Source organism: Peromyscus maniculatus, chromosome 5 (assembly GCF_049852395.1).
Source record: "Peromyscus maniculatus bairdii isolate BWxNUB_F1_BW_parent chromosome 5, HU_Pman_BW_mat_3.1, whole genome shotgun sequence".
Classification (NCBI taxonomy): Eukaryota; Metazoa; Chordata; class Mammalia; order Rodentia; family Cricetidae; genus Peromyscus; species Peromyscus maniculatus.
Genome location: NC_134856.1, coordinates 119,419,628 through 119,491,563, shown reverse-complemented (window position 1 = coordinate 119,491,563; position 71,936 = coordinate 119,419,628). Strand labels below are relative to the sequence as shown.

Genomic DNA, 71,936 nt, shown 5'->3' with positions numbered 1-71,936 from the left:
CCAGGCTTTTTCCTTCTCAGTAATTCAGTAGTTCCCTAACCCCAGCAAGTACAGTTTGTCAGCACGGAAGGACTTCCTTCTGCCTCCTGCCACCCTCGGGCTTTGACCTTGTCTCTCTGCCTGAGCTGTGACACCCCTGACGTCTGCTGGCTGCTGGGCTCTTCCTACCCGTGTCTCTGCATTGCTCTTCTCTTTTGCACCCAGGTCCTTGGTACCTTCCTCTGCAGTTGTTTGTATGTCCTCAGATGTGTGTCTGTGCTCCAGCTCTGCCTCCTTGCGTAGGGCTATCTCAGGCTCCCGAAGCATCCTGAAGTGCTCCTCTCTGTTTCTGTTTGACCCTGTGGAGGACTTCCTAAAGCTGGACTTTATTTTGCTTGTACTATAATCACTATTTGGAAATCGCTGTCACAGACTGCTTATGTCACAGTTGTAGAGATTTCTTTTTTTGTCTGGCATAATTCCTGGCACACCTCATACAGTCAGGCTTCCATAATAAAGTAAATGTGAAGGTTATTGTGTGCTCTCCAAGGAATAAGATACATAAATACTTGTCTAGATATATTTTCAAGGACCAAGGCAGATCTTAGTGTATAAAAAGCCATTTCTAAACTGTAAACCACCATAGTAAGAAGTGATACAGTTAGATTCTGCCTTCTGCAGTCGCAGGCTCCAAATGACCAGACTGAGCCAAGCACAGGGCAGAAATACAGAAAAAATCCCATCTGCACTGGACGTCCGCAGGCCTCCCTTGTCTCTACTCCCCACTACAGTGGAACACGTGCTGTCCCAGCACTTAGGTTACATTCGATGGCACCAGCCTCCTGCCGAAACTAATGAATTGTCTTAGTGTTAGTCCACCACCTAAGCCACCCTTCTCAATCTGGTTTACTTGACTTTATTTACAGTTATTGCCCAAGTTGGATATGGTGACACACACCTATAATCCTAGCACTTGGAAGACTGAGGCAGGAGAGTTGTACAAGTTCAAGGCTAGCCAGAACTACATAGTGAGATACAGGACAAAGGAGGCTTTTTTTCTCAAGTGGGTACATTAGGTTCTGGAACATTGTAATGGCCCAGTTGATTAGCTTAGCATAGCGCTCCCTATTCTACACTTGAAATTATCAAGCGCCTCCTGTGTTGCCCACTGTGCTATATTTCAGAGGGACATAAAAGGAGCATCAACCTTTATTTTTTTAAGGAACTACTACTAATCTTGTTGAAAAGATAGGTTGTTTTACATAAAAATAAAAAATTAGAGAAAATGGAACCAAGTACTGATTTCTGGTCAGCATATGATTTGATCATTTAAAGAGTCAGGTAACACAGGAAAAAGACACATGACAAATATCTACAGAATATGATTGTCCTTGGCTAGAAAAGGAGTTGTCGTATCTAAAGTTTCTAACAGGTAGAATGGGCATATAATTTCTCATCAAAAAGCAGCGTGTTAGCTGTGAAAGGCAGCTTTTCATGACTCTGCTGCTACAGGGAAATGTAGTAGGTGAATGGTCCCTGAACTCAGAAGAAATATGACTCGTTTACACAAAGCCAGGAATGTGAAGTCAGTGTCTTATTTCTTTGTTGCCCTCCTGACTCAGCATAGTGACTTATCCTGATGCAAGCTTGTGAAATTAGCAGTATCCGGTATTCTGTACCCATATGTGTCCCTGTTTTGCGTTGTGCAGCTACAGTGAAATGTAGTGTTTAGTTATGTTCTTCAGTATATTTAGAGTAATTTATTTACATGTGAAGAAAGCTTCATTGGAGCTGAAACATCGCAGTCACGGCAGCCTCTTTTTGTTCCATTCTAGCTTCAGTGTGCCTTAGTAGCTTCTTGAACGTAGAATGATGACGTGGTACAACTTACCTCATTTCAAAACGAAAAAAGCCTCCAAGGGAAAGAGGATTTGCTGCTAAGGTATCTAACCATCTCTCCTGGTGGCAAACATAGTTTTTCAGCTTGGGGGAGCCCCTGCCTTGACCTGAGCAAGACCATGGCCGCCTTACCCACATGCAGGGGCAGTTGACCAACTCTCAACAGAGTTGGTCGCTTCTACACATGTAGTCATGGCACATATTTTGGTGTTATTTAATCCTGGGAGAAATGTGCAGTGACTACCAGCAAGCTGGTGATTGTCTGCAGAGCTCTAAGGTCTGGCCTCCTGTAGCATAAAGCTGTCATTAAGAAGGACGATTCCTCCCAGCTGATTCAAAACAAAGATGATAGTAAAGTGTATGGAACTCACACAAACTAAGTGTGTATTTGAATTTTCCTCTGCTGGGCTCATGCAGATTGTGGGCAGGAACCTGTGTAATGTTGCTCTGCCATAGCAGTGAACAAAACCATAATTTTATAGTACAAAATACTCGTAGCTCCAGCTGCACGGTTACTTAATTATGAGTCGGGCTTCTTGAAAGGCCTTTGGTTTTAGGAGACTTTCAACTGTTTCCCTCAGTTCTGAATATTAAAATTGGGGTTATCCTAATCTGTAGCCACTTAATCCTACTTACATTTCCAATTCTGGAATATCTATCTCCTACACCTGTGGTGACTGTTGTGATTAAAGGTATTAGGACTATCATTTTCAAAGCAGCATTGAATAGAATAATTCCTAAAGCTTCACCATGGGTGTGTGCCCTTTCCCAGTCAGAGCAGGCAAGGTATTCACAGGAAGGAAGACCTTCTTAAGGCATAGGCCTCATCAACTAAAGCCCTCATGGGATAGGGTGACACCGCAGGTGACATTTTGTTAACTGGATCTGTGGCGTGTACACAGGTGTGAGGAGAGTAACTGCTCGGTATTGAGTTTGGCTTGGCCACCTGCTCGTGTCCGTCAGCTTCTCCAGCTTTGCTTCCTATAGCAGCATACTGGTCCTTGCCAACCTTGCATGCCTTCACTTAGTGTTTTATGTTGTTAAATCCTTACTCTGTAATCGGCCCAGTGTCTGAAACAAAACCTTCAACAATCCAGGAACCTTGGGGTAATCAAATCACCCTCTTAGATTGTTTCTGTTGGAAGCCCAGAGTTACAGCTCTGGCTGAGAAGTTCTGAATTCGGGTTTAACTTAACGCATCTTGGCATGTTATAGTATGCTTTGTCAACAATGCCTATAATGTGCCTGTTGATTCCAACTCTTATCACCAACTGCCTTCTTCAGTGATTCTGCTGAGAGACAGTCTAGAGACAGACTGTGCCTCTAGATTGTTAGAATTCTTTGGGATGCTGTGGCTGGCCCATGAGATTGTTCTGGGTGGAAATGCATTTGTTCTGAGCACCAGTGGAATTTGGTTCTTGGAGAAGGAAAAGAGAAGAGAAGGAAAGCAATAGGAAAGAGTCCCGAGAATACTGACTGTCCAGAGCCAGCCTGGTGCCAATGGAAGGATAAAGCCAGCACTGAGGCCAGGCTGCAAAGGGTTGGCGTGAATGTTTCCCACATTTCCTAGTGGAAAATAAGTCAGTCAGAATGTTATCTGTTTGGCTTGAAGGTTCAAAGTCATTACTGAGTTCCAATATAAACAAAAGTGAGTAAGTAGGAGGAAGAGCCGGCACCACCAGAGACACTGCTGTCTAGACCAGTGAGAGGCAGGAAGCAGCATTTGCCTTGGGTTTCCCTGTTTAAAATAATAATAATAATAATAACTAGGTGAAAGTGCTAGGAAGCCAGTGTTATAAATGAAACAGCCCAGGGATCACATCAGAAGCATTTTTTACAATAGAATAAGTTCAGGAAAGAGAAAAATCTCTTGCTTGGTTTATTGACGGTAACTTTATGTGAAAAATGTGTTTTAAAAAGTAGCAGAGGTGATATCCCAGGTTCAGTCGCCCTTTTCTCAGACTCAGACTAATTCCAAGGCCTAAGCAGTGGAAGGATGTTAAAAGGATGCTCTGGTCCATTTAGGAAGCCTGTGTGTTTCTAGTAGAAGAGTAACTTAGCTTAAGCCAACTGAGACTACTGTGTAATAGATCATCTGTCCAAAAATTGTTGTATTTAATTTGAAAATATTAGGAGATTGAGAAGCTATTAGAATAAAAGTGATTTTATACTTAGGTTGGACTATAGTCCTTATATTAGAGACTCCAGTTGTGGAGTTTGTAGGATGGGGCATATTTATTTTGATTTATATCATCAGTTGGTATTGTTTAAATAATGGGCATGGTAGCAACAAATACTAACTAGTTCTGTATGTTAGCAAATGTTTCACAATATAAAATACGACATGTGCATATTCCTTTTCAACCTGGTTCAAAACACCAGTGCACAAGCTAAAGACAAATAATTATTGCTACCATAGTGTTTAGAAATGCCTTACTCTGTATTTTAGTTCACCCTGAAAAATGACACACCATGAAATGGCTAAGTAGTTTTGGTGTAATGAAATAGCTCTTAAATTTAAGGAGTTACTGTTAATTCTTTCATTCTTTCATTTTGCGGTCAGTACTAGGAATGGAACCTAGCACAAGCTGGACAGAAATGCATTATGCCACGGAGCTGCACCCCCCCCCTAAACTTTTTAAAAACCTTGGCTTTCGGGGCCTTCGAGGCAACTGAATGGTAGAGCACTTGCCTGACATGTCAGGGCCCCATATTCAGCCCTTAACATCAACCAAACAACAAAAAAAGAGCAAACAAAACCCCAATTTTCTCTTGAAGTTCATGGTGAAATTTATAATATATTGGTATATTATATAAATATATAATATAATATATTGGTAAAGAGTTAGAAAAAAAATAGTTCATTTACAAAGTATTTTCTGAGTACAAACTAAGGCCCACAAGTAATTACCTCATGTTTCAATATTAGATTATCACATGCTTCTGTTATTTCAAATATAAAAATCAGGAATATTTGAAACCATAAATTCTCTTATAAAAAAGTGAGCCTTTACACTGAAGTTGTTTTGTGTTTTATAATAGTTATTGCAGACTCACTTGTCCTTGATGTTGCTGGGTCCTGTGACTTGACAGGTATTGGTCTATAGGCACACCTCCATACATCAGCCTTAGGACATCATCTCACTAAAAGTGCCTGCAGACATGCAGACCTCTGCTTGGAGGTGGACCTGTGGGGCCCAAGTTGTTTCTGTGTATTAGAGACCTAGATATCCTTTACAAATGTTGAATTAACCACAGGAGAAGGGCTGTACCACCCACACATGGGATCACAGCTGCCATTACTGCCCTACTTGACTTCCTCTTACGGAACAACCTAATTCCAAAATTTGTCTTAGAGAAAAATCCTGAGTTACCACCTACTTTGGGATGTGATCCCATGGGAATGATGAGCACCTCTGTCTGCATCCAAGAGAGTAACTGAATCACTGCTGTGTCCACTAAAACATAGGTCTTTACTGCCGCAGACTGAGGTGTGTTTTCGTAGGTGTTTAATCAGCCCCTTTCTAAGTCACGTGCCACTAGACACAGCCTTACCTTGTATTAACTGTGAGCACTTGAAATTAAGCCGCTCACTGTCTCAGTGGGGTTCTCCCTCTGAAGTTGAGAAGGAAGGTGGCAATAGTCTCTGCGTGTGTGGGCGTGCATGCATGTGTGTGTAAAATATGTACATATTTATAATGTATGTATTCATACTTCTTTCTTTTTTATTAAATGATCTCTTGTTAAGTATGTTAGACATCAGAAACTCTTCATTTTTGAGGCTTGCTTAGAAATCAGAGAAAGAGCCGGGTGGTGGCACACGCCTTTAATCCCAGCACTCGGGAGGCAGAGCCAGGTGGATCTCTGTGAGTTCGAGGCCCAGCCTGGTCTACAGAGTGAGATTCAGGAAAGACGCAAAGCTACACAGAGAAACCTTGTCTCGAAAAACCAAAAAAAAAAAAAAAAGACCAAAAATAAATAAATGAATAAAATTAAAAAAAAAAAAGAAATCAGAGAAAGAACTATATCTTAGCCTTTTGAAAGTTTTTATCTCTCATTTTTTTTTTTTTTCTAATAAAGGGAGAAACGCTTTGGGCCTCTAAATTCTATACTAATGTCAATTTTTATATTTATGGAAAGCTTGATCCTTTCCTAGAAAGCACGTCTGGTTTTGAACTGAGCATTAAAGTAGTAACAAATGTATTGCTATCACAGCTGTCTGCAGCTTTCACTTACATGTGAATATGTTGGCTTCGAAAACTGGGGGATTGGGTGTTCTTCAGTTTCTGTCAGTTACCTCCTAGTGCTGACAGCTCTGCCTGTGCACAGTGAATATTATATGTTGTGTTTTTAATCTCTACTTAGGTTGACCTGACAGTTCAAGAAAAGGAGAAATATCTTAATGTGTCTCGCTGGTTTTGTCACATTCAGCATTACCCAGACATCAGGCAACATCTGTCTAGTGTTGTCTTCATCAAGAACAAACTCTATGCTAACTCCCACTAGAAGCCTCTGCATGCAGCAGCAGCAATAGAAAAGCAATGGAAGATGTATTTTGGACCATGGTACTAATGTAAATTACTATGACGTCATTGTTTCTTTGTTAATGTTGGTAGAATTTTTAAAGTGTAAGCTCAAGTCTGAATGTTTTATTTGTCCCTTAGTTGAAGCTTTGCAGTTTTTTAATGTAAAAATTCAACTGTTATCCAAACAAATCACGATTGGATTACAAATTATCTCATATTTATAGGTGAAATTCATTTTAATAAAAATTGCAAATCAGTGGGTCAATCTTTAAAAAAATGTCAGCTTGTCAGTGTTTCACATCTGCTTCTTCATGTTTTTAAAATTCATTTTTCTCTTAGATATTTATAGTAGTTTATTAAAAGCTATGATAAATTATGCTGAGGATCCAGAAGGGAAGATAGATATTTGTTCTCCAGTTATTTATGTGAGCTAGTAAATGTGATTTTAAAAATCAACTTTTGTTTGTTTCTTTCTTTCCTGTAGTCAGTATTTACTGAGGTGAAACTAACTACTGAGCCCCCACCGAGAGGGAGTTAGTTAAATGCATTCCTCTTAAGCTAATGACTCCTTTCTTTTGTTGGGCATATTGAAAGACAGTGACTTAGAAAACTGGGCTTCACCATCTCATCGCTTGACAGAAAGCCAGCCAGCACTCTCGGAGTCTGCCATTGCAGCCCTGTGACGAGCAGGGCCACTGGGACCCTGTTAACCACAGCTCTGGACATCCTGGAACTCTCACTAGTGTAATAGTAATAGGTTGTTGAGAGTTCAAGAGCTTGTCTGCCCAAATAAGAGAGCTAGAGTCAGGCATATCATGGCCTTGTGTGTTCATAAACCAGCTACAGGATGGCTGAGTTATTAAGAATCAGGGGTTCAAGGCCAGCCTAGACTGCACAGGGAAACTTTGTCTTAAAGGAAACAATGAAGGGCTAGGGTGTAACTCCGTGGTAGAGTGCTTGCCTAGCATGCACAAGGTGTGTGTTCAGTCCCTAGAGCCAGGAGAGACAGAGAAGGGAAGGAATCCTAGGTAGTGTGATTCAGAGTTGCGGTAAAAGGGTAAGAAATTTGGAAATATTCAGCACTTTGGTTGAGTCTTGTTATTCCTAAGCATATGATTTTAAGAATAGCAAAAGCCCCACTTCTAAATATTACTACAATGGAAGCCAGTCTTTCATCACTTGTCCTTTTGGGGAAATCTTAGCCTCTGAACCATCAGTGTTCAATAAAATAAATGTATTTAAAATTTCAAAGAACAAATGAAGTGGTTGCATGTTGCTTAGATTCTAATGGCTCCCTGGGGGGAGGGGGAGGGGGCGTCCATGGCGCAGACACTGGGAGTCCGTTGAAGGCAAATAACGAACTTATTTACTCAATAACAGGGAAGGCCTTATATACCCTCCTCCCAGCACCCAGTCTGTGTGGCTGTCTCTCATTAGCTGGGCACGATCAGGAACTGTGACAGCGACCAGGACCTCTGATAGTGACCAGGAACTCTGACAGTGCCTGTTGCTAGGCCCTCAGGCTGACTCCAGGTTGGCTCGTAAGGATTAGGTTATGTGCATGCTTTGGCAACTGGTCTGAGCCAATTTCCTCCACCCTGTGGGCCTGTCCTGTTACAGTTGCACACTTTAGCAATTACGTTACAAGAATTATAGCTCAATACAGTAGTATAATAAGTCAGAGTTAGACCACTCTCACCTGATTAGTGATGAGACACTGGTTAAATCAATGCACCTGATGAAATTCCTCTTCTGAAGTAAAGGTCACCGATCTTGTTTCACTTTTGATGGTAATCATAAAAACTCCATGTCAGTCTCTTCCCACCTACCATCCCTGAGATGCCAGCCTGCTCAGCATGTGAATCCATCTGAGATAAGACACCAGTTGGTAGCACATCTTCTAATTGTGGAAAAAACAAATTTACATTACCACCTGTAAAATCTGGTCCTTGATTCCTTCAAGATGTAAAAGATTTCATATTTTTTACCATATGCTTCTGAGACGTCCGTAAGATGCATCTAAAATGTGACCACTCAAAGGTGTGCTGTTCTTTCTGAAAAGTGGGTGCCTCTTTCCCGCTATTCCTGTCTATAATGCCCAAAACCTGCTTTGCTGACCATTCGGTGATTGCCCTGGTATGTGTTCAGCACTTGGCATAGATAGGCTTCAAGACTCGGGGGTAAACTTACAACACATTTTTTTTTGGGGGGGGTGGTTTCGAGACAGGGTTTCTCTGTGTAGCTTTGTGCTTTTCCTGGAACTCGCTTTGGAGACCAGGCTGGCCTCGAACTCACAGAGATCCGCCTGGCTCTGCCTCCCGAGTGCTGGGATTAGAGGCGTGCGCCACCACCGCCCGGCTCACATTCTTGCTCTTAGAGAATCTATACCCTGACCACCTGTGAACAGGCTCCTGAGGCAGGGTACACAGATTCCTTTGGGAGCTGCCTGACCCCACCATTCTCTGGAAATAAATACTAAGTGTTGAATAACTGTCTCCTGTGTTCTGGGCCCTGTACTGGAAACTCCATGGTAACTCATGCTAACTTACAAAGCAAGGAAGCCAGACTCTGCTACATGGTAGTACCTCGGACCATGGTAGAATAAATGAGAATTACATGACCTTTCAGAGTTGGTGACAGCCTGTCCATACTGTTCACTGATGCTCCTGCCCTGATGAGTTACATGTCTATTCCTCACACAAATTTCAGAAACAGATAAAGAACTCCAAGTAGGAAAGCATTGCTCTTCAGTCAAGAGTCCATGGGTTTATTCATTCCTTAGAATAAATACTAGTTTAAAATAAGAAAGCAACATCCAGAAAAATATCATAGACAAAAGTTACGTGAAATTCATGTATTTTGAGCCAACTTCCCCTCTGAACACCTCCTCCAGGTAATGAATTATTTCAGTAAGGTTTTTACAGTTATAGTTGACCCCACCATCTATCTGCAGACAGGTAAGTGGTATAAGAAACCCCAGCTGGTGACTGAAGCTACAGACGGTACCAAACTCTACATATACTGTGTTTTTTCCTATATATGCATGTATTTGATGAAAATTATAAATTAAGTACAGTAAAAGACATGATAAAGTAACATTGAACAGTTGTAACAATACATTTCTGCCACAATCTGGCAACTAGACTAGTTACTAAGTAAATAATGGATGGGTAGACTATACAATGTGGATATATTAGACAAAGATAATTGGCATTAGGGCAGAATTTTATCTTGCTGCTCCAAAATAGTCACAATGTGACATGAATTGTTTATTTCTTGGAATTTCCACTTAATATTTTTGGTCTACCCTTGTTAGTGGGTAACTAAAACCATAGTGAAACCTTTCATGAAATGGAACTGCTGTATATGGGAATTTTCATGTTTTATACCCTGTTAAAAAACTGATTTCACCTCTTTAAACCTGTAGTTAGGGTCAGAAACAGGCACCATAGGTTTCCTACCAGGACGAAGGCAAGAAGGTGACCGCAGAATGAGCAGGAAGGCCCGCCCACCGCCAGCACACCCTGTCCACTACCCCTTAAAAGCATATCTAATGTATGAGAACCTTGCTTGAAGTCTGTCCAGAATAGCTTCAAGATATGGTGATAAAAATTTAAACAGATCTACGATTAGGAAAGTATAGAACTGTCCTGTAATCAGCTACACGTACATCACTCCAAAAGATGGAATACACAACTGTTTGACAGGTAGTCAAATTAGAATCACTGTGAACTGTAGCCTTTTCAGTTACATTTTTTTCCTTAACATTTGACTTCATTCCTTAAAAAAAGAAAAAGAAAAATGTTACATGAAATTTAATATTAATCTAGCTTTGGCAGAGATGTGGTGACTTAATGGATTAGAGCATTTAGCTTTTTTACCCCAGAGAGCAATATTTCTTCTTTCTCTCCATAATTAGATAATCTGCTGCTACCCATTACCAAGGGCACTAAATTTCAAATTCTCTGTACACCTGAACAGGCTGCTACATATCTGGCCATCTTAATTTTAGTCTTGATTTATGGAAGCTGAATTACATTCCTAACCCTTCCTGGAGCTCTGGGTGAATTTTATTGCAAAAGCAATGGAGAGAAAAGTTACCATCATATATCTCTCTTGCCGGGCAGACTTTTAGACACACAAGGGGCTCCACGTCCTGCTGTTCCATGTCTTGTATGGTGGATTTATAACGCTGTGAAGCCCAGCTCTAGGGTTACACACAAGCGTATCACAGATGAGATGGGGAATTTGATTTTGGCAATAATGATTACTTGTTGTGGAGCCCAGATTCCTGCAGGCTCTGCCTCTATTCCCAAAACTGCCCGTGAATAAAACTAATTCCTACTGCTTCCCAATTTAGTAAAACTCATCTTTCACTGAGCAGAGGGAGGCCAAAAGAAGGTAGGTGGGAAGTCAGGGGAATCTAAGAGGAAGTCAGGGGAATCTAAGAGGTTGACCATTTTTGCTGTTGCGTCTCAAGTGTCTCTACTTCCATGATCATACTTCCTTTAGGAGTATTGTGATTTTTAAGATTTTTTGGTTCCTTGGGAGGGAAGAGAAGCCTGAATCTTTTCCAGCTCGGTGAGTTAATTTGATCGTTCCTTCGCCCTGTCGCTTCCACTCGCACAAGGCTGGGTCCCTAGGGCTTGCCGGTTGGATTATAGATCCTGCAGATTTGGTCTGCCGTGCCCGCTGAGTGTCATCTGTCCCTGCGGTCTTGCCATGGATAAAATTGATTCTCCCTCACATCATCTGCTTGAGAAATCTGTGCCTGGCAGGCCTGTCTGCCCACGTTAAGTCTGAACTACAGCAGCCGTACAACTAATTTGACAAGGCATAGCTTTAAATAAGAAGGCCCCAGGCTTGCTTTGACCAAGAGGAGAAACTTCCAACCCCCAAATTACAAATTCTAAAGCTCCTTTGGTGCAGTCCCTGAACTAGACCATTCCTGTGATATAAGCTCTCTGCACGGCTCCATTTCTCCTGCCCTTCTGCAGCATTTACATGCCTTAAAGGTCTTAGAGACTTTTAACTTGCAGACTGGCCTCTCCTGTTTTCAGCATTTCAACCCCAACTCAGTATAGCAGTGCCCCTTATCCATAGAGGATACGTTCTGACACCTCAAGTGGATGCCTGGAACCCTAGGTAATAGCTATATCAGCTTTCCATCCAGATAACAAACTCCCATGTATCATTAACCCAGAAGATAGATTTACTGTGTGCTCCTGTTGCTTTAGCACCAGCAGTGAGGCAGCATATCAAGACTGCGAGCATGTGAGTCAAGCCGCTCACCTCATGACCAGAGGGGTGTGGGATGTGATGGTGAAGAGGAAGAGAAGAAAGGAGAGGGTGGCATCCCAAAACTTCCTTCAAGGACATGCCACCAATGACCTAATGACCCTCCCTAAGGCCCCATCTTTTAAAGGCTCCACCACCACCCCCAGTAGCACCAAACTGTTACTGACATACAAGCATTGGAGGAACATTCCAAAACCCAAACTAAAGCAGTATCATGGAGAGCAGGGATTCTTTATATACACACCTTTATTAAAATCCAAATTACAAATTAGACAGTATGAGTTACTTTTCTGTTGCTGTGATGAAATGCCATGACCTAGACTTTATTTTAGCTTATGATTTCAGAGGGATAGAGTCCTCATAGTGGGAAAGGCATGGCAGGAAAGCAGGAATGGGAAGCTGGCTGATCACATTTTATCTGCATGCAGGAAGCAGAAAGAGAGCAGGAAGTGAGGTGTGTCTATAAATACACACATGCATACCTTGTGCCAGTGCCTGCCCAAATCAGTGACATACTTCTCCAACAAGGCTACACTCCCTGAAGACTGCATAACCTTCCCAAATGACATCACCAACTGGGGATGAGTATTCAAATACACGAGCCTGTAGGGGCACCCAAATCATCACAGGCACAGGAAAGAAATTAATAATAACTAAAGTGATTATAAGTGTGTTGTAATTAATTTAAATCATGAGTTATTTGTCTATGGGACTTTCAATTTAATATCTTCACTGCAGCTGAACTCAGGTAGCTGACAGTGAGATAGCCACAGATGAAGAAAACACTCCTTGACCATCATTACCAGATGCCTAGGGAAGGAGGAACACTTGGCACTCTGCGGTGATTCTCTATCTTTGGCATGTACAGTAACCACCTGAGGCTTCTTTAAATGGATTTCTAGACTCATTCAGGTTTTCAATTTACAAGATCTAGAGATGAGCCTGAGAATTTGTGTATATAAATGATACTGGTGTGATAACTGTCCTATTTAGGCAGTTTTTCATTAGGACCACTGGCTCCCCAAATAGCCACACAGAGACTTATTATTAATTATAAATGCTTGGCCAATAGCTTAGACTTGTTACTAACTAGCTCTTTCATCTTAACCCATATTTCTTATCTACGCTCTACCATGTGGTGGTACCGTTTTTCAGCACAGCACATTCATCTCTTGCTTCTGCATTTGGCTGGCAACTCCACCCACCTCCTTCCCCATGTTCTCTCAGTCTGGCTCTGTAGCCTAACCTTTCTGCCTAGCTATTGGCCATTTGGCTCTTTATTAAACCAATGAGAGCAAAACATCTTCACAGTGTACAGGATTATTCCACAGCAGTCCTGTGAGAACCTCTGTTATACCTGTTCCAGCCCAGAGAATTGTCAGCCTTCAAGGTTGACAAGAGAGCTTAAGCCTTTCTCTTCTTGTGTGGCTGAGCCAAGTTTTATTTTTTCCAGCATGATTGGGATGACTTGGTGTCTTTGTTCCCATGGAACAGCTATCACAGGAGCTTCCTAACGACTCATGGAGCATCCTCTGAATGCTGTGTCACCAGAAGTATATCTCAGAGGAACTAGCAATGTAGATGAATGGTCTTGTTAAATAAGAAACACAGAGTCAATGCAGAGATGAAAGCCCAAGAGGTCAAAGCTAAAAACCTTACCCTTCACTGCTGCTGTTGTCCTCTTCAGCAAGAGACCTACTTCCTGTCTGTTTGTCTTTTTTATAAACTTTCTATTCTGCCTTCTCATTGCTTGTAAACCCAACCACGTGACCTCCTCATCACTGCCTGTCTGTACAGACCTCCAGGTCTTCTATGGTTGGTATTGAGATTAAAGGCGTGTGTCTCCATGCTGGCTGTATCCTTGAACACACAGAGATCTGCCTAGCTCTGCCTCCCAAGAGCTGGGATTAAAGGCGTGCACCACCACTGCCCAGTTTCTGCTATCGCTTGCTATTAGCTCTGACCCACAGTCAACTTTATTTATTAACATACAAATAAAATCACATTTCAGCACAATTAAAATATCACCATATAGCAGGATTCAGGACAAGAAGGTTCAGTATGAGGTCTATGGGATTGCTGCCACCAATGAGCACTGCTTCACACCATGCTGACGTTCTCACTGAGCATGCCATATGTGTTTCCTAAACCAAGAAGTAAATACAAACAAATTTATAGGCTTTTACCTCCAAGACCAAAGATCCTCTCACCTCTTCTCTTGTGTGTGCACACATGAAATCTAACTAAATAAAATGTAGTTTTGACATTTTCAAAAGTATGTATAGAAAGCTCCATTAATCCAGAGATAAGAAAGACAGTAAAATCCCTTCAGAAGAACGATATAGAATTCCTTTGTGTGGTTTGGATTTGAAATGTGTTCCCCATGCTCCTGTATTGAACAAGTGGTCCCCAGGTGGTGCTGCTATTTTGGGGAGGTGGTGGAAACATTAGCAAGTGGGGTCTGGCTGAGAGACATGGGTCGCAGAGGTGCGCCTTTCAAGAGAGAGTATATGTGGCCCCGCTCCCTTCCTTGCTCCCTTCCTGTCTCCTGTCTGTCATGACATGAGCTGCCCCACTGTTGCCCCAAATTTAAAAAAAATTCTGCAAAGTAGAAGGTGCAGAGGCATATTCTGACTTGGACCATCCCAGAGAACAGTACAACTCCACAACATAATAAAGTCTGACCTGATGCTCACAGGTCTGATCCTGAGGCTCAGACCATCAGAACTGCGAAAGCAGTATGTTCTCAGAGTGTTGTCTCCACTGGTAGACCGAGTGCTCTGTGAGGGAAGAAAGAGGCGGAGTCAGCCTTGGTCACCACTCTTCGGCTCTTAACACTGTATTGAGTACATAGCATGTGTTCAATACATATTTATTATGTGTTTTTTGATAGAAACATGAAGAGTTTATATGGCCTGTTGTGGAGGCCCACAAAGGTTTCCTTCTGAGATCTGAGCTTGCTTCACTCAGCAGGGCTGCATTAGAGGATTGCTTGACCATGTGTGTGGTTACCAGGTGATTGGAAAGGGTCTGCACTTCCCTGTGCTGGAGGAGGTCTTTTGCTCCACCCCTTGGTATTCCTATAAATAGTCTTTTAGAAGAGACAAAAGGGGCTGGTGGATAAGGATCCAGGCCCTCCCGAGGCTATCCTGTGTTTCTATCTGTATCTCTCTCCTCTATCCTTCTATCTAAATCTCATCCCTCACTCCTCAAGAGTACCCTGGGGTAAAATGTGAGAGCCGGTCTCCCAGCTGCCCCACACAGCCTGTTAATGTGTTTTTTCCTCTTCCTTCTTCCAGTCTCCCTTCCCCATTATCCACCCACTCTTAACCCATAAACATATACAGAGACAACCACTGAAGTAGTTTTTCCTGACACACACAAGTCATCTAGTCATTTAGCCTCTTCGTAAAGTGAGAAAACGGATACCTATTTCAAAGGCGTGCCAGAGGATGAAGTGAATTCATGTTTTCAGGGTATTTACCTCGATACCTGGCAGGTAGCATGTGCTGTGTGAATGTTTGCTCAGGGGCGATGCAATTCTGATACCGACTATTCAGAGTTAGCGCAGGCTTCAGAGGTGGAGAGCAGAGTCACCCACAAATCCCTTTATATTTTAGACTGGAGCCGCAGCTCCAGGGTTCCAAAGGCACCCATGGATTTGATAATTCACCAAAAGAACCGTATAGCTCAGGAACATGCTCTGTGTACACTAGTTTATTCTAAAGTTGCACCAGAGTAGCACCCAATTGAAGAGCCACAAGGAGACTTGGAAGAGCCCCAAACATGTAACTCAGGCATCCTCAGAAAAGCATCTTCCTCTTGGCACATGGATGTATGATTGCCAGACGAGAAGTGTACCCGAGCTCCAGTGTTCTGTGATTTTTATTGGGGTGCCTGTACAAAAGGCACAGGTGATCAAATCACGGCCCATGTAATTGAACTCAATCCCCCCTCCCCCCATTCTGTGGCCTCCTCGGAAGTAGAGCAAAGCATGTGACTCAAATGACCTATGAGCCCACCTTCAGTCACCTAGCTAGCATAAATTTAGATGGGTTCTGGGTCCACCATGAATAAAAAAAAGACACTCAAATCATTTGGAAAGTTCCAGAGATTTAGGGGATTACCTTCCAGAAAGGAGGGAGAAACACCAGCCTTTTTTTTTTTTAATTTAAATTTGATGTTTATGGGTGCTTGCTCGTATGGAGGTTTTGTGTATCACATGAATGCTTGGTGCCCAAGGAGGGCAGAAGAGGGTGTCAGATCCCCTGGGACTGGAGTGACAGACAGCTGTGAATCACCATGTGGATGCTGGGAATTGAAACCAAATCCTCTGGAGAAGTAGCCGGTGCTCTTAACTGCTGAGACATCTCTTCAGGCACCTAGCCAAACTCTTTACTGTACAACTTAGTGAATTGAATAGATAGAGGGAACAAATAAAGCATCCCATCCAGAGAGAGAAGATTAACAAGCAAAAGGTAGGGAAATGGCACAGTGGGAAAGTCTCCCTGCCCACCCCCACCCCCCAAACTGGCTTTACTACTTTGAGATCTAGCAAGATCACTCTTTGACCTTGGCTCTTCTGTTGACTACTCAAGAATGTCAACTTGTTTTTCTGTCTCTCTCTTTCTTACACACACACACACACACACACACACACACACACACACACACCACGTACACATTGTTTAAATAGCAGATTTCCCCTCCCCTCACAATACAGGGGCTGGTCTGGCAGTTTCTAACACTGCACACAGATCATGTGACTGCAGTTGGCTGGCTGACGGGATGAAAAAGTCTCTCTCACACCTCTGGGATAAGAAGGGGACTGTTGGTGTGCCTTGGTTATCACCTTGCATCCTCTCTCTACACATGTCTAAACTAATGTGCTTCTATACATGGTGGCTTCACTCCATCAGGACAGCCTGAATGTCCTGGCAAGAAAATGAAAGCAGAAAGCTGCTGGTCTTCTAGGATTCATTTATAAGTACAGTGTGTTCTGCTGGTCAAAGCAAGTCACAAGGCCAGCCCAGACATGAGGCAAAGGGAAACAAATCCATCTCCAGACAGGCGGTGCTGGTAATCCCACTGGTGAGAATAAGACCACTACCAAAAATTTTGAGTCAAATTTGAAGCAAGATTTATTGAATACTCGCCAGGATGATTGACACTGGCCAGGTCCATACCCGAAATTCCCAGAGATGGCAGCAAATTACATTAGTCAGAGGCTTATAAAGGCAAAGCCCACAAGACTATGTACTTCCCACTTTTGTCCACTCAGGGGTAAGCATACTTCCTGTCTATGTACCTCCTGCTGCATGTGATCAAGCATATTCTGTGCAATTGGGACAGTCAAGCTTGCTTACAGAAGCAAAAACATAGGGTTTGTTATCTTACATGAGCAACAGACCCCAGGGTTCCAGGAAGTTATCCGTCCTTGGGCAGGTGGGGCTTCCAGGTTAAAGGCACTTTCATTCTATAGAACTCTTAAGCTCAGTCATTTAAACTTAAAACCTAACTTTGTCCCTCACAGTGCAGTGTGGCATGTTTCTTCAGAGAAGGCAGGAGCTGCTGTGGCCATTCTGACCTTTCATCTCCTCATCTGAAATTGTGGATTCTCATAAGTCAGCCTTCCTTATATTCCACAGCCATAGAGAAAGCATTTTTTAAATGTTATATTGCTTATGCCATTTGTATCACATAATTAAGCCTATAATGACTGCATCTGTACTTAGTATTGGCCTTTTATCCTTGTTGTTATTCCAGAAATAATAGAGTATTGATGAGAAGAACAGGAAGTAGAAACTGGTCCAATAGGGCCGGGATCCCAAAGCAATGCTTCTAAGAATGTCCTTGCTGGAGGGCAGGAATGCTGGAAGAAAGCTCTGGTTCCTGGTTCTTTGCTACCTCTGACCTTTCCTGGAAGCTGTACCTGAGGACCCAAATGAAACTGAGTAGAGACACCTGGATAACTCAGTTGGGCCAACAATACTGACCAGCCCATTCCCATCCCATGCTTCACCCCCATTTCTACTATAAATTCTTCCAAACCCCACCAGACTATCAGCTCAGTGTTACCCTATTTCTTGGGACCCTTCCTGTTATGTAGGAGCTCCCTTCTCCTTCCCTCTCTGCCTTTCCTCCCACTCCCCTTCTTCTTTCTCTGAATGTATAATAAAATTATCTCTGAAACCTTCTGTAGTCTATGAATTTCATTCTTCGTATTTAAGAAAAAAGAACCTGAGGGCAACTGACTCAGTGCAAGTTTTGTGTGACCATGAGCATCTCATGAGATAAAAGCCCACACAAGGACCAAGAAAGTTTCTCCTGTCCTCAAAAACACTTCAAAACTTTCCCTTAACAATGTACCCGCTATTTACAGACCATTTGTGTTGTATAATATTATAAGCAATTTTGAGATGACTTAAAGACTATAAGAAGATATGCCTTAAAGAACCAAAGCACCCCCATTTCAAGCAAGCCCCTCACCCCAGCTTGAAACAGGCCTGAGTTTCAAAATTCTCAGAGCTGCTGACATAGGTCCCAGGACAAAGTCAGGATGTTTGAAGAGCCATCTGGTGTTATTGGTAGCAACTGATTAACCATAGAATGCCCCAATAACGGAGATAGTCTGTAAAATTTGATAAACAACTGGTTAAAACTATAAAGTAAGATAACACAGAAATTCTGAAAAGCCCCTAAAACTTGAGCCAATCAGAATTGTACCCATACTCGCACCCCTAAATGATGTAACCTTATGGTTTTTGCCTTTAAAAACTGAGCTTGCAGAGGGGTGGGCACCTCCTCCAGCCTCTGCTGTGTTGGATGGCTTGCCGAGGTCCCTGCTGCGTGGCTTGAACTGCTTCAATAAACCTTGCTTTTGCATTTCGGTGAGTTTGTGTCTCTGGTAGTCTCTTGGGGGGGGGGGTGTCTTGTGCCCAGGGCACAACATGCCCCAGTTCTGTGCAAATATATCATTTCATACAAGATACCTGAATATCATCCATTTCAGTTCTCCATGGGGACTCTGTAACTGATACTTCCTTGGGTTCTTGATTAGATTAATGACAGACTTAAGAGATATAAGGTGTGTGATGGAGTTTTATATATTTTAAAATGTGGAACAAACAGAAGATATTTTAGTGGTGGTGATAAAGAAAGGTTAAGTAGAAGAATTGAAGCAGAATATATGATGTCCTAAAAGCAGACAGAGGTGCCTGGAGTGATGGTACACACCTGCATTCCCAGTACTCAGGAGACAGAGGCAGCAGAGTCAGGCTTTCAAGAACACCCTTAAATGTACAGCAAGAGCAAGTGCAAGTCTAATCTGAGCTACATGAGACTCTAAAGAGGATTTTGTAATAAAAAATATTTTTGAGGTTTATTTATTATGTGCCAGATATTATAGCGGTTGCTCTGTATCATTTTTATTGTTGTTGCTTGTTTTTTTGAGACAGGGTTTCATGAATTAGAATTCCTGATCCATGTGTTGGGATCACAGGCATACATGGCCTTACTAAGCTTATAAATATTATCTTTAATTATTATAACACCCCAAAAAGATAGATACCTTCATGACAATTAAGCAGAAAAGAAACTTGAAAGTAAGTGGCAGTGCAAGAATTTGAACCCAATTCTGTCTGTTTCCAAAGTGTTAACTATGGTTGCTAGAATTTCTTTTATTACTTATAACACAAAGTTTGCATATTTCAGAGGTGAAATCCAGAATCAATATTTTTTTAAAACAGCCACATTAATGTAAGAAAAGCATTCAACTTTTCTTACACAAAAAGCCTACGATGAGTCTTCACAGGTTTTCAGCAATCCACAGTCTTAAAGGAAAATTTTATTTACAGTGCAGAAAAATACGATTGAATAAATTTCTTGAAGGTGGGGAGAATAATCAGTGCCTTTGAGAGCTATGCCGTCTACATATTATTAAAAAGCTAGGAGATGAACTTTTGTATTCACCCTTGCTTTGGGGTTTATCATTTCTTCTGCTAGTAATCCCTCCTTCACCTAGTCATTCTCCCCACGTTCCTATGACGACAAACACTTGCCTCTTCTGGGAATGCATTCCCCCATCCTGTTGTTTACGTTGCTTCACATTCCTCCTTCCGCACTAATTTAGATCCTTTAGGATGAGCATCAGTAGAGAGGAACAGAGGGAGAGGTACTACTACTACTGTTATTCTTCTGCACTCCACCCCTGCCCCATCTGCAGGCGTAGGAAGAAATAACAAAGATAGCTGTAATTTTCATATTTTTCAGATTAATTTTTGGTATTCTGAAGTATTCTGTATTCAGATTAATTTTCTGTATTCAGATCACCTGCCCTAATCCAGTATGGCAGCATCAGCTACACTCCGAGCGCCTTTCTGGAACCCAAGGACTCCGACGCCCTGTGATGACGTAACTCCCCCCGCCCCCTCCGGCGGGCTACGCCTTCTGTCTCCCAAACAAGCCTCCAGGTTTGCGCCTGCGCAGCGGAGTCCGCGGGGGTGGGCGGAGCTGGCCGGGATGAGTGGCGGAGGGACAGAGACCCCTGTAGCGTGCGAGGCCGCCCAGGGCGGCGGCGGCGGCAAGAAGCGGGACTCGCTGGGGACTCCGGGTGCGGCGCACCTCATTATCAAGGGTACGGAGAGGAGGGCGTGGTCTTCCGAGCTGGGTAGGGGAGCGTGCAGGGGCCCGCTCCTCCCGGTGCTCCCCGGCTCCCGCGCCGCCCTCAGCCGCCTGGCCTGACTGTCTCCGCCCCAAGCCCACTTTAATGCGACCGGCGAAGGGCGCCCAAGTTGGGGATCGGAACTAGTTTGGGCCCCACACAGTCAGGTGGTAGGGTGACTTCGGACCTTCACCCTCTCTCTATCCTCTGCGCCTGGCTCTTGCCAGGGAGAGAGGACAGCACTTGGGAAAACGTCCTGAAACACCGCGCACAGCACCATCCAGTGCATCGATCTGACCTTTGAGCCTTAGAAGGCTTCAATCTAAGTTATTACAGTAACTCAGCTAGGTTTAATTCCTAAAGCTGGAAGTCCCTGTTAACCGCGGAAAGACCTCTAATTGCATTCTCCACTGCTTCTCTTAACTCTGTTAACCCGGTCCTTCTCACCAACTTCAGCTACACCCCTGCGCTGCCCGGGGAATGATTGCCTTATCATTGGTGTGGGTTTCCATTTTAATCTTACTGGATCTGTATGCAGCCCCAGCAGAGCTGGCTGTGACTGTTTCTCATGCTGTCTCTTAATTTGGGGTCAAGTAGTATTGCGTGTGTATTAAGACTTAAGAATTATTTCTGTGTGCAGTCCTAGTGAAGAATTGATTCGTTTTATGACTGTTGTTGACCTACCTACCGTCACTCCATCCACAAATGTTTTTCATCTTGCAAAACTTTGTACGCATTAAACTGTAACTGCTCATACCACATCTCTGACCAAATACAGTCTGTCTGTGAATTTGCTCCCGTGCCTCTGGACTGGGCAGTTCCGCTCTTTCACTATTGGGAACAATGCTGCTGTGATCACGAATGCACAAACATCTTTTTAAGATCTCTTGTTCAGTACTTGGTGATATATCTCCAAAAGGATTTCTGGGTCATATGGTGATTCTTTAAACTTTTTGAGGAAATGACGTTTCTATATTTGTTACATCATTTTCTATTCTCCAGTCCTTACCAGTGCACTTGTTATTTTCTGACTTTGGTAGCAGTCATTCTGATGGGTGAGAGAAGATGCCCCTTGTGGTTGTGATTTGCATTTCCTGTAATGTTTGGTGATAAGTGTACTTACTACCTGTCTTCAGAAAAATGTCTAAGTCCTTTACTGAGTTATAGTTCTTGATATATTCTTGGAAGGCAGCTGTTCTGACCCCTGTACCATCAATGCTGTTCTGTATATATCCTTAGTGCCCTTGAGCAGGAGTTTATAGATATTTTCTCCCGTTTGTCTGGTTGTCTTTCATTCTGTTGATTGTGCCTTTGAGGCAGAAGTTTTAAATTTTGAAGTAGTACTGTATTGGAGATCGACCCAAGTCCTCCCACATGCTAGACAAGAACCATACCACTAGAGGCTACATCACCAACCTCTTTTCCTGTATTCTTATTTTGAGACTGATTCTCACTTCCACATTCAGGACCCAAACACACAGCCTTCCCTTTATTAGGCACTGAGAGAGCTGTACTCCTGTCTGTTTCTTCTCATCCTGTAGCCTCACGGATCGTCCATCAAAACACTTCTCTGTGTCTTTGGGAAGAGATGTTTATCTAACTTTCACATTAGGTTATGAACATGTAGAGATCAAAAGATTATATATCTCTAACATTTTTGTATACCCAACAGTAAAAGAATACATACAGCCTGGCTAGAGTTGGATTTCTACAGAAATATGTATTTTATACATACATGATTAAACTAGAAGAATTTATATTTAATATTTGGAACTCTTACAGACTGAATTATATTGGATTTGTCTTGTTATAATGGCGCTAGGTAGCATTGTAATTACCTAGTAACTGATAATGTGTATTTCGTGATATGTCCCCCCCCCCCATGGTTTTCCACATACATTAGACGTGACCGTTAATTTACTTCTGTGTAGAACCGAATTATCTCTGCAGAGTCCAAGTGAGTCCCTGTTATATCATCAGGCTGCAGAAGCAGATGTCTCCAAACCAGCAAACCTTAACTGCTTCTCAGTTATGTGGAAAGAGACAGTAACTCATGTGTGCTGTGTAAATAGCATGAACAGCTTGCTCTGTGAGATGCTCACTGGGGAAGAGATGATTTGGGGACTCTGTGGTATATGATATGGCTCTGGTGCTTCAGGAACACAGCACGCAGGCTGTCTCTGAAGCCTGGGAGGAAGCTGGTCAGCATGAACAACAGTGTCTGGGAAGAAGGAGGGCTCAGCAGTTGCTAGGAAAATTGGCAGTAGGTGAAGTGAGTGTCTGGGGTATAGGACTCCAGACCGTGGCAATTGTAGGAGCTGCATCAGGATGCCTGAAGCAGCGTGGTGTGTTTAGAAAGCGGCAAGTGGTTTGGAATGGAGAACCTTAGATGGGCTTTTTGGAGCCAAACTATGTATCCTGTTGGCCAGCCGTGCCTCGAAGGCTTGTTTGTATTCTTGAGCTGCAAATAGATACTCTCTTGAGAGTATATTCTCTGCACAAGGTCTATCAGCTCCTACATTCTCTTGATCTCACTCAGGCAGTCATAACTCTTAGTATACAAGAGGCTCCAAGATCCCAATAAAGAACTCTACATGCTCTGTTGCATATTGTGTTTCTCAAACTTACTAACCATAGAACTTTCTTCATTAAATTAAACTCCAAATATCTTCTTACAGAAATGATGCAGGTAATAACCTACTGAGAGATTTAAACAAAAATTGTGATTCTGTTTATATTTTTTTCTACTTAGCATATTAAAAAGATATCCTAGTAAAACTTGTAAAACACAGAATTGGAATCTGATCCACTTAAAAAATAAATATAGGGAAACTATTATCAGCACATGAATATAGAACATACGTATTTTTATTTGGGCATTTAATTTCTCTAGCTATTTTGAGTTGTTGTTAGAAGGATGACTAGATTGACTTACCCAAATAGTTAAAATTCAGAATTTTCCTTTCATAGCTATGGCGTTTTCAGATCTAGTATAAGTTTTAAGTATAAAATACTTAAAACCAACACTCACCACCATCTTTCACAGATAAATCACTAACAGGCCTGCTGGAAAAACTGAGGATATGGCTCAGTGCTAGAGCATTTGCCAAAAATGTGCAAGGCGTCAAGTTCAGTCCCCAGGACTTACAAAGCCCACCATGCACCTTGCTCTACTTAACTTTCCTCACCCTCTTCACTCTGATGTCAGCCTCCATCTTTAATTTGTGTGTCCCAGAGGAAGTATCATTTTGCATATCTTTAAAGTTTATGTAAATGGATTTAGTCCTTCTGAAGCTTGCTTTTATTAAACATTGTATTTGTGAGATTTATCCATGTTAATAGGTGTTGATCTGGTATACACATTTTTACTCCCTGTTCACAATGTGTGACTGTTTAGAGTGTTTTCCTTTTAATTATTCTTTTGGTAGTACACATGCCTCAGTAAACATTTATAGATGTCATGTTCATTTGTATAAGTTTTTTTTTCTTAGGTTATATATCACAGCATGGAACTGCTAAGGATATATGTCTTCAGCTCTATTAGATATTGTTAGATGGCTCTCAAAAGTGGTTCTACCGATTAACACACACTGGAAGTGGATGAGATTCCCTCCTGACCCATGGTCTGAACTGGATTTTAACCAATCTTCACCTGTTCTAGAGAGGGGGAAGAGTAAAATAGGCCAGAGATTACACCAATCAGCGTGAATTAATTCTCCATTCTATTTTATCTTTCTAGATCTTGGAGAAATTCATTCAAGGCTTCTGGATCACAGACCAGTTACCCAAGGGGAAATTCGTTATTTTGTAAAAGAATTTGAAGTAAGTATCTAAAACTTATTTTGGTGAAAAGCATTGCACTAATTGTTAATGACCTGCTACACGGAAAGGTAATTTCTGAGGTTTAAAACCTGACTTTATTTTATATATTTTTATTTTAAGTCTACTTAACATGTATGTAGTAAAAATGAAAAGATAAAAAAAGTACTTGTTAAATGCAAGACCAGACACCAGGAGCTAGGGGGCCATGCTCTGGTATCAACTCTTTAATGTTTGCCAATTGCAGACTTTTTTCATGAAACCAGATAGAGTGAAAAAAAGAGCTCTTAGGGGTTGATGGGTCTGAATTCCCAGATGCATTTGTTGTGTTTTTCCCTTGGTTGGAGCATAAACAGTCAGGGTGGAACATGGGAACTCCGCTTGCCTCTTCCACACTGTTCATGCCCACATCAGTGACCAAGCCTTCCAAATCTGACTTCACCTAGGGATTCCCACTGCTTCTGATTGCTCTGCCTGCTTAGTCATCCAGTCAGATTCAGTTTCACTCTGCCTGCCCGAGTGAGCCAATAATACTTCACTTTTGAAATCCGTTGCCAACTGCAGGATGGAGTTCAGCATTCTTCTGTGACCTGCCCCTACTCCAGCCTCCCACCGGCCATTCTTCACTTTGCATGGGAGAGCGTGCAGTCCTGTTTCTAGTTCTAGTTCTGCACAAGCATCGAGTAGTCATTTCTCAAGCTACTGTTAGATTGTGATCCTGTGTAAGATGAGTTTCTATCTTCAGATGGGGCTTTGACCAAGAAGAGTGTCAAAAAACACAGAATCTCCTAATAAACCCTTCAAAGTGCAGCACGTCTGTGGTGCTCAGCCCTCCAGATAGAGCTGTAGAACCAGACAGACAATTTCCAGTTCGGTAGACTCCAACTCAAAACTGCCTAATACTCCCCAAGGTTTTGAAGTTTGAAGACGTGTGTAGAGGTGTGCACCTTAGGCGCGTCTGTTTGTTGCCTAGTGTGTAAGTTACTTTTCTCATCACTTTGCCCAAATACCTAACAGAAGCAGCAGAGAGAGGAGATGCTTGCTTGGCTCACAGTTTGAGGAGATGCTTCTCAACTGGAGAGGAAGGCAGGAGAGCAGGCGGAACAGGTGGGACTCGTCACATCTGGGAGGAGCAAGCGCAGACAGGACGGGAAGCAGGGCCCGGCTGTAAACCTCCAGGGTTAGCCTCCGTGAAGAACTTCCTCCAGTGACAGTCTACCTTCTGTAGATTCAAAACCGAAAACAGTCCACCAGGCCAGGACTAAGAGTTCACACACATGAGCCCAAAGGAGACATTTCATAGTCGAGCAACAACCCTAGGAAGAGTCAGCAGCTTTCAGCATCCCTGTCTATACGGGATGAGAACAATGTAGGACGCAGAAAACCACCCAGAGGGCGTTCTCTACATGTGATGTAAAAATCAGTACCAATCCCTACAAACGTGCTGTGATTCCTTGATGTTGCATGAATATGTTTAAAAATATCAAATATTCCATATGAAATGAGGATATAGTTATCCTTAAGCCCTGGCTGAACACACTATGTAGACCAGGCTGACCTTGAACTCCCAAGAATCTGCCTGCCTCTGCCTCCTGAGTGCTAGAATTAAAGGCATACACCACCGTGCCTGGCCTTAGTTTGTGATACTGTTTGTTTAATTTCAGATACTTTTCTGAATTCTAAGCATACAAAAAAATAAGTGTTGCAAGTCATCTTGGAGAACAAGTGCTCAAACATTCATTGATACAGCAGTTCTTCACTTTGCTGACAATGGCAAGTTCTACAGTTTGTTTAAAAAGTTTCAAATCCGCTGCACTTCACTAAAAGAAAGATCCAGACACTTCTTATGCCAGTTCACCGTCCCCTTCTCCCCTGTTCCATAACTAATGTCAGCAGAACGCTTGGTCACTGTGTTCAACAGGACATCCTGAAGCTAAAGGGATGCCCCCTGCAGCAGCAGCACACCCAGCCCCAGGACATCCCATGGGCTGCCCTGCCTGCAGGGCTTCAACGGGTTCTTGACCACCCTAAGGAGGGAATGTAGGGACAGGAGATACAAAGGAAAACACACCAAGTCTAGATTCTGATCAAGGTGCCACTTTCTCTTCCAGAAAGGTTTATATAGTTCCACAGGGTGGGGGGAGCAAGAAGCTGTCATCTGCATAAGGTGGGGCAAGCTAACAGGATGTTTGTATAGGATGTTTACAGGGTGAGAGGGTCAAGGGCTCTGACTCAATGTCCTGTTGCTAGGCAACCTGACTGTAAGCTGATCTAGTTCCCTGTCTTATGGGGGTCTGTATTTTTCCACTAACTAGAGATTCTGTCCTTGTCCCTGACAATGGGCTATGGCCCCTCCAGAGGGCATCTGCACCGCAACCTCCATGCCAAGCAAGGAGCGTCAAGAGTTTGCCTAGTGTTTTGTTCTCTTTACAAACTAAGATGTGTACAGCTTGGGATGTCTATCCTATCACCACGTACTGAAAACTACCTTACACAAATACCAGGAACATGTTCAAATGCCTTGTCACACCAGCAGCGAAGTGCAGAGTGAGTGCCTTTTCATTTTAAGAACATTTGGAGGGGCCGGGGAGATGGCTCAGCCGCTAAGAGCACTTCCTGTTCTTGGAGAGGACTTAGTTCCAGTTCCTAGCACCCATGTCAGGCAGCTCACAGCCACCTGTAATTCCAGCTCCTGAGGCTCCAACACCCTCTTCTGGCCTCAGGTACTGTATTTATATGCACAGACACAAACACATAATTTAAAACGAAATATAAAAGGAAAACAAAATGTTTGGAGCTTGGAGCTATGTATAACTTGGATAGTTTTAGGGTGCTCTGGACACTCATAGAATCCACTGACACTGAGAGACTATATGATCATGATCAATTTTGTAATAAAACCTAACAAGGGTATTAGACACACTTCAAATAGGAGGTGCTTCTCTACCCTCTGGCGACAGAGAAATGGTTACTGTGTGTTTGAAAATGCACCTTTCTTCTCCTCTTGATCTTCCTCTTCTACCTTTTTCTGGGCAACTTTAGCAGGACTCTAGCACCATCACATTTCCCTTTAGGCTCATCATAGTCAGCGTCATCCTTCTCATCTGTCTTCGCTTTGTGGCCTTGGTGATGTGCGACTACTCTTCACTGTCCCTTATGTTATTCCACATCTCACTCAGATTTTCTGCCACATGTTCACTGGAGATGCCAGTGCTTGTGGGTTTGACCTTGGGAAGGAATTCGGCGCAGACTAAGGAAAATGCAGCCCATGCTTGTTGTGTGGCATGGGTCCCCTTTCTTCCTTCCTCCTTCAGCTGACCTGCAGTCCTTCATTCCCAGTCCTGGTGAATTTATCTACCTTTGCCATTTCATAACTGTATGTCCTCTTTGTTGGACACTGTCATCCACCTCTTACAGCACTGTTTGGAAAATTCTGCAAAATTGACAGGACCTCTAGGTTTTTCTTCTTGTATTTTTCTCTTCATGTCTGCACAAAGAAAGGTATAAGCCAATATTCTCATTAGCTTTAACTGTCAGCTTGATACAGCCTAGTCACCTGAGAAGGGAGTCTCAATTGGAGGATTGCCCAGATCAAATTGGCCTGTGGCATGTTTATGGGGTATTGTCTTGATTATTTATTAATTGTCTTGATTGTTAACTGGATGGTTCTGGGCTGTACAGAAAACTAGCAGGTGAACAAGCCAGCAAGCAGCATTCTTCTGTGGCAGTGGTTCTCAATCTTCCTAATGCTGTGACCCTTTAATGTAAGCCAAATAAAGCCTTTCCTCTCCTAAGTTGTCTTTGAGGGTGAGCTCTCTCATGGAAACAGTAAAACTTGAGCAGTGGACATTTTGCACTTTGGTTTCTTGGGCTCATCTTCAGCCATCCTGACTAGGGTTTTCTCTGATTTAGTTGTTCTGAAATGTGGAGTTAGAATGGGTTCTGCTTTTTCCTTCACTCCAGCAACTACCTTGTCATCAAGTTCACCTCCAAACCACTTATTAAGCCCTCCCACGTACCGCCCCTTTGCAGCCCTCCATCTGCCCTCCCTGTGGTCAGTAGACTCTACCTGATCTCCCGTGCCCAACCTTATTTCTGCAGACCATTTGTCACGAACTTGCTGGCTCACACCACCCTTGCCACCCTCACTGGATCCCTGCCACACAGCTTCTCTGCCCACTTGCCTAAGTCCATCTCCTTGGCCATACTTGAGAATCCTGGATGGCCACAAACTATTGTACACCCCTGTACCCACGGTACCACAGCCACACCTTCCTCCTTTTTCTTTAACACATCTCAGTTATCTGCCTATCTGTAATTCCATCTTTCCAAAATGTCCCTTCCCTCTGTTTTGTGACTGCCTCACTCTTCTGTTTAGATTACAGGTTGAATTATCACCACAGACCTTTACTGCAAAGCAGCCACTGAAACATGAATCATGTTGCTCTCTGTGGTGCTCTGTGCAGCACCACACTTTCTAATACCATGTAGTAAATTACCACACATTCAGCAGCATCAAACAAGGCCCATTTATTAGAGTTCTGTATGTCAGAAGTCTGCAGTGGGGTGGCCACGACCTAAGCTCAGCTTCTCAGGAAGCCAAACTCAGGGCATTAGCCATGCTGCATTCTCCTCTGTGGCTCAGGGCCCTCTTCTAAACCCACACGGTTGTAGCACTGTTCAGCTCGTCTCTGGCGGCCACTTTCAGCTTCCAGAAGATAGCTGTAGACCTTGTTACATAGCTTCTTCTATCTTCAAAGCTTGAGTCTCCCTCACCTGGAATTCCTCTCATGCTCTAACACTCTCTGGCAAGAAGAGCCCCCTCTCTGCTCAGGACTCACTTTACAAGTCAGGACCTCCAGAAATAACCACTCTGCCTGTCTCCTGCTTGGAGACCTTAACGTATCCATAGTGTTTGGGACTAAAACCTTAATCCTTCACTGTTGTTCTTCCACCGGCACAGTGGCTGCACCTGAATCTGCGGCTGCTTCAGCCAGTAACTGCTGCGGTTACTAGCCTGCTTCTCAGGAAGTGGCTGGAGGACTTCTACGTCCTGCCGGATCTGCCTCCTGCCACTGCCACCAAATGTCGTTTTTAAACTAAATCTCTGTCGTTCTGTTTGCTAATAAAGACTCAGGAGTCAGAGACTGGGGTGAACACCTGCTAACTCGTACAGGCGGACCGTCCCTCTTTGCTGGAATCTCAGAAAGAAAGTGTCTCTTCCGTTGCTCCAAACCAAAAAGGACCACCTAAAAGGGCTGCCACACCCAGAGTCTCTCCTATGTCCTGTGCATCTCTCTATCCATTTTCTGGACTCCCTCTGACACTCGATGATTACTTTCTGTCAACTAGTTGCTGGCTCTGCCTCCTGACCCAAGGTTGATTTGATTTAATTAATGCAAACCCAAACTCGGGGTTCGCAGTGTGGTCATATACCCGGCAACACTTCATGGTAGCACAGTTAAGGTTGAATTAACTGGTAGATGTGTGTGCACCAGGGCTGCAGACCTGGAGGTCATTTAGAATTCTGCTGGCCAACCTGGTTGTGTTCTTTTCATTCACCTTGCTGGCCTTCATCACTAGAGAGTTGACTTCAGACCTACATATTCTCTTTTGTATCCAAAACATCTGCAGTAGTGTTGGCAGAGGTAACAATCTTAAAACATCCTGTGACTGACCTTGTTCATAAGTCACCCTTTTGTTAGTTTCATTATTAAGACAATATTTACAAATATGCTTCAAAGGACATAATTTATTAAAATAATTGTAGAATTTTGAAATTAAGGTGGCTTCTTTAACCTGACTTCCTACTTCATAAAGATTGAGCCCAGAGATGGAAATCAGTGAACTAGTGAACTAATGGCTGGGTCACCCCTAAAATTAAGCACCTGCTGGTATGCTTATGCTGGGGTTCTTGAGGTAATGTAGATGTTTCCTTTTTTTTTTTCCTTTTTTTCCACTATTTTATTAACTTCCATTGATTCGATGTAGATGTTTTCTATGAAAGAATTATACAAATGAAACTAAATCCTGAAAAGACATTTTATTTCTATGTTTTTGATTATTCTGTATTCAAAATAGCTTCCTATTGAAGCCAACATCTTTTTGGCTGGAATGTAAGATAGTTGTCAAGGGATGATGGACATATGCCTGAGAGGACATTATTGAGCCTTTTAAGGCGGTATAGATGGGTAGGAAGAACATGGCACTCTGCCATTTGTACCTGGGTTCCAGTCCTGGCCCCCTCTGAGTAGCTATGATTGCATGCTTTGCAAAGCTCAATTTCTTCATCACTAAAAATGGCGACAGTAATATACTTCAGAATGTGAGTTTTTTATGAAGGTTAAATGAAACTTCATTTTAAAATCTTTATACTGTGGGTGTTGATAAAAAATGTTTCTGTTGTTGAAAGATGATAGCAAGTAAAGCAAATAAAAATATACTAATTTTATAATTCAGTTTTTTTTTTTTACACTTTAAATTTTTACAATAATTCAGATGAGTTTGGGTTCAGTGTTTTCTTTTCTTCAGCCTGGACTGAGAACCTTGGAAGTCTTCACAGATTAGTTATCTCTGCACAGGGGCCCTGCTAATCCTCTCTGGATCATTCTGACTTCAGTGTAATGCTGCCAAAGTGAGCACTGGCTTCAGTTTTAGTTTCTTTAGTTTAGATTGATTTATTCTATTTTCATGTGTATGAGCATTTACCTTCATGGATATAGATGTATGTTTATATGTATTCACCCCATGTGCCTGCCTGGTGCTGCAGAGGTCGGAAGAGGGTGTCAGGTCCCCTGGAGCTGGAGTTTGGGATGATCATGAACAACCATATGGATGCTGAGAATAGAACCCAAGTTCTTTGCAGTAGCAATGAGGGCTTTTTAACGGCTGAGCCATCACCCAGCCCCTGGGTTCAGTTTTTGATACCTCGGGGTAAAATAGGGATTGCCTAGACCAATGTATAAGCGTATTCTCCCGCCTTCTCGTCCACCCCCTCTCCCTCTGCCTCCTCCTCTACTCTCCCTGTCGCCTCCCCTCCCTTTTGTTTGTTTTTGAGGACTCACTGTACAACCAGGCTGGCCTAGAACTCACAGAGATCCTCCTGCCTGTGCCTCATGCATCTGAGATTAAAGGTGTGCTCTACAACCAGTTTGTATACCCATTCTCTTAAGAAACTGTTTACCCGGGGCCGGGTGAGATGGCTCTGCAGGTAGACTCCTGCTGCCAAGCCTGAGAATTGAGTTCAGTCCCCAGAACCTACATGATAAAAGAGAGAACTGCTTCCTGTAAGTTGTCCTCTGATTTCTACGTGTGTGTGCACACATGAACACACACACTCGCGAAAAAAAATAAATGTAAAATATTTTGAAAAAGGAAAATTCTAGTAAAAAATGAGTTTTCTACATTGGCCATGACAGATGTAACCATATATAGAGGGAGTTGAACAAAATATGTTGAGCATTTGTGTAAGTCACATGTCAGGAAATAGAATTGTATAAATAAAACAGACACAGATACATGGCTACCCACCCTCCAGGAAATAAGTCATCTCTTGAGGAACTTCTCACTTAAGAATGTTCTTTAAAGGGCCCAGAAATGGAGTCTTGGCCTTGTTTGGTTTGCTCTTTTTGACAAGCACTCCGTTCCTTTCCCACGGAGGCCTCCCATGCTGTGCCTCCCGAGGGCTGAGAGTAGCACAGAAACTTCGCCAAGCGTCAGAATCCGCTCCGCTGTTGGCTGGGGCTGGAGGGATGGCTTAGCGGTAAAAGCTCTAACTGCTCCTGCAGAGGACCCAGGCTCAGGCTCCTGCACTCACATGGTGACTCACAGCTGTCTGTAACTCTACTTCCAGGGGACCCAGTACTCTTTCCTGGTCTCTGTGGGTCCCAGGCACACGTGTGGTGCACATACTAACAACATACAGGAAAACACTTATACATACAAAATAAAAATAAGTATTGATGTAATCAACCGTCTTATTAAATAAGAAACACAGAAACAATGTAAAAGAGAAAGCCGAGAGGTCAGAGCTCAGAGCTAAAATCTCACCCTTCCTCCTGCTGTCCCAGCTTCCCGAAAAGAGGGCTACTTCCTGTCTGTTCGTTTTTTTTATAGTATGTTGTTCTGCCTTCTCATTGGTTGTAAACCCAAACACATGACTGCCTCGTCACTGTCTGAATGTACAGCCCCCTAGGTCTTAAAGGCATATGTCTCCAATGCTGGCTATATCCCTGAACACACAGATATCTATGGGATTAAAGGCGTGTGCCACCACCGCCACACTCTTGCTATGGCTCTAATAGCTCTGACCCCCGGACAACTTTATTTATTAACATACAATCAAAATAATATTTCAGTACAATTAGATTACCACCACAAATAAGTCTAAAAACAAAAAGAGGAAGACAGGCTGTAAGCAGTCAAGAGACTTAAGAGTCCAGCCATTTCCAGCGTTCACACACAGACGGTAGGAAGCATGCTCCGAAGCAGTGCTCTGCTCCAGGGTGCCGTCTCTGGAGGGGAGAGACACAGCAGAGCCACTAGGCATCTTCTTTCTGCCACTCAGGTGGAGTTCACTTTAGGAAGAGCTGACTAGACGCTCTAGTTCATTGGATTGTAGACTTTTCTCTGCAGAAGTGGGAATAAGTGCCACATGGTGGCAGCATTTCTCAAAATTCCTCAAGTGCTGGTCGACTGTGACAAGCTGTTTTCTTTCGTGTATGAAAACAGTTGACAACCTTCCTCCTAACTTTAGAGTTTTCCCCTGAATTCCAGTGAACATTATGGGCAGAGCTTGGGAAGAGTGAGCAGCCCGTGTTAGGGCACCCTCACTCCAGCACTTCAGTGAAGGGCAGTATGGCAGTTTCCTAAGGAGAGGCCTTGCCCTCTAGGTCAGTGTTGCTAGCTGTAGATGAGACATCATGGCCTTTCTCATAGAGAGGAGAGAGAGAGATGTTAGAGAGAGAGTTTTACGAGGGGCCCGCAGGGTGGGTAATCCTGTGTGTTTTATTAGAAAGTGCTTGGCACACCCCTTTCTCCAGTGCTTTGCTAAATACCTACCACACAGGCAGCACATTGGTAGGAATGGGTTTAGTTACTAGGAACAGATACATGGAGAACAGGCCTCCACAAGGGCTTGTTTTTCTTGCATAGTCCTGAGACAGATTTGGAACGTCCAGGGCTGGCACGGTGGCTCTGTGATGTCAGCTTCTTCCAGCCTCTGTCTCCTTGGCACATTGCCCTTACACTTAGAAGTGGCCCTGGAGCCTCAGTCATTGTGTCGGCACTTTGTGTGGTAAAAGAGAGAGCAGGCAGGAAGCAGCAGTCAGCCTCTCTTAGAGGCTACCTCAGATACGGCTCATTGTTGGCAGCAGGGGAGAGTGATGCGTAAGTGTCTTAGCAGGCGTGTGAAAGTGAGTGAGAAATAATCCTTACAGCCAGGAAGCTTTCAGTTGCAAACTCAGAATGTTTACGAGAAGAAATTCCTGTAGATCAAGAGCTGCCCTGCTGCAGTTATAGGTAAGCAGCGTCCCTGAGAGAGGACAGTACTCCAGGGACAGTTCCCCACAGGGCTCAACAAGAGAGTGCCACGGAAGAGTGCCGCTTGAGCAAGGAAAGAAAAATAGATGTTAAGGGGAGGCAGAGAGTTGGAAAATGAAGAGGCCCTCACGGTGTGACAGAAATGCTGTGATACAGGAATTGAAAGCACTCATGTTGATGGTTTTGATATGGGATAGTGGACGTGGTGGCACTCGGTAATCCCAGAACTTGGAAGGAAGGCAGGGCGATTGCTGTGAGTTCAAGGCCATCATGAAATATATAGTGAACCCCTGTCTGAGGAAGACAAAATGAATAAATAAATTCCATTGTGAGATGAATCGGTCAAGAAAAAAAACCCTTAAAGACAGCACCAAGTAGAATCTCATAACAGCCCAGTCTTCAACTCTGCGGGGCCCACTAGTGGTGTGGAGATTTAAATTACAGTTGTTGGCCTTTTTCTCTAATGCCATCAAGTTATATCTCTGGTATAAACATTACAGTAACTATAATATTATTAACAGTTACTAACACTGTAAGTGCTTACTGCAAGGCATTGTCTTAAGCATGTTACATAAGCACTTATTAATTCAACTTAAGGAGTTAATGTATGTAGTTTTATGGAAGGTTGCATGTCATTTTATAGGTGCTAAAAATTCCAAGAATTTTTAACCTGGGAATAAGATGCAACTTTTAGTGTACATGTGTTACTATAGCTTTTTCCTTTTGTGATTGATGTTGATACTAGTCCGAAATCAGATACTTCAGTTTAAAAACAAGCACTTATCAGGTGTGAACCTCAGTGAAGAGACTATTTACAACATGCCACTTCCATAGGCCTCTTCGTTATTTAAGCTAATTCTTATCGTTATTGGGCTAAGAAATGTGACTACTAATTCACTTGGTAGAGCTAGGGATACAGTTCAGTTGGTACTAATCCCAAGGACAGCATAAAACTGCTATAGTCTCAGCCCTCAGGAGCTGGTGGCCAGAGGATCAGATGTTCAAGGCCATTCTCAGCTACAAAGAAGATCAAGGCTATCCTGGACTACACAAGACCATTTCTCACAACAACAACAACAACAATAATAATATCAGATGTGGTGGTTGCATGTTTATAATTTTAGCCCTTCAGAGATAGAGGCAGAAGGATCAGAAGTTTAAAATCATCATCAGCTTCCTAGTGAGTTTGAGGCCAGCCTGAGTTCTGTGAGACCCTGTTTCAAAAACCAAAAAAAAAAGGAAAGAGAGGGAGGAAGGGAAGAAGGAAGGAACGAAGGAAGGGAAAGCCAACTGAGAAAGAAACAGAAAAGTAAATAACAATAATCCATTTGCTACAGAGAGTGATTGACAACTAGTTGTTTGACTATATCTCAAGGGGGATCTTCTTAGCCCTCAAATCTCCCCTGAACTGAGAATAGCCTGTCCTGTCTGGAGCCACAGAGCTCTGCTCTTTTACCTTATATAACTTTGTTTCTACATTGAGAGACTATTCATCTGCCTGATAATAAATAAGTTAATTTATATAAGAACTGAAATAGTTCCCCTAAACTTGATTTTTCCCAATTCCAATGCCATCTGGAAACAGCAGCATTAATGGCATAGTTTTTATCAGCTTAGTTTTTTCTTCCTTAAATCTTATCTGTGAGAACATGCCCCAAAACTCAAAACTCAGTAAATACAAGCAACAGCAATAATAAAGCCAAGGAGAAATGGCTCCAGAATAGCAAATGGCCAAGTCATCCATACCCTAAAGGCTTCTGTGGTGGTTTGAAAGAAAATGGCCCCCAAAGGAAGTGGCACTATTAGGAGGTGCAGCCTTGTTGGTGGAAGTGTGTCACTGTGTGGGTGGGCTTTGAGGTCTCCTTTGCTTAAGTTATGCTCAGTGTAGAAACAGTTCACTTCCTGTTTCCTGTGGGTCAAGATGTAAAAATCTCAGCTCCTCCAGCATCTGCTTGCATGCTGTCATGTCCTGCCATGCTGAAAATGGACTAAACCTCTGGAAATGTAATCTACACCAATTAAATGTTTTCCTTTATAAGAGTTGCTGTGGTCAATGGTATCTCTTCACAGCAATAGAAAGCCTAAGACAGCTTTCATGACACCAGAAATACCAGAGGAAATAGAGGGGATGGCAGAGGGATTTGGGAGGCCCTGAATGCTACAGAGCCTCCAAGCCCCTGAAAATTTCCATCATGCCTATTTGGGAATCTTGATGGGCCATTTAGAGAAGAACAGCAGAGTCTAGCAGATGGAACCCTAGGCTCTACCTCAGAGCGAGGAGGGAAGACTCAGAGTGAGTACCATGGAGGCCAAGACCACACTGTGGAGAAGCTATAGGAGCTGAAGACAGGAACAATGGGAGGTCTTCGTCCTGAAGCCAGAAGCTGTTCCCGTCCATCTTAACTACAATAGAGGAAAACAGATTCCTCTAAAACTGGACAGAGCTGGATTCCTCGGAAGGTGCAAAGCTCAGTGACCGTCCTTACAGAAGTAAGAGACGACACGGGATGAGTGGAGATCATAGCTGTTTTAACAGGAGCTTAAGGGGCAGAGAAAGTTACAGGAAAAAAGTGAGTTAGAATCAGAAAAACTGCAAATGACTGGATAAAATAAAACAATAAAGAAGTAAGGGGAAGAATTGGGGAAAATGAAATTTTATTTTTTGTTTGTTTGGTCTTTCTCTCTCTCTCTTTTTTTTTTTTTTGTTGTTGTTTTGTTTTTCAAGACAGAGTTTCTCTGTTGAGCCCTACCTGTCCCGGATCTCGGCCTGTAGACCTGGCTGGCCTTGAACTCAGAGATCCACCTTCCTCTGCCTTCTGAGTGTTGGGACTAAAGGCATGCACCACTGTGCTGGCTAGGGAAATGAAATTTTAAAATTATTTTTGAAGTGAGAATTAAACAAAGAGCCCAAGAATGAGTGTACAAAATATGTAGTCCTAAAGTAAGATTGAAGAGACTTAACATTAATGAGAGAGGGACTCGAAAGGGAAGAACACATGTTGATGATGAGTACATGTGACCCAAGACTGTGACAACAAGCCCAGGAAAGATCAAAGCACCAAAAACCAAAAAAGAATTCAGGAAAACTTGCCTCAAATTGCTATTGGACTCATTTTGAAGTATGTACTGCTTTCTGGAAAGATTAATCCAAAGTAGCTGATGCTTGAGACCATTTCTAAACAGAAAGAAGAAAAAAAAACTTGGACTTTATAGAGGGAAAAAAAATCCTCTGGGTATCCAGGCTAAATGAATAGGCCCTTTGTAAAGGGAAGAAAATCCAACTGTTAGCAGGTTTGCCTGTGTTATGCTAGAAAACAAAGCCGTAATGACAGTGGGCTTTGTATCTAGCCCATCTGCACCCTAGCTGAGGAGATGACAGATGCACTGTTAGGGCTGTGCAGGGCTCCAGGGATGTCGTTGAGATGCGCACGTCGGAATGCACATCATAGAGTTAGAGAGACTCTTTCCTGTCAGGAGTTGGTAAGCGTTGAAGTGTGCTAAGTGGGCCAGAAGATGTCTTAGTCAGTAGAGGTGATTCCTGCCAAGTCTGATGACCTAAGTTTGATCCCTGGAATCCACATGATGGAAGGAGAGAACCAACTCTCTCAAGTTGTCCTCTGGCATGCGCGTGCACATGCATCAACACACACGCAACTTCGTTATCTCCCCCCCACACACCATGGCATGTGTTTGTTACCCCCACCGATAAACAAATGAAAATGTAATTTTTTTTTAATTACTTTGTTTTGGTTTTTTGAGACAGCGTTTCTTTGTGTAGCCCTAGCTGTCCTGGAACTCTCTTTCTAGACCAGGCCTCCTACTCAGAGATCTGCCTGCCTCTGCCTCCCAATTGCTGGGATTAAAGGCATGTGCCACCACGCTTGGCTATAATTATTGTTATTATTTTATTTGTTTGTTTTGAGATGCTTTTTCTGTATAACCCTGGCTGTCCGTAATTTCCTTTTACACGTTTAGCCATAGAATTAATCCTAAGCAGTATAGCTGGGTAGGGTAGTGCAGGCCTGTGATCTCAGCACTGGGGGGTGGAAGCAGTAGGGGTCAGGGGTCAAGGCCAGCTTCAGCTACACAGGGAGTTTGAAACCTGGGCTACAGAAGACTCTGTCTCAAACAAACAAAACAGATGCAGGGGGAGTGATGTGGAGAGAACAGTGTGTAACGCCTGTGTTGGGACAGAGAATGTACAGTACGAGAATTTCAAAGGAGCAGGGCAGGAAGGCCTGTGAAAAGTATGCTGTTGTCCCTCAGTGATTGCCCCTTCAGCAGTAACTGAAAATAAAAGGGCACAATTTCAGCCGGGCGGTGGTGGCGCACGCCTTTAATCCCAGCACTCGGGAGGCAGAGCCAGGCGGAGATATTCTCCACAGGGGTGCTGTACAAAGCACTGGCAGTGTCGGTCATGAGAACCAGCTTGCCAACTTTAAGATGTATGTCCTGGGATGGAGAGATGACTCAGTGATGAAGAGCACATGGTGCTCTTCCTTACCTCCAGCACCAGGGGAGCCAATGCACTCCTCCGACCTCTAGAGCTAGCCACACACGTGTGTACACTTACAAATACACGTCATTCTAAAGACACACAGTTTCCAACTCAGGGGTGTTTGCTTTTGAATAGGTGTGGAAGTGGTGCACATTTAGTACTAATCATCTTAGGAATGTTTTGAATTGAATCTTTTCTGTCTAGTGATCTGAGGTCCAGTTCTCTCTTGCCATGTGGGCAGCAGAAGAAGCCATAGCTCAAGATTGGCTGCAAGATTGTTTGAGGAAACAACCTAAACTGACAAGATGTTTGCTGAGTTAGGGGGATTACATACATTTTTATTTAGGTTTTCAATCTTCTATGGGTTTGGTTTTGTTTTTTTAAGATTTATTTATTATGTATACAGTGCTCTGTCTGCATGTATGCCTGCAGGCCAGAAGAGGGCACCAGATCTCATTACAGATGGTTGTGAGCCACCATGTGATTGCTGGAAATTGAATTCCGGACCTCTGGAAGAACAGCCAGTGCACTTAACCTCTGAGCCATCTCTCCAGCTCCCTTTTATGGGTTTATTAGGAATTAACCCCATCATAATTTGAAAGTATCTGAGTCATTTAGAAAGTACCGGAAAAGGGAACAAGTAGACCACATAGAGAAAGATACATGTACTACAGGTGTACTTTTGAATCTTGATAGATTTTTAATTACATGTATATGTGTGTCTGGACTAATGAGTACAGTTCCTGAAGAGGCCAGAAGAGGGCACCCAATGCCCTGAAGCTGGAGTTACAGGGCTATGAGCTAGCCAGGGTAGGTGCTGACAGTTGAACTTGGATCCTCTTGGAAGAACAACAAGTACTCTTAACCACTGAGCCACTTCTCTAGCCCTGTGCTGATGAACCTTACTCATGAATGATGAAAGAAACATCTCTGTATCCTATTCTGTTTTAAAATGAATTTAAAACGTGTGTGTATATACTCAGCTATGTGGTGGGGGGGAGGCATAAACACACCTGTCTAGACACACCTGTGCATCCAGGTATATGTATCCTTATATTTAAACCAAGGTTTAGATACATTAAAAAAATACCTAACATATAGGTATAAACGAGGTTGGAGAGGGAAGCTAGACTTCCCTGGATGCATGTTGTTTTACAGATATAATTTTGAAGCCATGTAAATATTTTATATAATTTAAAACAATACTGAATATCAAAGAGCAGTCCCCAAAGCCAAATTCTGTATAAAGAAGCTCGTGTGTAGTTCTGAGTGGTGACAGTGTTACTCAGACATTCTTATAGGGAGCACTGAGCAGAGGGATTGTCTGGTGTAGAGATGCCTGTGTGTAGTCCTCAAGCTCAGGCAGCACAGACAGGAAGATTGTGAGGTCCAGGCCAACCTGGGCTACATAGTAAGACCTTGTCTTAGAGAAACACTGATTTGACTGTACATTTATAGTGTGATACACCTTCAGAACAAAAAAGCCCTTTTTTTTTTTTTTTTTGGTTTTTCAAGACAGGGTTTCTCTGTGTAGCTTTGCGCCTTTCCTGGAGCTCACTTGGTAGCCCAGGCTGGCCTCGAACTCACAGAGATCCGCCTGCCTCCGCCTCCCGAGTGCTGGGATTAAAGGCGTGCGCCACCAACGCCCGGCCAAAAAAGCCCTTTTAAAAACATTTTAGGAGGGTGGGAGGGGGAAGAATAAGGGAACCCATGGCTAATATGTAGAACTGAATGGTATTGTAAAATAAAATATATATATATAAACATTTTAGTTTTTAGTAATCATATTGGTGTTTTTATTTGATAAAGTCAGAAAAGGGAACTAAGTAATTGTGTTGGTATTTTAGAAACTGGAAAGAAACAGAATATATGAAGGTAATTTGAATTTGGTCAGTATGACCTCAAAATGTAACTTTTCTTCATATAAAAACTGAGTAATTTCCTAAGCCAGTCAGTGATGGTAGTTCATATCTGTAAACCCAGCACTTGGGAGGCAGGAACAAGAGAATCCAGAGTTCAGGTCCATCCTGTAATACATAGTGAGTTCCAGGGTAGCTTGGGCTACAGAGGTAAACCCTGTCTCAAAAAACAAACAAGACTATTTCCTGCCTTGTCCCCTGTGGGTTAGATGTGGTGGCCCACCCTGTAGCTGTGAGCAGCCTCCCCACTCTAAATTTCGTCTCTTAATGCCAGTGGTCTTAGCCAGTTCCAAGCCAAGAGGGAAGTAACAGCTGAATGAGAGCATAAGGTCATACCAAAGTGAACAAGAAAGCTGAAATTCGCCGGGCGGTGGTGGCGCACGCCTTTAATCCCAGCACTCAGGAGGCAGAGCCAGGCAGATCTCCGTGAGTTCGAGGCCAGCCTGGGCTACCAAGTGAGTCCCAGGAAAGGTGCAAAGCTACACAGAGAAACCCTGTCTCAAAAGCTAAAAAAATAAAAAAGAAAGAAAGAAAGAAAGCTGAAGTTCACAGAAGCCACTACAGCTGGTTGGAACAAAGTGAGGCCCCTGGAGAAGCCCAAGTTGGACTACCAACAGAGTGTAATGACTGAGAAACTTCGGTATGTTTAAACCTTTGGGATGTGTGTAAACAAAGTCTCCTTCTATGGCCCTTAGATGCCAGGGAAATGACTTGTCACTGTTGCTGTTCCCAGTACCACTGAGAGAGTATCTCACTTAGCCCAGGCTGGCCCAGAACTGCAGCTGGGAATGCCTTTGAACAGAATCCTCCTACCTCCACCTCCCAAGGGCTGTGATCACAGGCATGTGCTACTGTGCCTGGTCCAACTTGTTATTTTTTAAATTGGCAAATAAGGGAAGGAAGTTATGTTTTCTTTTGCTTTTTTTAGATGACTGTTGCCCAGAGAAATCACATTGCTGACAAAAGGCAGTCTTTACTTTCAGTATCCTTGTTAATAAATGAAGATGACATGCCAACTCTGTTTTGTCACGAGAGTGGACATTCATCTGCCTTTGAAAACTTTATGCAAACATCAGACAAACCCTGAATCTGATTGCACAGTTAGTTCTAACTGCTGACTTACAGGAAAGGGGACAGACAGCAGAGGATGCTAAATTACACCATGGAGAGTCATTCATTAAAACAGACTGTGGGAAACTGCAGAACAGATGACTGCTGTGTCTAGTGAATTGCCAAGGAAAAAATTTGATAGAGGAGAAATCTGTAGATTGAAAACATATTAACCAGCTGCAGTGTATGACTCTTATTTATATTTTGATTCAAATAAGCATGGGTAAAGTGAACATTTATAGGACATTTGAGGGACTGTGAATACACCGTTATTTAGTGATATTAAAGAGTTGTTGCCTTTGTGTGTGCGAGACTTTTATTGTATCTTTTATTTTTAACTTTTAAGATTATTTTATTTTTATGTGTGTGCACCCACATTTCTGCATGTGCACCACATGCATGGTAGATGCCCACAAAGATCAGAAGAGGATGTTACCTCCCCTGGAACTGGAATTACAGATGGTTGTGAACCACCTTGTGATTGCTAGAAACTGGACCTCGGTCCTCTAGAAGAGCAGTCGATGCTCTTGGCCACTGAGGCATCTCTCCAGCTCTCTATCTTTTATTCTAAGGAGGGCATCTGTTGACAGGTTTACAATAAAATGGTATACTATCTAGAGTATGCCTCACAGTACTCTGGGGGAGGTGTGGTGCATGGAGTTTTATAGAGGAAATGAGTCAGTATGAGCTGAGCATTGCTGGCTGGGGCTTGGTGATGAGGAGAGGCATTTTGTCCTCTCTCAACTTCTGTATGAGTTTTAAGTTTTTCATTATAGAAAAATGTGTAAAATATAAGAAACTAGCCACAGCTGCTTCATAAGCTTGCTCAGAACCCAACAAAAGTCTCAGCAATGTAACTAATTTGTTATTTTCTTACAAGCTTAGCAACCTTTCTTTTTAGTTAACTTTTATATTAATTTCAGATTTACAGAAAATTTTCCGCGATACTACAGTGTTCTCTTGTATCCCTAGCCCATTTTCTCATTTCTAATGTCTTATTTTACCACATTTGTAAAAACTGGGAAACAATATTGACAAATTGCTATTAATACAATACCAGAGTTACTGTCCCTGCTGCTTCTGTAGTCAGACAGTTTCTCAGTCGTCCATTGTCTTCCTTGAGCAGAATGGCTCTAAAGTCCTGGCCAGGATTCTGTAGCATGCCTCCCCACCTCGTTTGTCTGATGTTTTCTCCATGATTAGACTGGGCTTCTGGACCTCAGCAAAGACAAGTAGCCTCACATAACATTACATCCTGCTCCTGCCGTCAGAGGGGTGTCGTGAGCCCTGCGTTGCTTGACTGAGGGAGCATTTGCAGCTTTTTCCACTGTGGAAGGAAGTGCTTCGCTTCCCTGTACTGTTCTTTGGAAGCAACTCACTCAGTCTAGCCCACGCTCAAGTTGGATGGGGAAGGTGGTTAGACTTTGCTTTCAGTGGGATGCTGAGAACACCCAGGTTCAGTGATTGATTGAAACTCCCAGGACTTGGCGTGGGGCTGTGTGTGAGGCTGTGCTTCACATCAGAAAGGTTCTGCTGTAGGATGTCTTTCTGTATGCTGTGAATATGTGCTGCTCTCATTGGTTGATAAATAAAGCTGTTTGGCCAATGGCAAGGCAGAATAAGGTTAGGCAGGACATTCAAACTGAAGACAGAAGGGTGGAGTCAGAGCAGATGTTGCAAGCCACTGCCAGGAGAAGCAAGATGTGAGAGAACAGGTATCCCCATGAAGCCATGTGGCAATGCATAGATCAATAGAAATGGGCTGAGTTAAGTTGTAAGAGCTAGCTAGCAAGAAGCCTGAGCTATGCAGTTTGTAATTAATATTAAGTCTCTGCATGATTATTTTATAAGGAACTGTAGGACCTCAGGTGGGAGAAATTGGTCCAGAGAAACTTCTGGCTGTAGGGTCCCAAGCACAGTAAGCAAAGGAGATGTGTAGGAATGGTATGAGAAAAACCAGACAGAAGCTTCCAAAAGTCCTCACCCAGAAGTGCCCTGGAGAGTACAGCTCCTCAGCAACAACTATGACAAAGCTTGTAAACCTTAAATGACCCGAAGCCGCTTGAGTGGAGGAGCCCAGTGTTGTCCTAGCTGGGACAGACACCTGCCCAGCATGGGCCAAGATTGCGTGTACTAAGGAACCAGATGCCGGCATTAACCACATTCTTAGTGCAAGCGCCTTAGGCTCACTGGACTACACTTTCAACTTAGAAGAGACTTGCTTCCTGGGCAGGTGTCCAGCCTTGAAGGCCAACACAGGTCTTTCTAAGAGTAGCAGGCCTTCACTGCTCATTTTTTTTGCATGGTGAAGTGTCTGTATGTCATAACCCTTGTTATTTTGAAGAGGATAAAGGCAATCATAAAATCTATAGCACATAATAACAGAAGCGATATGATAGTAAGAATGATGAAATGAATATTAAAGTCAGAGCAGGGCTCTTTCTAATAAAATAGGTGGCCATGTAAGCTCTTTGGTTGCTTTTTTAACATTTCTTCCCTCCATTTCTGAACACTACTATAAATATATTACTCCTAGTGCAACTTTTGGAGCATTTCATAATAAAAATGCCTCCAGGTCTTAACCTATTCTGCCAGAGAATTAAAAGAAGGTGTGTGCGCTCCATAGGAATAATGTACTAGTATCACAAGCTTTTCCTAGGGGGAACTACCAGCAGTAACTGCTAAGACTTACAGTACTAGTCATTTTCTTTTTCTTAATAGGAAAAACGTGGTCTTCGAGAATTGCGAGTTCTGGAGAACTTGAAGAATATGATCCAGGAAACAAATGAACGCATGCTTCCCAAGTGCAGAGAGACGATGCAGGGTGGCCTGGAGGAGGCCCTGCAGAGACGTAAGTCTAGCTGTTCTCCTGCAGCCTTGATCTCAGATGTTCCAGACCCAGGCATATTCTCCTGAGTGTTGTTGCAGAGGGGAGGAGAGTGTTCTTGACTGTGGCTTACCATGGGACAGCCCAGCCACAGATAGTGGTTGTCCAGTGTGGTCACAGATGTGATTGGCATTAGTATCCAAAGGAAGATGTATGTGCAAGTATTTCACAAGACAAGCTCTTGAGGATGGGAGAAAATTCATGCTTTTTACCTTTAAAAACTTTTAAAATTTCCTCTACAAGAAAATATATGGTGACTAGAAAATGAGTTTCTTTTTCAAATGGACTATTAGAGGTTTTGGTTGTTTGGAAAAAAAAAAAACAACTCCTTTATAAATGCTTACATTTTATCACCTTTTGCATTAAGCAAAATATTTTAATGAGAAGAGGTAACTGACAAAAGAACATTTGTTAGTGTTTTTTAATATTAGACTTTAACATAAAAGAAACTTGTTGCTAGTGTCTGATGTTAAAATTAGGCTATCAGAACATCAAGGCATCTCCTCAGATGTCTACACTAAGAACTTGCAGCTAGCCCATGGGAATGATGACTGATGATTGAAGCTCAAGGTGGAACCAGCCTGTGGGGGAGAGGATGAATATTGGTGAAATTATTAAGGCAACTCCACGTAGTTAAAAGGGAGGTTTATTTTGTGGGGTAACTCACAAGTGAAGGGATAGGTTACAGGGTCTGGGAAAGGTGTGGCGCAGTCCGGCGGTGTTCTCTGGAGAACTCTGCTCGGTCTACCTTCAGCGTCCAGGGTCCAGGAACCAAGAGAGCCGGGCATCGGATCTTCTTCAGGGCCCCCTCTCAGCCCCGCCTTGTAGGTGTGACCATTACCGAAGCCTCAATGGGGGCTAGAACTTCCAGATCAAAGCTGGAATGGTTACCCACTACAAATGAAACCAGCTGTGAGGGAGGGGTGAACCTAGCCATGAGGGAGGGGATGTTGCCAGCTGTGAGGGAGGCAGGGCAAGGGTCATGTGTACTGTGAGGGAGCAGATGAGGGTCATGTGTACTGTGAGGTTGAAAATCACCCAAGGTCACATTTGACTTGTTCATGTACAACAGCAGGAAAAAATGAAAAAAGAAAAAAAATTGATATTAGGATTTTGTATTATACTCATTTGTTCACACTGCTACATCACCAACAAGCATTCTTGGTAGTTTGCTGCAAGGAAAACCATAATTACTGTTTTGCATATATGAGAGAGAGAGAGAGAGAGAGAGAGAGAGAAACTGAGACTGTGTTTGTGTGTGTGTGTCTCTGTGTGTGTGGTTCCTGTGCACATGTGTATATGTGGAGGCTAGAGGTCAACTCATGTCATTTCTTAGGAGATGTCCACCGTGTTTGTTAAGAGAGCCTTTCACTCTCACTAGGAACTGGGGCTCCCTGAGTAAGCTAGGCTGGCTGGCTGGCCATTGAGCACTTCACCAGCTGAGCCCTTCCCCCACCCCTGATTATTATCAGTTGGGATGCTTAGATATGAATTGAGAAGAACTCTAACACGGGAAGGTTACGAAAGCAGTTGAATAAGACAGGGAGACACGATGAGCAGCTTGTGTGACTGGTTTCCACTTCAGACTGAAGTTCTTCTGCTCTCAGGCTTTCCTAGTGATGTCGGAAAGTATCGCCAGTAATTTAGAATCTGAGCCAAAAATCTGTTTCCTTGAATGGGAGAATTATATTCTAGTGATTGGGGATTTGGCCGCTGAAGCACTCGGGGTGGTACTGTTGGTGTGAGAAACTTGGCCATAGCCTTTGAAGCTGTTCTTCTCCATCAGCCGCGGGAGAAGCCTGGTTTGCTAAGTCTCATGGCCCTAATGAAACAATGACGAGCCTGCAAACTGAATAGTTTTCAAAATTAACCTGGATGTGGTGATATATTGTGTCCCCAATAAATTGTGTACCCTAATAAAACTTACCTGAGGGTCAGAGAACAGAACAGCCACTAGATTAGAGGCCAGAAAATGGTGGCACACACGCCTTTAATCCTATCACTTGGGAGGCAGAGATCCATTCATATCTCTGTCAGTTCAAGGCCACCAGGCGTGGTGACACACACCTTTAATCCTAGCACTTGAGATTGCATGTTTTGCTTGAAAAAGACACACGCCTTAAATTCCAGGAAGTGAGGCAGGAAGCAGAAAGGTATACAAGGCGTGAGGACTTTTAAGCTTTTAGGCTTTTAGCGGCAGTTCAGCTGAGATCTGTTCCTGTGAGGACTCAGAAGCTTTCAGTCTGAAGGTTCATGGAAACAGGATCCGATGAGGAGTTGTCAAGGTGAGGAAGCTGTGGCTTGTTCTGCTTCTCTGATCTTTCAGCTTCACCCCAGTACCAGGATCTGGTTTTTAATTACTAAGACCGTTTAGCAATTCGTGCTACACCTGGGTCCAGCTGTCATCCTAGCAGGGTTCATTTTGCAAAGCTTGACTGCTAAACCCGTGTTAGCATGTTTGTTTTCATTTGTGTAAGATCATTAAAACAAGCTTCAACGTGGAGTATTTTCTCATCTAAGTATAGCAGCGAGTGATAAGTCGTATACTTCTGTGTCTGTCCATGGAACTACCACCTTTATCTCCTAGAATTCATGTTTGAGAACCCTGCAGATGCGGACCTTGCTCACTTGGGCAGAGTGTCCTAGGGCTGAGTAAGCAGAGGCTTTCAGGCCCAACTCTATCTGCAGCTCATCAGAAACCACAGAAAAGAAACAAGAGTCTCTCAGGGCACAAGAAGGCATCCCCTAAGGGAGAGCATCATAGCCGACCCATTCTGAAGACACAAGTGTCTGTGTCCTGCTTCTCAATTATTTAATAGGCTTCTAAATTTCAGCAAGTTTGAGGCAAGGAGATCTTCCCTTGGTTTTCAAGTAAGAAGAACAGGGAGCCCCCAGGTTACCCGATCATATAGCCAGACATGACCACACTAAGGGAATGTTCCCTCACCCATTTCCTATTCTGAAGTATGGTGACTTTATATTATTTAAAAGCAAAAGGGTATCATTAACAAGACAAAAAGAAAACTAGGTGTGGTGGCTCCCATTGCTAACCGTAGCATTTGGGAGGTTGAGGCAGGAGGGTTGCCAGAAGTTTGAAGCAAGCTTGTGGCACACAGTGAGTTACAGACCATCCTGATCTAAAAGATCCTGTTTCAAGAAGAAAAGAAGAAGAAGAAGAAGAAGAAGAAGAAGAAGAAGAAGAAGAAGAAGAAGAAGAAGAAGAAGAAGAAGAAGAAGAAGAAGAAGAAGAAGAAGAAGAAGAAAGAAAGAAAGAAAGAAAGAAAGAAAGAAAGAAAGAAAGAAAGAAAGAAAGAAAGAAAGAAAGAAAGAAAGAAAGAAAGAAAGAAAGAAAGAAAGAAAGAGAAAAGAAAAGAAAAAGGAAGAAAGAGAAAGAAAGGGGAGGGAGAGGAAGATAAAGAATTTGTTTTCTTTGGTGTTGAGACTTGAGCTCAGAGTCTCACGTGTGCTGTGGATGTACTTACCACTAGTACATACCAGCCAACAAAGCTTTAAAAGGAAGAGAGAATGTAATATGTTATACTAAATAAGTGCATAAAATAACCATTGTTTTTTTAACTGTGGTGAACTTGATTGTAGTTGGTTGTTTTTACTCTTTGCTCTTTTTTGGGAGGCCCACCAACCATCTCCCAAATACATACATACAGTGGCTTATTATTACTTATAAATGCCCGACCTAGGCTTGGCTTGTTTCTAGCTGCTTTTCTTATCTTAAATTGTTCCATCTATCATTTGCCTCTGGGCTTTTTCCTTTTCTTACTTCTGTAATCTTACTTTCACTCTTACTCTGTGGCTGGCTGTGTGGTTGGGTGGCTGAACCCTTCTTTTCTTGCTCCTTGATCTCTCTTCCTTCTCCCAGATTTCTCTTTCTATTTATTCTCTCTGCCTGCCATCCCCAACTATCCTTTCTCCTACCTTGCTTTGGCTGTTCAGTTCTTTATTAGACCAATCAGGTGTTTTAGACAGGCACAGTAACACAGCTTCACAGAGTTAAACAAATGCAACATAAAAGAATGGAACATGCCGGGCGGTGGTGGCGCACGCCTTTAATCCCAGCACTCGGGAGGCAGAGCCAGGCGGATCTCTGTGAGTTCGAGGCCAGCCTGGGCTACCAAGTGAGTCCCAGGAAAGGCGCAAAGCTACACAGAGAAACCCTGTCTCGAAAAACCAAAAAAAAAAAAAAAAAGAATGGAACACATCTTTGCATCATTAAACAAATGTTCCACAGTATAAACAAATGTAACACACCATAAAATAATATTCCGCACTTGATTCCAGATGTCTCCATGTATAGCAGAATGGAGAAGTTGCTTGATGAGTGACAGCTGGGTGATTAGAGAGTGAAGAAGTTGGGGATACATATGAGGGGGGATGTTTGATAGGAATGTGACACGTAATTTTTCAGTTAAAGTTTTAAAAATTCATTTACATTGTAGCAGAATAAAAAAGTGAGGTAAACCCAAAGGCAATAACTGAAGACAAGTGCTTTTGCAGGTCAGGAGGAAGTTCCTAGAAGCCTGCCCTAAAGAGAGTAATGATATGAAGCCTTTAGAAGTTGCAGCCGGGTTCTTCTCCCTGTTTTTGTATTGTCTTGGCTGTTTGCAGCATTAGTGAATGCCTCTCCAGGAAAGATGACTGATTAGAACTGAAGGATGGCTGGGACCAGACCTTGAGCACCACATCCTTCTCTCTGCCCACCCTCTCCCTGTGGAGTTCAGTTCTGTGCCCCACGGATAGAATTCTGTCCATTGTTCTTGCTTACACTACTCAATCCCTTGTTTGTTTTGATTTCATCTGGTTTTGGTTTAGAGACAGGGCCCTACTATATAGCCCAAATTGACCTCAAAATCATGGCAGTTCTCCTGTTCCAGCCTCCTGAGTGCTGGGTTTACCCTTGTATGCACCATGCCTGGATTCTTTCTTTTTCTGCTTTGTTTATTGCATCTGATGGCACTGCTGAGCTCAGTATGTTTCTTTAGCTTTCAGTCTCACTTTCTTTTTCATTGTGTTTTATCATCACATTTACAGTGTTCTTTACCATGCCAAGGCAACCACAGGGGTGCTGTGGCTTTTCTCTGCTGTTTCTAAGAACAGACACCTTGTCTTGTTTGTCTCATATAGTCTGCTCTTTTCTTTTCTCACCCCTAGTTGTTTTTCTACAAATTGAAGAATCTTGAAGTTCTAAGAGTTTAGTCAACTTGTTTTCTCCAACTAAATTTATCGGTAGCAGGAGGACCAGCCTCCAGCAGCTCAGGGTATGAAAAAAAAAAATCCACAAATATGGTGAGGGTTATACTTTTTTCTGTCTGTGGGGTAAAAGGAAAAAAGGCACACACACACAATCTGATGATAACTTTCTCTTTTCCTTCATCTTAAAAAATCCTTTCTCTGAAAATGCCTCCACATAGTAACATTCCACACTGTTACATTCTACACACATACACACTTCTACATCATTCACTCACTCATTCTCTCACTCATTCTCTCACACTTCTTTATCTTTCACATTTTTCTTCCTGCCCATTCAGCTACATCCCTCACTCGGCACACATACAGACCTCACTCTCACACTCACTACCCCCTTACAGCCAAACTCTGAACAATGATATGTTACATTTTCAGGGTCCAAACTATTCTCATTACACATGATAAGTCGCACAGTTTTTCTCAGGCTAGGGAGGTCTCATTGACCCGCCAGTGAGTAACGCTTGGTCGTGCTTGTATCACTTTCTCAGACAGAAAGTGACATTGAAATTCAGGACTTAACAATAACAGTTAGTTGGCTGAACCTTGAGTGGTTGGTGTATGTGTGGAAAGAGAATTACTGCAGGGGATTATGTTTGCCAAAGTTGCTTCATGTCTGACCTTGATTCAGCAATAAACACCTGGGAACTTAAGTTTGTATATTCTCTGCAGGGCAGCTTGTCTGTTTTGATTTTGTTCTAAAGTCTAAAATTAGCTGTCTTTGTGACTGAGAATACTGTTACTTTCCTGTGTTAGTTATGAAAAATATTCTAGTATTATTTCTATACTTAAGCAGAAATCATCTTCCTTACCATCCACAGTTCTGTGTATGCCCAAAGATGTAAAACACACTACCAGTGGGCTATAGAAGGAACCTCACAGCTGTTCTTTTAAGGGAAGAAATATAGTGGCACATGAGAAAACTTACAGACAGAAACAAGCAGTCATTAGTCAGTAACCCCACAGTATTGCCAAGTGGGACTCCCCATCAGAGAGTTATTCATCTGGTGGGTCGACCTGTTAAATACTAGTTATCACTTGCTGTACTCCCATGGCCCTTGGCATAAATTTTTATAGGTGAGTTGGTTAGGGTGTAATCTGGAGTCTCAGTTATTTACTAGAACTTGCCATGTAGCCCAGGCTGGCCTCAGATTCTTTATTTTCTTATCCACCCTCCTGAGTGCTGGGATTGTAGGTTTGCGTTTCCACACCCATCACTAAATACTAATCTTCATGGACTTAACTCATTGGACTCTTCACCTGCCTTTTGTTTTGTTTTGCTTTTGAGACGGGATTTGGTTATGTAGCCCAGGCTAGTTTGAACTTATGGTAATCCTTCCTCCTCAGCCCCCTGACTTCTGGGATTACAGGTTATGTACCACAGTGCCAACAATCCTAACACAATAAAAAGGTGTTTATTATCTTCTCTACTTCATTGTTGAAGAGACTAAAATGCATGGTGGTTTAATGTCCATGGCTCTCCCATGATCACAGGAAGAACGGTCACGCAGAACAAACTGTTCTGACTCCCAAATTCAAGTTTAGCTTCAGGATGCCACTTTGTAAAACATTTTTTCAGGATCTCATATTCAGACTGGCCTTGAACTTACTGGGTAGCTAAGGATATCCCTGAACTTTTGATCCTCCTGCCTTCACCTCCTGAGTGCTAGGACTCCAGGCATGTACATCCTCAGTTCTGGGGGTGGAACTAGGGCTGTATGTGCTAGACTAGCACCCTGCCAACTGAGCTCCATCCCAGTCTCTCAGATGCCACTTTCTGTGCATCTAGCAACAGCCCTCCTTTCCTTCTGGTTCAGCACTCTCGGATTTCTTCCTCTGACACAGCCCCTCCCACCCCCCATTTCAGTAGTTCTTATTTCCAGCTAAGGCAAGAGCATCCCCTGGCTACATTGTGAGTGTGAGGACAACCTTGGCTACTTGAGACCCTATCTATCTCAGGTGGGGCCATTTGGTAAGTTACTGTTATTTTTCCCAAGTCAGTACAGCTTCTGACACAGATAGGCAAAGAGAGTGTTTCCTGTTGAAGGGTGTGGCTCGAAAGTGATACGAAGTGAGGAGAAGTGTCTACAAAGTGGGCCTTCTCAGGATCTCACTGACCATGAAGGAAGGGAATGTTTCGAGTAGTCAGGTGATTATAATCTTATTTAGATTTTAGAATGGCAAATTTCAGAAGTTCAGAAAAGCCTTTTCTGAGCTTCTGAGGTGGCTCAGTGGGGAAAGGCGCTTGCTGCTCAGCCTGACAGCCTGAGTTCAATCTATGGAACCCACGTAGTAGACTGAGAGAACCAACCACAAAGTTGTTCTTTGACCTGCTCGAGCTCACATGCCTGCACACACGTACGAAATGAAATAAAAAGAAAAAGCCTTTTCTGTTTTGTCGCTAAGTGGCTGGGATGTGACTAACTGCACAGAGAATCAAGTTCTGAAGCTGGATGTTCTTTCCAAACATGGAGACAGTTCTTTAGAGGGACAGAACTGTAGGCTTGTCGTGTGCATCGGAAGGACGCTTTTAAAGGCTGAGACAAGCCACAGATAAGTGTAGTCTTCACACCTCATCAAGGAGACTTTTCACAATAGACAGAGGCTGCCACAGAAAACCACAGCCAATCAAATTGCAGATTTGTAGAGCCTAGTCCTCTACAAATACATCTACATAACACTTCCGAACCTAAGTCTCAGGAAACATTGAAGAAGAGGGGGTGGAAAGACTTTAAGAGCCAGAGGATCAGGGAGTTTGCTAACTAAGAGTGTGGCTCCTAGTGATGTCAGAAGCTACACCAATAAAGTCTCATCAGCACGACTGCCTTAACATGAGCTGAACATGCCAAAGTGGATGGGGAAAAGCCCACAAGGCCTCAACTGTACACAGAGAACTATGAGCAACTAAGGAGTGCTGAGAGCAGGAGAAACAGTCTTCCCAGAGAAGAGCACACCAGCTGATCATCCAGTACTAAATGGTCAGCCCTGAAAACACACATATAAGTGACATTATACAGATTGTGTAGGTTATATCTAGGAATATATATAGATGCTTGTGATAACAATTAATGGACAAAGAGGCTATGGATTTGAAAGAGAACAAAGAGGGGTGTATAGGAGGCTTTGGAGGGAGAAAGGGGGTGGGGGAAATGATGTAATTATAATCTGGAGGAGGGGCTGTGAGACGGGACAGCAAAAGTGGTATGGTCCTACAACTTTTCTTTTACATTGCACTCAGAGTGATCCAGAAATGCAAAGAAGACAGAAAAACAGATTTTTTAAGTTCTGTTCATGAGCCAAAAAGGAAAAAAGACAAACAGGAAATGGTAGTGCCACACTTAGGAACGATGATGTCATACTTACTGCCACAGGAAGAAGGCAGATCTAATCAACTCCTCTCATTTTGTTTTCATATTTTTTGTTAAGGGAAAAAAAAAACTGGGAAGCTAATCCTCAGTCCTTAGATGTCACCTGTGATCCAGCAAAGTTTGTTAATAGTCACCATTGATGCAGCTTTTGAAAATGAGATCCTCTGGCTGCATCCCAGAGGTGGAAGTTCACAGTTTTCTGAAAGAGAAATCACAGTCCCTGCCCTGGTGTGAACTTGTGACCTGGTGTGATCAGGCCTGGGCAGGGGAAGGAAGACAAATAGATGGCTTCCAGAGTCAGCAGCTGTAAGAGAGAGGTGAGCAGAGAGAATAGAATACTCAGCACACCATCACTTGATGCTGCTTGTGTGTGAAGAGTTACTCGTTTGTTCTTGTTTTTGCTTTAGAGATAGGGTCTTTCCTGTGGCTAAGGCTGGTCTGGAATTCACTCTGTAGATCAGACTGTCCTATGGGTCTCTCATTAAACCTGGGTCTTAGCATTTTGGCCAAACTGTCTCTGCCCTCAGTACTGGGCTTGCAGACACAGCAGCTGGAAATCCAAACTTAGGTCTTCACACTCATGCAGCCAAGTCCCCACCCTGTTACATGATTCTTATTTATAATACTTAATGTCTTATCAGATATAAGATATTATCAGTTTACTATGCTTTTTCATGAATGATCATATCCATCCTCATTTGTAAAATGAGTAATAACACCCGGACAGAGACTTGCAGGAAAATTGAGAGGAAAATGTTCTAGGGCAGTAGCAAATGCAAAAGCCCTGTGGTGGGAGTATGCTTGGCATGTTGGAGAAGAGCAAGGAGGTTGGATGTAAAGGCAGGACTTATAAGATGAGGAGCTAAGGGATGTGGAGAGCCCAACAAGAGCAGAGCTGGGCATGTAGCAGGCTCTGCAGACATGTCAGGAGTCAGTGGACAAGCGAGAAGGCAGAAGACCATTCACAACTGGCCAAGGCTAGCTGTTGGCCTGCAGACGAATTGCCTTGTTAGAGTAGAAGCAAAGTTCAGCTGGTCATGGGGAGTCCTACCAGCCTTGGAGTGCTTTCCTGCACTATTTATGACGGGAGTCTCTCCTGAGCCCATCACATGAGGTCTGGGTGGAAGGTTCTCCCTGTACCATCACGCCAGCACTCTGGGAGTTTTAGGTTTTAGAGCATTTTGAATTAGGGGATGCTCACCCTGTTTTAGAATTTTGGTTCTTAAGACATGGAAATGATTTAATGTATTTTCAAGCTGAGGAGAGGTAAATGTTGTAGCCACATCCAGGGTGAGTTAGGCAAGAAGATCGAGTGGAAAGCATTGGAGGCCATCTAGATGTCAAGCCTTGCGTATGAGAGAACAGCAGCATAAGTCAGAAAAGTGAGGGACTGAGGGGCCCAGACCAGAAAGGCTTAATTGATCTGAATATGACTGTAAATTCATCTGGCATTTCCCCTTTTTAGAGACTATTGAGGTGGTTGTTGCCAACTTATTGGTGGGCTTAGTATTTCTGTGCCCTTTGGATTACAACTCCTCAAAGCTCAAAAATGATGTGTTTTTTTTTTTTCCAGCTATATCACCCTGAATGTATTGACAAAAACGTGCTTCTCCTCCAAGCCACCCCTCCAACTGGCACCTAATACCTGTTTTAATATAGTATGTTGAGATCTAAAGAATCCAGATAGGCTTCCTCCTGACCAGAGGCTGCCATTGAACCCCCACTGTCTGTTTTATTTCAGTGCAAGCCGCCAACGACTCCATCTGCAGACTCCAGCAGAGAGAACAGGAACGGAAAAAGGTAAAAATGGGCAATTTGAGCAAAGGGGCCATAAGTTCTCTGAGTTCATTTTCTGACATTTCTGATATGCTTAAAAGACTGAAGGATGGGCCTGGAGAGGTGGCTCAGCAGTTAAGGGCACTGGCTGCTCTTCTACCAGACTCAGGTTCAATTCCCACCATCCACATGATGGCTCACAAAATATATAACTCCAGTCCCAGGGAATCCAGTGCCCTCTTCTGGCGTCCGCCGGCACTGCATTCATATGATGCATAAATACACATCCAGGCAAAACACTCACACACAACAAATATACAGGGGAAAAAAGATTTAAACATGGCTAAAACATTAAGATGTATTGAAAACATGGTGGTACCATCATCTTTTTTAAAAATGTTTGTCTGTGTTCGTTGTGGTGAGGTGTGCAAGTGTGCTTGTTGGCATTTGTGCTTCTGGAGGCCAGAGATGGACATCTGGTGTCTTCCTTAATCCCCCGTAGCCCACTTTTGGAGACAGGGTTTTGTTGACCCTGGGCTCATCGATTTGGGTAGATTGCCAGACCGTGAGCTGCCGGGACTCTCCTGTCTGACCCCCCCTAACCCCAGCACTGGTTACAGCTGCATGCTGCCACTCCCATCCTTTACCTGGATGCTGGGGATGTAGGACCCCATTCTTTCTGAGCAGGTACTTTACCAACGAGCCGTCTCCCAGCCCCCATCCATTTTTAATAATTTGAATATAGACCTTTTTTCAACATTTCCGTATTTTCTCTGAAAGTAATATTTGTCTCACCCAGCCAGGAAAGAGAAAATAGGACTTTTGCTTCGTGTGAAAAGTGCCCACCTGTTGGGACACATAAGCCTTGCCTATGAACCTGAAGCATGTTCAGTGTGGCATTATGCACATTCCTTTAGGAAATGTGGCAGGTGCTCAGTGGACAGTCACGGGGGTCTGTGCAGCCTTAGCTAGGCAATGCGCTGTTTAATTGGAATTGTATCATAATTCAAATGTGGAAAACCAGTAAAAAGGTGGGTTAATGGGGTAATTCACCTGGAAATTTCTTAGTGTTTCTGTAATTTATTTATTGATCTAAATTAATAAAAATACACCTCACATTTACTAGTACAGATGTTGACACTGCTGTTCATTCTGAAAGCAGTACCTGTCTGTGTGTTCATTAACTGAGGTCTACCACAGCATAAATAGATAATGGAATGAGCCTTCCAGAGTTGTGGTTTTACATCCTTTATCCTGTTCTGTATGTCAGTAGAGAGCTTTGAGGCTCAACAATTTTTGATGGTGGAAACCTTCCTAAAAGGACCTGGTATTTGAGCCAGGTGGGTAGGCTGCTCTGGGGTCCCAGGGTCCAGCTCTGGAAGCAGGGCTTTGCTGAGCACAAGGCAGAGTTGTGCCTGGGAGACCCAAGGCGGGTGGAGTGCCAGCATTGTGCGGAGTGAACCGAAGGCAGGGACTGGAGTGGAGTTGCTGGGCTGGTGCTTTACCCGCTGCCACCAGGGGGTAAACACTTTCTTAATTGTCATTATGAAGGCAGTTTCTAGACCCCGGGAGCTAAAATCCAGGAGTCCTAAACCACAAATACTAATAGAAAATAGGCCAAAGTCAGCACTGTAGTCAAGTTACAGAAGCCTTGTGTGATCTTAGCCAGAGGAGTGAGTAGGAAGGCAATCCATGCCCGCCCCGACTGGCAAGTGAGAAGTCAGTTGCTGGTGGGTAGAGGACGGGTTAGAGGGGAAGGAAATGATGTAAGCTAAGAGAGAAGATCGGAGAAGCTGGTGTGCGGCCAATCTGGACGTCCAAATGACAGCTCCGGGATCCTGAGTCCTGTGTTGACACTGTTACTGGGGCACGAGGAGCATTTCTGTTTGTAAGAAACAGGATATCTGGTACAATGCTGGCTTGTTTGTTTTATTTTGAGACAGGATCTGATGTAGCCCAAGCTGGCCTTGTACTTCCTATGTAGCAAAGGATAGCCTTAAACTCCTGGTCTTCCTGCCTCTAGTTCCCCCAGTCTGTGATTTAGACTTCTGCACTGAGCCTGGCTTTACACATGAGTATTTTTGAATACTGAAAGGCTGTTTCACCAAGAATTAGTATAGAGTCAGTGGACCCTGCATTTATAAGGAGATACTCTTATTTTTTCCCCTCCAGATAGTTCAATAAATTAACACTCCTGAAGTTAGAAAAGAGGTGCATTTTCACAGACTAGCAGCAAGTAAAAATTCCTTACATTCTTACTGGGATAAACTTCTAGTCTAAGTCCTAATTTTTTCAGTTTTATGCTTACCTAATTATCGGAGCATTGGAAGTATATGGCTGCAGGTCCTTAAAGTTGTTTGTTTGACTTTATTATCACTCCACTGCCTCCTGGACATGCACGCGCGCGCGCACACACACACACACACACACACACACACACACACACACACACACACTGTAAAGGTGAAGCTCAGGTCCCTTGGACAGCAGGTAGGTACAGATGAAAAATGACCTCTACACACACACACACACACACACACACACACACACACACACACACACACACCATAAAGGTGAAGCTCAGGTCCCTTGGACAGCAGGTAGGTACAGATGAAAAATGACCTCTACACACACACACACACACACACACACACACCATAAAGGTGAAGCTCAGGTCCCTTGGACAGCAGGTAGGTACAGATGAAAAATGACCTCTACACACACACACACACACACACACACACACACACACACACCATAAAGGTGAAGCTCAGGTCCCTTGGACAGCAGGTAGGTACAGATGAAAAATGACCTCTACACACACACACACACACACACACACACACACACACACACACACACCATAAAGGTGAAGCTCAGGTCCCTTGGACAGCAGGTAGGTACAGATGAAAAATGACCTCTACACACACACACACACACACACACACACCATAAAGGTGAAGCTCAGGTCCCTTGGACAGCAGGTAGGTACAGATGAAAAATGACCTCTACACACACACACACACACACACACACACACACACACACACACACCATAAAGGTGAAGCTCAGGTCCCTTGGACAGCAGGTAGGTACAGATGAAAAATGACCTCTACACACACACACACACACACACACACACACACACACACACACACACACACCGTAAAGGTGAAGCTCAGGTCCCTTGGACAGCAGGTAGGTACAGATGAAAAATGACCTCTACACACACACACACACACACACACACACACACACACACACACACACACCATAAAGGTGAAGCTCAGGTCCCTTGGACAGCAGGTAGGTACAGATGAAAAATGACCTCTACACACACACACACACACACACACACACACACACACACACACACACACCATAAAGGTGAAGCTCAGGTCCCTTGGACAGCAGGTAGGTACAGATGAAAAATGACCTCTACACACACACACACACACACACACACACACACACACACCATAAAGGTGAAGCTCAGGTCCCTTGGACAGCAGGTAGGTACAGATGAAAAATGACCTCTCTTTGCACTTTACTGCCTAATGTCAGCTGTTGCCTGGGGTCATCCTGTTGGCCACGGTCTGTATATTTGAAAGGCTTTCGAAACAAAGAGAGATGGGAGTAGTAGTGGAATAAAATAGCCTGTTACCATTAATCAGTAATTCTTTTATGTTAAGACAATTTGTGGAATTCTGTGGGAAGTCAATTGATAAGCGTCATTTGTCCAGATCACATTTCCCACAATTGATATCTAAAAGTACATTCAAGAGAACAATATATGCACATTCTGCAGTTGGTTAGCATGTCTTAAGAACTACCCTACTACAGAGTTGTATTTTGGGCACTAACAGAATAGTGAACTGAAACACAGTTGGCTCATGAAGTCCACTTGCTCTTAAAAACAGGCCATGGAGAGGTAAGGTGGCCAGGAACAGCTGTCAGAATGTAAACTTGCTCCATGTCCACACATCCACTTTGGCAGCCCTGTCCAGCCACCCCAGTGACAAGGAATCGACTGTGAGGGCTTCTGTTTCATCTTGACCACAGACAGTTACAGCTTTAGCTAGTCTCCATTATGATGATGTCAGGAGGGCAATGACATTACATGAAGCCTTGTTCTTGACAGAATTAGAAAGTGCAGAGTAACATGAGTACATATTGCTCTATGTAAAATAGTTTTAGTAGTTTTTATAGTGATACTTCTTACCGAAGTCATTTCCCTTATGCCCATGTAAAGTTCATGTAAAATCAACATCATGTGTATTACTAACAAGTGTTCCAAACCTTTCTGGTGCAGGAGCTCACCAGAACCCCTCAAGCTGGCCTCTGCCGCCAAGTGCTAGGATTATAGACATTATCTGCCATGTGGGCTCCCAAAAGACCGTCCCAACCTCAGTTGGAGTTTCTCTTAGTAGAGTTCCTCGGCCTTGGTGCTGCTGGCACTGTAGCCCGGATGTGTAATGGGGTCTCCATGGGGCTTTCCTTGGCATTGGCCTCTGCCTGCTGGTTGCCATAGCATCTCTCTCTCATCCTGTATTCCCATGCCAAACATCTCTTGAAGATGAAGGGAACTAGTGACTTAGACTAGTACATGCAAAAATGTTTCTCCCGTGTGTCCAGGCTTCATTCATAGACCTGGTTGGAGATATAGATTAGCTTCAAGATCATTTTCTACTGAAATGTCTCTAAGGTGGTACTGCCCTAGGCCAGTTTATGTTTGCTCTTCCTTTCTCTGCTGTAACTTACTTTGCTCATTTGACCCGACAGAGATATTATTATAGCTGTTGTCTTGGCTGCATAGTTGTAGCCTTTTAACTAGTTCTCAGAGCTGTGAAGCTCAGTACTTGTTAACACTAATTCATCTTCTACCCCCGTGCCTGGCCTCCAGCATTCTGCTTTCTGTCTGTATGAATTATGTCATAATAATACACCATAAGAGTGTACTCAGAGCCGGGCGGTGGTGGCGCACGCCTTTAATCCCAGCACTTGGGAGGCAGAGGCAGGCGGATCTCTGTGAGTTCGAGGCCAGCCTGGGCTACCAAGTGAGTTCCAGAAAAGGCGTGCAAAGCTACATAGAGAAACCCTGTCTCGAAAAACCAAAAAAAAAAAAAAAAAAAAAAAGAGTGTACTCAGATGGGCCTTGAACTCACTATCTAGTTGAACATGACCTCAAACTTGATATATAGCAGAGGATGATCTTAAACTTACTGACCCTTCTGCCTCTGTCTCCTAAGTGGTGGAATTACAGGTCTCTATCTCCAGTCCTATGTTTTTTTGTTTTTTTTATGGTGCTGGAGGATTAAACCCAGGATCTTATGCATGCCAGGCAAGCACTCTACCAACTGAGCTATATCCCTAGCTCAAGATGGAGTAATTCTTCAGAATTGGTTTTCAAGGCTTGTTCACATGGTAGTATGCTGCAGACGTTTTGTCCTTTTAAAGGATGAATAGTTATGCAGTTATGCATGTATAATTACATGTGTGTGTGTGTGTGTGTGTGTGTGTGTGTACATTTACTACATTTTTGTATATATATATGTACACACACTCATACTACACTTTATGAGTCTAGTATGGACACCTGGGTAAACCCTTGGCTGTCCTAAATAATACTGCATTGACATGGTTTACAAAATCTACTCATGCCCTTTCCTTTAATTCTTTTAGGCAAATATCCCAAAGTGGAGTTGCTGAATTATATGGCAATTCTATATTTTTTAAGAAGCAATCATAATATTAACATATAGCTATGCACAAACCTTAAATTTTTTATCTTTAAGCACAGTATTTTTTTTTAATATTAAAAAGAAGGCTTTAATATTTATGGCATTAAATTGAAAATTTACAGATTGTATTCTTATTATGACTAAAACATTAAAATTCAAACATTATGCAAATTGTCTCACATTCCTTTCAAGTTTTCCTGTGTTCTTTCACTTTATATTTAAGTATAGTTTCCATTTTTAATTAAGATGTGAGGTTTATGTTTGGATTCATTCCTTTTGTGTGTGAACTTCAAAATGATCTGTTACAGATTTTCTTCATTAAATTACTTTATCCTTTAAAAATTCAGTTAATTCTATTTATGTGGAAATACTCATAATTCTATATCTCATTTCATTGTCCTATAAGTGTATTCTATTTATGAAGACTACCAAGTCATGTAGTAGTTTTACCGCTTCATGGTTCTTAAAATTAAAGATAATAATCACTAATTTTGGAATTCTTTTGAAGAAACATTTCATTATTTTCATTCCTTCAGAATTTTGTATAAATTTTTTTTTCTTTTGTGATATATATTTTTTATTTTATAATACCATTCAGTTCTACATATCAGCCATGGGTTCCCCTATTCTCCCCCCTCCCACGCCCTCCCCTTACCCCCAGCCCACCCTCCATTCCCACCTCCTCCAGGACAAGTCCTCCCCCGAGGACTGTGATCAACTTGGTAGACTCAGTCCAGGGAGGTCCAGTCCCTTCCTCCCAGACTAAGCCAAGTGTCCCTGCATAAGTTCCTGGTTTCAAACAGCCAACTCATGGAATGAGCACAGGACTTGGTCCCACTGCCTAGATGCCTCCCAAACTGATCAAGCCAATCACCTGTCTCACCTATTCAGAGGGCCTGATCCAGCTGGGAGCCCCTCAGCCTTTGGTTCATAGTTCATGTGTTTCCATTAAGAATCTTTTCTAATAGTGGCTAACAGTGATCACATCAGGTGGGATGAATTGAACATAAAGGTGGGAGGCCTGTGATTTTACTTGAGACACCTTTATTGTTTGAATTATTACAAAAGCCTGTTGCTAAAAACTATGTTATTAAAATTAAGAAATGATCACTTTTTTTTTTTTTTTTTTTTTTTTTTTTTTTTTTTTTTTCCGAGACAGGGTTTCTCTGTGTAGCTTTGCGCCTTTCCTGGGACTCACTTGGTAGCCCAGGCTGGCCTCGAACTCACAGAGATCCACCTGGCTCTGCCTCCCGAGTGCTGGGATTAAAGGCGTGCGCCACCACCGCCCGGCCAGAAATGATCACTTTTAACTGGTGGGGGTAAACAATGATGTGGTATGCTTTTCAGAAGCTTACTGTGACTTGTGTGAGAATGTTTACCTTTGATTGAGTCCCTCAGGCACGGAGCTAGGAGCTTGACAGGTGTCGCCTCCAATCTTCATAAACTTCATTTATGAACACAAAGTGTCATTTTCTTCAGTTCTTAGGCCAAAGAGACTTTTAACTTGCTCCGTGTCATGGTGTTGGTGATAGGTGATCCTGAATCTGAAGTGAGGCTCCTGTGCCTCCTCCTAGGTCTGTATTTCTCTCTGTTGAGCTGCACTGACTTGGGTGTTGTCTGGTGGCGGGGCGGGGAGACAGCCTAGGCGGCTGCCTTATGGAACAAATCAAAAGGCCAGCGAAGCCAGTTATGGCTTTTCAGTTACAGAGAAAGGAGAAAACTGACATCTGAGCATGTGTGTTAATATTCCCTGTATTGATTAAAAAGGATTCAGGCTGACAAGGTGGCACACAATAAATAAAGTTGAACAAGGTACCATTTTCATGAAGTGTGTTTATATTTATATGGTGTTCCCTTTAAACTGTCACAGTTTTTGTGGTTTTGTTTTGTTTTGTTTTTTTGCAAAAATTCCTTCAAACTAATGTAATAAGCTCCTCATGTTTTGTTCGGTTTCTGGAGAATTCCAGCCTGTAAGACTAACAACTTAAAGCAATAATGTGTTAAAATGGTTGTTGAAATCATTTCTCAAATGCATTGGATGCAGGAAGCCTCATGTAGCCCCCTCTTTCCACTCTCCACTACCCACTCACATCCCAGTGCTCTGTGCGGCGTATTTTAGGGGGACATTTAACTAAAACCCCATCTTCAGACTCATTTTAATTCTCACTTAAAAACTCTTAGTTCTTGAAAACACTGGACAACTTGGCAGAAAACCTGTAGCCAGAGCTTTTTTCTCTTGCAAAAGAAAGATTTAGCAGCCTGTGTAAACTGCCTTTCCAAAGACCTGCTCTGTAGCCCTTGGTGGGAGAGGCATGGGTCCCCATGCTAAACAGACCTGAGTTTGACTCAGCAGCCCAGCTGTTAGATAAGGGACAGTGAGGGAGCAAAGGTCTGTCCTTAAGCCTTCATTTGTTTGTCTGTAAAATGAGATAGTATGATGTTACAAGAGGGACTTTTAGAAGTGAGCTAAGCAACTAGTTCTGGGGTGCATTTCGTAGGCACTAAGAGTGTATTGGTCTTTCCAGAGCCCCCAGAATATATTGACTACCAGAAACAGTTTCACCTTTTCCCTGGTAATGGTGTGTTGTTCAACTTAGATGATCTTTTAATAAAAAAATAAAAAATAAAAAACCAGAACCAGATATCAGGGTGAAAGCTGAAAGATCAGAGAAGCAGAACAGCCAGCCACTAGTTCTTACCTCTACGAAATCCTCAGCCTAAAGAGAGTGGGTGAGTTCCTATTTCCTCACACCTTATATACCTTTCTCTGCCCTACCATATTACTTGCTGGGATTAAAGGAATGTGTGATTCCCAAGCAAAGGCATGAGATCTCAAGTGCTGAGATTAAAGGTGTGTGCCACCACTGCCTGACTCTGTTTCTCTCCTATACTGGATCAATCTCATGTAGCCAGTGTGGCCTTGAACTCACAGAGATCCAGATGGATCTTTGTCTCCCCAATGATAGGATTTGTGTGTGCCACCACTGTCTGGCTTCTGTGTCCAATCTAGTGGCTGGCTCTGTCCTCTGATGCTCAGGCAAATTTATTAGGGTACACAATATATCACCACAATGGTGCTGGCATTCAAGTTCACAGTCTATTCTCTGACTCTCCTTTTATTTAGTTTTTAAAATTTTAAATTAGAATATAATTACATCATTTTCCCCTTTCTTTTCTCTCCCTCCAGTCCTCCCTATGCACCCCCTCACTCCCTCTTAAATTCATGGCCTCTTTTTCCGATACATACTTGTAAATAAAGTATTTAGTGTTACTGGTTTCAGGGCTTACTACTTGGCATTGAAGAACCAATTAGGGGGCTCATCCCTGGGAAAGTCTTAATTCTCCTACTCTCAGCTTTCCTAGGTTGCCTGTAGTTCTTTGTCTAGGGGTGGGGCCCCATGAGATATTTTCCCCTTCCATATTAACCTGTCAGCTAGTATTATCCTTGTTCAGGCCTTGTTTAGGGAGCCATATTATTGAGATTTCATATGTGTAGGTTCCTTGTCATTTCATGGTGGAACAGTTTTACAGCGGACTTTCGGGTCCTCTGGCTCTTATAATCTTCCCACCTCATCTTCTGAGATGTTCTCTGAGTCTTAGGGTAAGGTTGTGCTGTAGATATGTTAATTAGGGTTGGGCACCCTGTGGTCAGTTGTTCTTTGCATTTTGGGCAGTTGTATTCTGTAATAGTTTCCATTTGCTGCAAAGAGCTTCTTTGATCAGGAGTGAGACTTGCACTTATCTATGGGCATAAGTTAGACAGCTGTTGGTTACTGCCAAGATATGAGTGCCACTGTTGCACCTTTAGGGCTGTCTTGCCCTGCTAATCATCACTGTGATTCATAGGCATCAAATGCTTTCCTCTTTTGACAGTTTGCATAGTACTTCTGATAGACCTCAGGAAGGAAGCTTTCAGGTGAGATACAGCTCAACTCTTCCAAGTGTAAAGTATGTTGTGTCTTCAGCAATTCAGATTTACCTTCAACCTCTGGGAAGCAACTATGGACAACAGCAGTAGCCCATGTTGTTTGGGGAGTCTCGTGGACTCTTAGGAATTGGTATACAGGAGTTTAGAAGGGCTTCACATGTTCTGTCTAGGTTCTGGTAGTTTGTTTCATAGAAGTTAGATGGAATTCATATCCTTTTTCTTTTCTTTTTTACACTATTCTATCTGCATTTTATGGTACTCAAAGCAAACCTTTGTTGGTGTAGAAATGTTAAAAACCATCCTGAAAACAGCTTAGATATTTGACATGAGATGGTGACATCACTTTAAAAACTAGACTGAACTGCAAGATGTTTTGGATTCTCCTCCAATGACTGCTAATACGTGATTCTTTCTAATGTATCAAAAAAATGCTTCAGAAAATGTAAGACAGAAAATTTAACTTCTTACAGTGACATTTCAGTATGTAATTTTAGACTTGATTAAAACTATATGTAGTTGCCAGGTGTGGTGGCATTTACCTTTAACCCCAGCACTCAGAGGCAGAGGCAGGTGGATCTCTAGGAGTTCGAGGCCAACCTGGTCTACAAAGTGAGTTCTGGGACAGCCAGAGCTGTTACACAGAGAAACCCTGCCTTGAAAAACCATAAACCAAAGCAAAAAACCTACCTGTAGTTTGAGAAATTTGGGAGAAATGAAAGTGTGTGGCTGACTTGACTTTTTGTCATTTAATGGCATTAGAAGCCAAAGGCGCTGGTGGTGGAGAACTGTCCCAGTGGTCTCCAGGCTCTGGTTCAGACCCTGGTGCCACTTCAGATTGCTGGCACCATAAAGACACTGAGCATTTTAGAGACTGTAGAAATGTGAGTATCCATGTTCACTTATAGTAAGAAAAGTTTTAAATGTTTCTATATCATGCGTTTATTTATTTATTCATTTATTTATTTATGAGGCAAGTCACTCTGTACCCCAGGCTGGTCTTGAACTCACAGTGACCCTCCAGCCTTAGCCTCCCAAATGTTGTGGTTACAGACCTCATGTATAATGTTCTTAGTGGCTATTGAAACAGTCATGCACTTTTAGCGCTGTCCTATCTGCTGGTTCTTACAATAACTGTCAGTTGATAATGTTCTCTTGTGTAGCTACATATGTCTGAAAGATGCTATGTGGCTTTCATGCTTTCTTTCCTCAGGTGATTAATGACCACTTGACAGCCAGTGAGAAGGGGCGTCTGCTCCAGTGGGAGGAGTTCATGAAAGAACAGCCACAGCGCCGAGCTGAAGTGGATGACGAGCACAGAAGAGCCATGGAAAGGCTTAAAGAGCAATACGCTGCAATGGAGAAAGACCTGGCAAAGTTTTCTACCTTCTAAGAATTTGACCTACAGGGACAGATGAATGAGAAATTTTCTCCCAGATCTTCCCACCAACCACATAGCCTCTTCTTCAAGATTAGAAATATACCCAGTGGCACTCTTGGGTCTGAAAAGAGAAGCTTTTGGAGCCAGATAAATGTCCAGTGGAAGAAGAGTGCTTACATGCCTAAAGGTGATCATTTGAAGGAGAGTGAACATGGGAGGAATGTATTACTAATCAAATGTGGTCTTCTTTTCGGTGATTAGCTTAGATTGCTGTGTGTCCATTTCTTCAAGAATCTGCTTCATTTTCACCACGGGTAAATGGTTCCTCATTGGGGATTAAATGGCAGGTGTGCAGCTGCTTGTCACAGCATCCCTAAGCAAGGATCAGACTAGCCTTTCTTGTGACAGATGCCATGGTGGCCTTTGAACAATGTGCTTGGAGATACCGTATTTTGCAGTACAACACAATACTGTGTGTTTCACTGGGTGACAAGACATGCTAAAAGGTGGCCTTTTAGCATTTAATATTTTCATCTTGTAAACCATGCTTAGGAGAAAATTTCCACCCAAATCTATTTTCACATTAGCATCTCCAAGGATCATCATCTTGCCCATAGGTAGTACTTCCTCCACCTTTAGGTCCGTTTTGCTTAGGGCAGCCTCTTTAAAGACCAGCATCTGTGCATGCCTCAGCTGCTCAGGGAGTAGTCAGCCCACAGAGTCCCTACAGAACTGTGTCGGACTGGCCCTGGACAGACAAGGACTGTTCACCCACACAGCAGGTGATCTGTGTTAGAGGTAAATCCCTTTCGTACTAATGTCTGTTCTCCAGCAGGTGTGTCCATATGGAACACCACTGTCCATCACCACTGTGATCTTTCCATGCTTGCACTTAATCTAACCGAAGAACCATGTTGAACTTCATTGCTATGAATTGAACAGAAGTGCATGCAGTCATTGGAGGAGCTGCATAGCCAGTGGGCATGAGGTGCAGATGAGTCTTTCTAGTATTTTCTGTTGCTCTTCAGTCAAGAAAGGTAAAAAAATACCTCACTCTCTCAGGATATCTCCATGTTCTCACTGCAGAAAATTGACAATGCTTGCCTGTGTAAATGTATGGCAGACTGTGAAAGCTTCATTCTTAGCTCATGTTGAAATGTGATTAAAGCTAATAGAAGAGATGAAATAAGTATTTGAGATTTCTTTCAGTAACACTGAACTTGTGCCAACTTTCTCTGTCTGCTACTGTAGGCCTGACAGGTTCATCAATCATCCTCTGCTCCCTGGACTGAACGAGCACTTGCTGACACAGAAGCATGCTAGAATTTTCTTAATTCTCTCTCTTTCAGTGGATGGAAAAAAAATTTCCAAAAATATCCCACACGTGAAAAGGAAAGGGAGGGGGCCACAAGTAAAAATCCTCTTTGTACCATAGGCACTTTTTGGAATGTCGTTAGTGACCACCACACTATTAATAGCTGCTGTGACCAAATCAGAATTCTGGGTGCTGGCGGACATGTGTACTGTGGTCACTGGACACATAGCACAGCAAAGATTTCTGGTGTTTTGTGTGCATAACAAACAAATACTTTACCTCCTGAATTTGTGTATAACATAAATCTTTCTAAAGAGTGCAGACCAGGGCACTTTCTAAGCTTTCCATACTAATGCACTCAGTTTTCTGTAGCACTGTTGAATTTCTAAAAGGGTCGGTTGGTTTGCTTTCCTGCTGTCCTGTTCAGTGGTGAACACTTCTCCTCTCCTTCCTTTCCAGATCATCTTTGTTACATATTCTTATTTAAAATATTCAAATGCGTAATTGACATTTGTTCTATGTTGGACAGAGATACTAAGGGTTATGTGTGGCTCACAGGATTCTAACAATCAAATGAAATAATATCTTATAATTTTAAACTATTAGGAAATGTTGGTTTGAGTGTATTTTCTGGTTGTAATTGATTTCTCCTTGACATGTGACATTTTCTTTTTTGTTTCCTAACATATATGGATTATAATTCTGTTTTTATTATTGATTCCTACCATAGTTGAAGTCTAGTCAGAGAATACATATTTGATTGAATTGTTCAGATTTGTTAGAGTTTGCTTTGTAGTTTAGCTATGGACAGTTTCACAACTGTTTCATAGTGTATGGAAAATGTACACTTCTGGCTGGGTGTCCGTTAGGCCAGGCCTGGTGTCTACAGGATCTTTCAGATTCTGCAATATGTTAGAATTTCCTTTTCTGCTGGGTTTACTATTTTATCCCTAAGACACTATTAATTTTTGTTTTATGTGTTTGGGGGCGCTGTTGCTAAGTACATCTAGCCCAAACTAGGTGTGTTTCAAAAACTAGAGTTTTTTTTTTCCTGGTTATTTTTAGCTAGAAAGTGTAATCCATTTATACTTCTTAAAACTACTAATATATTAGGATTTGCTTCTATCATTATAAACTTTTAGCATTTATTTACTGGGGGAAGACAGACCACCACATGTGTGGAGATCAGAGGATAATCTGTGGGTGTCAGTTCTCCCTTCTGCCATATGGATTCTGGGGATCAAGCTCAGCCTTACATTTTGTTGTGTGTTTGGCCCCTTTCCTGCTTTTCCACATTCTTCATTTTCTTGCCTTCTTTTGGATAGAATGTTTTTCCATGTACTTCTCTTATAGTAGTTGAAGTTGAATATTCATTTCATGCTCACCAGAAAATTTAGCATGCATTAGTAGAGAAAACCTAAATTTCCTGTTCTTGCCCCTGTTAAACATTGAGAGCTTTTGAACAATGTCTGATTTCCTCCCTCAACTTACAAATCTAGAATTTTAGTTCCCTCTTGTTTGACTCCCTGAGCAGTTTTGTGTGCTGTTTGCTCAGACTTGAGTTTTATTTCCCTGGAAAGCTGTCAGGGTGCAGTTGCAGGGGGATGGTTATTTTCGTTCTCTTTGTCTTAGCCTTGTTGCTTCTGAAATGGCACCTGGCCTCTGAAGTGACACCTGTCTGTGTGACCAGCACTCCTTTGTCCTCCCTTGGTCACTTTCAAGATCCTCCCCTTTAGTGATGGTTAGACATTCCGCTCTCCCAGCACCACCGATTTCTCCCTCAAACCACTGCAAACCGTGGACCACATCCTCGTTATCCCTGTGTGTAACCCAGGTTGTAAGTTCTGACCTGTCCTATGAAGGAGCAAGATCTGTGGCCTCTCATTGCCACATTGATTAGTGCCTGGGGACCCCAGGCAGAGAGGAGAGATTTGAGCCTCCAATACCCACGGTAGCCTACAGCTGCCCTTCCACAGCCCTGGCATGAAAGTTTGATCATTTTGCAGCAAAAGGAAAGAAAAAGACTAAAGTCTGGATAAGAAGAGAAAGAGACACCCGAGTATGGTTCTTGTTTTGCTTTCACCTTTTGAGCACAGGGAAGAGGTTATCTGAGGGTCTAGCAAGAAGCGAGGCTGGCGATCTGACAGCCAGAAAGAGGGGCCTCACCACAAGTGTTTGAGCAACTCCATCTTGGACACCCTGGCTTCTAAGTCTGAGAAGAGTGGTTTCCTATGGTTGAGCCACCCACCCTGTGACAACCAGCGTAGACTGACACCATCTCTGCCTTTTATTCTTGTCACTCGTGTAGACACGGCTGCTTGAAACCCAGACCCTGCCAGCCAGAAGGAAGGGGACACCTCCAGGGCAGTCCCAGTACCAGAGCTAAGTTACCCTGGAGAATTGTGTTGTCTTCCACATCGGCTTCATTTGTTTTATTAACTTCCCATGAACTCAGCTATGAATAAAGAATACAGCTTAAATCACTTCTTGTAGCATTTTGGGGGGTATTCCATAGCCAGAGAGATCTCTATGTATGGAAACGGCTAAGGAAATATGTAGCAATTTTGCCACATTAAAGTTTCCTACAAAAAGAATGTTTCTTTTGATATTTGTGCCAAATATTTTCTATTATTTTTGCTTCTTATTCATGAACAGATTTGATTGTATCTATTTCTACTGTATTTTGTTTGCTATTCATAAGTTAATGAAAGTCAAAATGAGTACAATAGTCTTATTCTAAGTCTCCATAATGGGTTGGTGAAATGGCTCAGCAGCAGGATGCCAAGGCTCTTGACCTGAGTTCAGTCCCCAGGAACCACATGGTATTGTGGGAGAACCAACTCCTGCAAGTTGTCCTCTGACCTGCACACACACACACACACACACACACACACACACACACACACACACTGATAGCCACACACATATACACATGCATACAAAATAAGTAATATGATTTGTAAAGCTATTTTTTTTAAACCTGCATAACTTACCTGAATACCTGATTTAGATGCCTTTGATTTTTAGGGCTTTATTGTGGGTGAAATGCCCCAAGCTACTCCCATAGATATGGAGGTAGAGGGGGTAAGTCTATATCTAACTTTACCAGAAAAATACTTTACATATTAATTCATCCAGAATAGATGAACCTTTTGTTTGTTTTATTTACTTGTTAGTTTGATTTGGGGGTTTTGTTTTGTTTCTGAGACAAGGTTTCCTATAGCCCAGGCTGGCCTAGAACTCATTGTGTAGCCAAGGGTAGCCTCGAACTTACGATCCTTTTGCCTTCACCTCCCAGATGCCAAGGTTACAGGTGTATGCCACCATGCTCCCTTTATGAGATGCTGGGGAGCCCAGGGCTTTATTCTAGTATTCCCACATGCTACATGCTAGGCAAGCATTGGACCAACTGAACTCCAACCTGAGCCCCTGAAACTACCATTCCTAACATGGATTTTCTAGTAGTTTAGTCTTAATCCTCTATGTTCTAGCTGCGTTCTGTTGCTGTGATGAAACACTCACCAAATGACTTGGGGGCTAAGGGTTTGTTTCAGCTCACAGTTCCAGACTACAGCCCCTCATTTTGAGGCAGTCAAAGCAGGAACTCAAGGAACTAGTCACATCGTGTCCACAAGAGCAGAGAGAGAGGAATGCAGCCACACTGCCTGATTGATTTCTCACTCCTGTAATTCAGGGCCCAGCTACAGAACCCCACAGACACACTCAGGCAAACCTGGTCTATACTGTTTCTCAGCGAACCTCTCGGTTGATTCTGGTTGTGGCAAGATAACATTTAAAACTAAGCACACTAGGCACACCTTAAAAAGATTTTGTAGCCGTTTTCTGAGTGTTGACAGTTGATTGACTTGATGTAGCTCAAGGTCTGGCAGTGAAGTGAGTGTAAGAGTAATATCACTTTCTGCCTGTTGTCCCTCGTTCTAGGGCTCCAGGTGAGAACGGTGCTTCTCCGGAGCTGCTGTGACGACGGTGAAGCAGAATTCAGATGTGTGCACTTGTGTCCATAAACAGGAAGAAGCTTCACTTATCTAATGTGTCACTTTTCATGGGGCAGTAAGTCCATCAGTACACTGTATACTGGCATCCTGTCCTCATTAAAACTCAAGGTTAGGTAGTCTATGAATAGTCAAAACCAACTCAAGGTAAAGAGAAACAATAATTGATTTGTAGAACAGTGTAGATGACTTTTCAGTGCCTTATTTGTAATTTAACCTCTTTTCATCCTCATAACTAGGAAGTATTTGTTCTTTTAAAGAAAAAACAACTTACTTCTGAGCTAAGAACAAATACTATGTCAGGTAGACTATTTTATGCTTTTTTTTTAAGTTCTGTAAGTTCTATCATAAAGATCTTCTACAGGCACATCCCAATTTTTCCTTCATAATTACATAGCTTTCATGCAATATGTGTGAAGTTTGGCTTTTCTACAACATTAAAGATGGTTCCTGTTATTTGACCACTCACTGGATTGTGAGCTGGGACTCAGGATAGGATGTCATAGAAGGTGATGAATATGTTAGTAAGCCCAGTTTGGTCATCCTCCAGTGTTCGTGCATACATCAAAACACACTTGGGGGCGAGTATCGCCTCGGTCAAGAGACAGTTGTTAAAGATCTGTGCATGATTCAGAGTCACTGAGCACAGAGTCCCTGCATCAGATGGCACCACGTTTACTGAATGGTGTGGGGGATTCTTCTTTGGAATGCATGGTCCCTATGGCCAGCAGGTCCCCTCCACAGCCAACGGGTACAGTGTCGTCCATTTTAAATTGAAGGGAAAAGGGCTGGAGATACGGCTCATTGGTGAAGGTGCTTGGCACCATGCCTGAGCATCTAAGATCAACACCCAGGAGCCACACGATGGAAGGAGAGAACCCAGCCTTCACAGGTTGTCCTCTGACCTCCACATGTCCTCTGTAGCTCATGCACACATGCACCAAGTAAATAGATAAAGGTGGAAGGAAGAACCAGAGAGCGGGGCTCTGTGCTTCGCGTCACTCCCTGCTGCCGCCCC

The 71,936-nt window shown here is 42.9% G+C and overlaps 2 protein-coding genes and 1 pseudogene across 3 annotated transcripts in view; 2 read left to right on the top strand and 1 right to left on the bottom strand.

Annotated features, from left to right (window-relative positions):
- The window catches only part of Eef1e1 (eukaryotic translation elongation factor 1 epsilon 1), a 12,539-nt gene extending 5,679 nt beyond the window's left edge, over positions 1-6,860 (top strand). Inside the window, exons 4-5 of one of the 2 annotated variants that reach the window (XR_006072567.2) lie at positions 1,815-1,921; positions 6,244-6,381. Coding sequence is in view for 1 of the 2 variants with exons in the window: in XM_006972784.3 (XP_006972846.1) it covers positions 6,244-6,384 (141 nt within the window). In the remaining variant the exon portion in view is untranslated. Of the gene's footprint in view, positions 1-1,814; positions 1,922-6,243 lie in introns of both variants that reach the window. The other variant, XM_006972784.3, reaches the window with a different exon arrangement.
- A 13,286-nt stretch (positions 6,861-20,146) lies between these two features.
- On the top strand, positions 20,147-69,499 carry Bloc1s5 (biogenesis of lysosomal organelles complex 1 subunit 5). The gene is made up of 5 exons (XM_006972783.4): positions 20,147-20,337; positions 24,104-24,186; positions 43,972-44,101; positions 54,509-54,567; positions 65,423-69,499. The coding sequence occupies exons 1-5, from the start codon at positions 20,223-20,225 to the stop codon at positions 65,600-65,602; spliced, it is 567 nt and encodes a 188-aa protein (XP_006972845.1). The 5' UTR covers positions 20,147-20,222; the 3' UTR covers positions 65,603-69,499.
- LOC121829890 (U6 spliceosomal RNA) lies at positions 30,724-30,824 on the bottom strand (annotated as a pseudogene).
- Positions 69,500-71,936: the final 2,437 nt, after the last annotated feature.

Bases quoted from the DNA above. Each gene is read 5' to 3' on its own strand.
- Bloc1s5 (XM_006972783.4), top strand. From the start codon at position 20,223: ATGAGTGGCGGAGGGACAGAGACCCCTGTAGCGTGCGAGGCCGCCCAG. The intron at 20,338-24,103 runs GTACGGAGAGGA...TTATCTTTCTAG, and splicing joins GGCGCACCTCATTATCAAGG to ATCTTGGAGAAATTCATTCA. The intron at 44,102-54,508 runs GTAAGTCTAGCT...GTTTTATTTCAG, and splicing joins GGAGGAGGCCCTGCAGAGAC to TGCAAGCCGCCAACGACTCC.